This window comes from Athene noctua, chromosome 9 (genome assembly GCF_965140245.1).
Source record: "Athene noctua chromosome 9, bAthNoc1.hap1.1, whole genome shotgun sequence".
NCBI lineage: Eukaryota > Metazoa > Chordata > Aves > Strigiformes > Strigidae > Athene > Athene noctua.
This window is the reverse complement of record NC_134045.1, coordinates 15,707,401-15,767,428: the sequence shown is the minus strand read 5'-3', so window position 1 is coordinate 15,767,428 and position 60,028 is coordinate 15,707,401. Positions and strand designations below refer to the sequence as shown.

General features: G+C 35.9%; 2 protein-coding genes across 7 annotated transcripts; one reads left to right on the top strand and one right to left on the bottom strand.

Annotated features, from left to right (window-relative positions):
- The first annotated feature begins 8,065 nt into the window (after positions 1–8,065).
- On the top strand, positions 8,066–20,774 carry SLC7A9 (solute carrier family 7 member 9). Its single transcript, XM_074913208.1, has 13 exons — positions 8,066–8,267; positions 9,442–9,567; positions 10,724–10,871; positions 11,821–12,063; positions 12,638–12,763; positions 13,080–13,179; positions 14,944–14,988; positions 15,327–15,450; positions 17,142–17,245; positions 18,029–18,125; positions 18,907–19,056; positions 19,633–19,807; positions 20,710–20,774. The coding sequence occupies exons 2-13, from the start codon at positions 9,463–9,465 to the stop codon at positions 20,772–20,774; spliced, it is 1,482 nt and encodes a 493-aa protein (XP_074769309.1). The 5' UTR covers positions 8,066–8,267; positions 9,442–9,462.
- A 2,355-nt stretch (positions 20,775–23,129) lies between these two features.
- TDRD12 (tudor domain containing 12) lies at positions 23,130–56,822 on the bottom strand. Of its 6 annotated transcripts, XM_074913073.1 has the most exons (29): positions 56,772–56,816; positions 55,402–55,563; positions 54,956–55,092; positions 53,418–53,537; positions 52,038–52,093; positions 50,627–50,712; positions 49,359–49,557; positions 48,695–48,771; positions 47,056–47,160; positions 46,492–46,677; positions 45,683–45,836; positions 43,526–43,653; positions 41,436–41,618; positions 40,243–40,371; positions 39,440–39,557; positions 38,474–38,607; positions 38,166–38,386; positions 37,321–37,420; positions 35,174–35,361; positions 34,677–34,887; positions 34,258–34,350; positions 31,988–32,154; positions 27,855–27,976; positions 26,718–26,772; positions 25,002–25,115; positions 24,761–24,914; positions 24,601–24,667; positions 24,184–24,265; positions 23,130–23,198 (listed from the first exon to the last, which is right to left on the bottom strand). In XM_074913073.1, the coding sequence occupies exons 1-29, from the start codon at positions 56,799–56,801 to the stop codon at positions 23,171–23,173; spliced, it is 3,606 nt and encodes a 1,201-aa protein (XP_074769174.1). In that variant the 5' UTR covers positions 56,802–56,816; the 3' UTR covers positions 23,130–23,170. The 6 variants fall into 6 exon arrangements, with proteins under 6 accessions (XP_074769174.1, XP_074769177.1, XP_074769175.1 ...); XM_074913076.1 differs by lacking the exon at positions 25,002–25,115; XM_074913074.1 differs by lacking the exon at positions 34,258–34,350.
- Positions 56,823–60,028: the final 3,206 nt, after the last annotated feature.

Here is a 60,028-nt window from a genome sequence, read left to right as displayed (position 1 = left end):
TTTTATGGTCCCCTGCTAGGTAGTTAACAAGAAGTATATCTTCAAATTCTTTCCTACTTAAAATCCACATTTGTCAGAGAAACCTCTGGCAAAGAAAAACGTATTTCACAACACTACATTTGCTAGGAACCAAATGCAGCCTTTTTACCATCATTGCAAATATTTTTTTTTCCGATACAAAAGCTGACTAAAAGCAGCTAAAGAAACTCCTACTCATTAAAAATAAACCTGCATGTCCCTACCGAAGGGAAACAAGTATTTTTATGATGTTGAAGTGCTTGGGTGATAAGATACCAAATCAGGAGAAAGCTCTACTTGATGGCTTTGACGTAGTTGTACAGTGCATAAACGATAGGACTCTACTCTTAGGGATTGCTGTCACCCTGCTTTAAGATATATAAATTGTAACCACAAACATTTTCAGAAGTAGTAGGAATTCAACTTTTGTTCAAACTTGATATATAAAGCTGTAGTTTTCAGAGAAGCTGCCCTCGCAGTCTGTGTTCCTTATGACTGGAGATTATGACAGTGGTCATAAATCATGAAATGGTCTTTAAGACCAAAGCCATTAGCTTCCAGTACACTGAGCTTCCCTTTACAACAGGATATGTTTAGAAGATAAGAATAGCATCTAAACAGTACTGCTATAAAAAATGAGAGCATGAAAAAGTGTGCAAAATGGGCAAGGGTTACAACATCAAGATAGCAGCTGATCTCACATGATCTTACCACCTTTGCAAATTTCTGAAGTTTTTTTGGTTGCAAGGGATGTGCTTTTACTTAAAGAAACAGTGCTCACCATGTAACACTACCTGATACTTGCTGGCTGCTGCTTCTCCATTTACATTTAATCAGATGCCAGATGACACATGGCAAAATCCTTCTGTCAGCACCTGCAGAAGGCTGTTCAACTAATCTGTACCAACACAGCAGAGAGCTCCATTCACCTTGCTTCAGCTGAGAAATAAATAATGAAAGCAAACAATGCAAAAGAATAAAAAGTAAACAATATAGTGCATTTTACTATAGATAATTCTTTAAGAATTAAATTTAAATATATTATCTCTGACAGTATTAGACACAGCTGCAGTTGACCCTGTTATAATCAGACAAAGCCAATTTTTATAAAAATATATAGATATATTTATTTGGGTTCAATCGATTTAGGGTGGGAAGCAATAGGCAAAGCAGCGCTGGGTGCATGGAGAGCCGCAGCTCTGCCACACGCACGCCGAGTTCCAAAAAGCAGCGGTTTTTATCCTCTTGTGCCATCGTCTTTAACCAATCTCCTCCCGTCAGAGAGTTGTCCTGCTCTTTCCCACTGGGTCATTCGAATTGCTGGGGTGCGTGTCCTCCTCCTACTGGGTCTTTTGAAAGTCTCGAAGCCTTGGTCTCCTGGCGCGCTTTTCTCCTACCGGATCTTTTAAAAGCCGCGTGATCCCGTCCTTTTGGCGGGCTTTTCTTCAACAGCAGTTCCATGTCAGCTCTAGGTGGGGTGTCTGAGACAGGGTTACGTTGTTCCAATCCGAATGGCACGCTTTACATTTAATTGTTTAACATTTACAGAACGTTCAAGTGTACCTACCCCCTTGCCCAACATAGCAAATTAGTTACAATAGCTTATTACAACCCCCAATTAACTACAAGAATTTGGTTATGTTAACCTTTCCTCCAGAGTGAAAAGATTTCCCTCACTACAATTGTTTTAATCTTCCTAGCCCTAGTAATACACAATACCAGCCACTGACAGATTTGTTTCCACTCCTTGCTACTACACACAAAAATGCAATACTGCTAAACCACAAGAAAGCTAATAATCTGGCAACATTTACTATAGGTTCATCTTTGGAGGGAACTGCTGGGAAACACAAAGTTACAAATTTATTCTCTAACTTGTTAGTGAAAACTAAGGAAGAAACAAAACTTGTAATCATTCTTCACTTTTCTGTTAACACCAAGGATGAAAATATATTACTTCAAGTAACCTTTGAACCAAGCCATGCAAAGGAGTGGGATGAAGTTCATGGAAGAAAATAGCATCAGGGTGAGTACCAAAGGTGCAATCTGAACTGTGAAACAACTGCCTTAAGAAACTCAAAATCCAGAATCTGACAGGCTACGGAGTGTCTATCACACACACTCACACAGAACTTGTTACCTAAACTCCAAAGTACTACCATGTGCTTTGTGGAAATTATATGGATATTGTAAACCTTTGAAGCCTCTACCTCCTGCAGCAATCACATAAACAAACAGAGATCTCTCCAGCTGACATGATTTGCATAGAAATCACTTTGCACATACTGCGAATCCTGCTCAATGGTCACAAGCAGGAACTCGAAAGCTTTCAGTACGTCACAGTAACTCAGGAACCACAAAAGCTTGTCATGATTCTAACGACTGTGTCTTCTGAAGCTGGTACATCTGTTCTGACTTCTCTCCCCTGCTTGGTGTAGTTTTCAGCACACTACAGAAAATCTAGGATCACTGGAAAATGCCCTTATAGGAGGATTTACTGGGCCACTACTGACAGATGCTGGTTTAATCCTTCAGTAAAGGTGTGTAATAAAGGAATCCTTTTAACCTCTCTGACAATACATTCTTCACCAGCCCAGTCTATTAGAGCATCCTCCCTGTTCTGTACTGCTCACAAATGTGTACATTCACAGTATTTTCTGTGCACTGCAACATAAACACAGCCTCTGAACAGAACCAGGCCCAGGACACATTCCTGCAGAAAAAACCTTTTCCCAGTGAGCCTGACACTGAGCCACTGCTTCTTTCTGCCTAAGTTTTTCAATTAGTTCTTAATCTACTTTATTACAGATTTTAATACATTTTTTTAGACCTTCCCACCACAGTTTGCTGTTAAGACTATCGAGTCACCAATAAAAGCCCTTCCAAAATGGATATACTTTTTCTTCCCTATCCACTTAGCATAGTATTTTGAGAAATCAGTTTATTTTGACTGAAATACTGATGAATTCATAGTCACTGCAACTCATTCCTTTATAGCCCAGTGTCACAGCTATTACTGCTAGGTACTATAGTACTACAAAGAAACAAATAGCAGAATACTCTTCCTGTTTGTACAGGTAACAACTTTTATGCATCTTTAAAGCACTGAAATGAAGAATTAACTACCCTGTTCTGAGTAAATCATCACCTTGTATTTAGAAACAAGATCCAAACACATTCAAGTGTGAATGTGTTGGAATTTTGCATAATCAAGTAAATGAGCTTGGTTAGTACATTGGTATTGAAGAAACTGTACCTTAAAAACCCAGAACTTAATGAGATTTTAAAAATAATTTTACTTTACCTTGCTTCATAGATACTAAATATAGACACTTACTACAGAAATTATTTGGCTGTTTTATTCTACTACAAAAACCCTAACCATGCCAATTTATTTTTTCTGTTACCCACCTGACAGTAGCAATTTACTATTTAACGTTAACCACTGCTGACAGAGCATACTGCTTCTGATATACTGCACCTTCCTTCCATTTACAGTATCTTCCAGTCTATAAATTGAACCAATGAAGTAGTTTCACCTTCCTTTCACAAAACAACATAAAAACAAAGAGCGTTCTTCAATTCCTATCAAGAAATTTGAGAAAACAATTCAGAATTTGTGGAACTGTAGTCATGTTAGATGTTTCACTGCTGAATTTACAGAGTATATTCTGTCTATAATAACTGAACATTATTTTCCCTAGAAAAGCATTTGGATTAAGTAATGTCATTATAAATTCAAAGAGCAAACACTGCCATCACCTTTCCAAAACCACTGGAGAGTCTGGAGCAAACTTCGGCGGTTCCAACGCATTTTCCAACTACTGTTAAAATGTATTCGCTTTACTTCGTGGTCAGAGCAGAGTATCACATACTCTGGACTTGAGTTGTTTTGTAAATACCAGGGAGATACTGACACTCAACAGACACATTAAGATAAGTATGCCCTAATGTCCTGTGAACTCAGGGTCATTTTCTAATTTCTAGCCTATTAGAAAACTTCTCCTGCCTATTTACAAGTCATTTAAACCCAGCTGTTTTCTTCTTCCCTCACTATTTTTAAGCCACAAAGATGCTTCCTAGCCAGAACATAGCTCAAGTGCTCAGAAGAGAGCCTCCCAAGATTTCTCACCATGAAAAATTCATGCCACTATACTGGCACATTGAATCAGTTCTAAGAGCTTTCCCTCCGAGACTACAAATCTTGGGCTGGCCAGGCACAGCTCTTCTATTTAGGAGAGCTCTGAGCACTCATCCTACTCTGCAAATCTAATGCAAGTAAATATGGTAAAAATTCAACCGTGTCAATCAGGTTTAATCTAGAACAGCAGATGCACTTTGAAGGCTTATTTACCATTAAAAATGTGATTTCTCAGTAAGTGACATCCGCAAATTTTTTAGTTCTGTTTTTTTTTTTTTTTTTCCTGTACTAACTTAATTTCAACATATCTATACAAACTTGCATTCAGATATGAAATCTATAAAGACATCATATTGTAGTAATTAAAAGCTGTTTTACACATCAAATATCCGGTTTTGGTGAACTTAAAACTAAACTTGAGACTTCAAAAGTAATTAGCACAGAGCATCATAACCTCTATGGAGTGCTTCTGTTACCATAAACCATAAAAAGCAAGACGAAGAGTATTCACTGCTTTCTTCCTCAGCTAGAAATGGGCACACTAAAGATGCTGTCATCCAAAGCCAATGTTATCTGTTAATCCCTCCTTGATGAAACATCAGTGGAATGCAACCTGAATTTTGGACTCAAAAAGGAGATCAAAGTGAGGCACTTGTTCCTCAAACAGAAAAAGAAGAGGAGCTGGCTGTGTATTCAAGAAATCACTAATTCTGATCAGGCTCTGAAACACTTTTAAAAACGTTCGATCCTGAAAGCTCTGAAAAATCCCTAATTTGATATACTCAAGATAATTTTCTTCAGAGGTTATCAAGAATTTCTTTAGAATATCCTTAAGAGAAGACTCCTTGATTTTTTGTGATTTTGTGATATCCAGCATTTACAAGTGTATGAAGATCTCTATACAGCTGTGCTTAACAAAACAAAACCAGAAAATCTTTGTCTTGCTAAAAAATGTGCACTATTCAGACAGGTCTAGTGCAAAACTTCAGCAAATCTGAAGATCTTTTCAAAAGCCTTACTTTTCACAGGGTCAAAAGCAACTGCATTGCAACCAAGAACTAGGTAGGGAAAATATGCAGGCATTAAAAACCCATATATACTATGGGCATTAAGAACTACGTAGTCATCTAATTCTTTCTACTGATCCCCACAAGATGCACAGATCTTGCAATCCAGTAGCATCAGCCAGTATCAACACAGCTATTAATAAAACACTGCTTTCTTATATTCCACTTGCAGCATGTCTGCAATTACTCAGGAAAAAAAAAAAAAAAAGGAAATGCATTTAAGGATGACAGTAGTGAGATGACTTCTTACAGCACATTTATTAATGGTAGGATTCAAAGAAGAGCAAGTGCAAGTAAACAGACTCATCCTCTAATTAAAATTAAGTAACCTGCTAAGTAGCAAGGTTAGAATGGAAAGTACCCATTCTTAGATACTGCTAAGCTACAATTAAAACCTGCAAGTTAGAATGATCCTTACCATTTGCTTAAGTATTGGTCAAAGCAGAACATCTGCATTACTGCAAGCAATAAATACCAACCCTAGCAAACATTAACCTTTATTATTAGTGACTAATGATAATAAAAAGGGTATTTATATACTGTGCCCTCGCTATTTCCCGAATTAAAGTTGAAAATTACTTTTTACGATTTAATTGGTAAATAGCTTTTGAAAAGGTTCAAACTACACTGTTTGGACAGGACCAGCCCACAAAGTGTTTGCTTCTGCAGCCCCTTGGAATCTGAACTCCTTGATCTCTTCATCTATGTATATATTTGAGAGGGAAGGAGTCTTCCCATGGCTGTAAAATGCCATTTCTCTTGTCCATAAAGAAAATAAACATTGAGTTCAAGGATTCTACTGTTATTTTTTTCCTCAAGTGGCTCAGGAAAAGAAGGATTGCTGGTAAAATTGCAAATTCTTTAACAAGTTTATAGCATCCCAAGAAGATTAACCCTTAAAAACAAAACTAGACAATAAATTAAGATACTTTTCCATTTTTGTAAGGAAACAGGCTAGTTAAGGTCAAGTCACTGGCAGAGATTTAAGACACCTATTCAACAGAACTCTCCAAATTCACAGTCCAGATTGATTGAAGAAAACTGGTTGCTTAGGCATAAACTCAACATTTTCAGTGTTGCTTTTATTGCATCTGAAGAAACAGAGTATAGATCTGATGTGGAAAGAACACAGCTGAAAACATCACAAGGCACGTAGAACATATCTCTGCACAAAAAATTCAAAGACGTCACATGAAATTAAAGGTGACATATTCCATTATCTTTTCATCAATATTATAAAAGTTTTTTCCCCTTTTTCTTGTTGGTCTGAAATTCCAGGGCAGACATATGAAAGGTGTATCTAATTCATTCTGAAGGACAAAGTTAGCGCCATAATGATTTCCCCCCTTTTTAATTTTCACATTAGCTATTTCAATGATCCTTGTAGCATTTCATGAAAAGCATCAGAAATGATAATAAGATTACAAACACTCATTTCAAAATTATCAGCGATAGAGAACATGGGGGTACATTATATAATATCCAATACCAAACTAGGCATCTGCAATTGATGGATACAGAAACATTAGTTTATTTAATCCTACATCACAACTACCATGAAAAATATTTTTGAAGTCCTTGTAAAAGATGCAGAAAAAGAAGTTTTCATATGCTTGTAGTAAAACTACAATTTTAAGAGTCTTTATTCTCTGTATCTGTAGGAAAAATAGAACTTGTTCAACCATTGTTCAGATGGTAATTTTTGATCAAGAAGTTAGTTAAGATGGAAGAGCTTCTCTTGAAGTGTAACCCTATTTCTGCAAGAATTAAAGAAAAAAAAACAAAGAGAAGAAAGACAGTAAGGAAAAAAATACAGCTTTGGTTTTGTTTTGTTTTCAGTACTGACGTTACTTGGCAATCTCAATCTTGGAAAAAGACATTCACAGAACAGTCTTGCTCAACTATCACAAAACATGGCAAATACAAACCAATGTAAGTGTTCAACATTTTCTTACGAGTCCTTTTTTAGTCACAGATTTACATCAACATTAAAAAGAAAGGAATTCCTGTTTATCAAGCCTGCATGCTTAAACAGAAGGTTAAAAAAAGAAGAAAAATAACTGTCAAATCATGCCAGGATAGAGTTTTGTTGATAATTAGGTCCAACAATTTGGTTTTACTTCCAATCCTGTACTACAATTTTATGAGGCATTATCTTAACAAGATAACATCAGTGACTAATACCAGTACATTTGAAAAATGTCATCTCAAGTTAGATTCGGTTGATCAGGACTCACTAGTTTGGATGTTTTACAGGAAAGGAGCTGTATAACTGCACTGCCATACACAATGAAGTGAAATATGATTAAGGGGGTTTTTGCAAGTATTTTAGGGATGATTAGCCAGAATCAAAGAAGCTACCTTATTTCACAGCATTCAGGGTAACAATAGAGAATGGCATTTTTCACTAAAGCAAGATCTTTAAACATTTGCAAAAATGAAAAATTAATTTGAACTGCAAGCGAAGGGAACACAAGCTGCCCACTCAGCTGCCTTCAGGTTAATGAAAAACAAAGGAAAGATTTCTGCTCACACTTCCCTACCTTCTCAAGATAAAAACATCAACTATTTTTATAGGATGCAGGTAACATCTGGACAGATGTTTTTAATACACCCATAACACGACAATTACTTCAAGGTTATCTGCCAAAGTATTTCTAAACTAAAAATTGCTCGATGTAAAATCATCAAAATGGACTCCTTAAATTATGGTTCACTCTCACTATGTAACATACTACTTAGGTACTGGACAAACATTCTCACGAATGGAACAAAGACTTTTTTTTTTTTAAAGATAAACTAATTGGACTATTGGTTTACCTGTGGTTCCTATCTCAAAGCTTCTTGGCTGAGAATGGGTTTAATGATTACCTTTTATAACCTCTGTACTTAAGCTGCTGCTGCTTCTGCGTGTTCTGGTTTCAGACATGGACATGTCTTGCTGTCTAACTGGCTGGTAAATCTAACGGGAGAGATAAAGAAATATACTATACAAAGATTCCTGGAGCCTGATTAACACCAAACAAATCTAAATAAATAAGGTAAGTGACAGTATGAATTGCTAAAAGACGATGATTAAAACATTCTAAATACAAGACTTCAAAGAGAAGTTGGGGACAAAACTGTAATACAATTCAGTGACCCAAGCCCTGCATTCCTTACATGGGTATTTTTTTATTGTAGGTTTAATCTTAAAAGTTGGATTCATGATGATTTACTTGAAAAATCTTTAATTCAAAACATAAACTTGATGTCTTTATAGTCCAAATGTTTCTGAAGACCAGCAGTACTGAGATAGGCGTTCTGTCAATTTAAAATGCTACAATTTTTGTAGCCAAGAATTACTGGATACTAGCCAAATTGCCTAAACGTGAAGCATTCCTGAATTACTGTCTGTGTAACTGCAAAATTATTTTCAAATTTAAGATTCCAGTAATTATAGCTGTAGAGTCTGAGGACAGATGAGGCTTTTGACTGAATCAGCTTTTCAGAATCAGGGCCTAACCAGATCAATTTCCTTCACTTATCTCAGGTTGTATTTTATTCCAGTACTATGGACAACAAGCAAAGTCCTCACACACACACACAAAAAAAATCACAAGTCTAAATTTAAATTTGAAAACAAACCGTTTACATTCTAATTCTAAACAGAACAAAATGTTCAGTAAAAGACATTCACACTGAGTCAACACCAAGACTGGTGACTCTTTCTAAGGCAAAGAGCTGCTAATTAGACAATTACAGCAGACTTGCTGCTTTAGCAGATACTTGCACCTCCAAGGAAGTGAGACAAGGCCTAATTTAACGAAGATCAGAAAGAAGGTCTCCTAGATAAGAAAACAGACATGCTTTTGGAAGGAAGATTAAATCTGTCTGGACCTCTGGAAGAATTCAACGGAGGTACGAGCTATAAAACCTAGATTGTTCTGGTATGGGTATCCTCTCAACTGAATGTAACCTGAGACAGAAGATACACAGACACTCACTGACAGCTAGGTATGAGGAAAATCCACAGCAAATCTGATGGGTGAGGTGAAGCAGACCTCTTGATTTTAATTTCCAAGTAGGTAGTTAAATGGAAGTCCTTTGCCTGTGAGTGAGTGTGTGTATTTATGTTTTCTGGCAATATTTAACTACACTATTTTAGACCCATATATCTCAGCAAAACTCACACAAACAATATGCTAGATTGATATTTTGTTTTTATTTCCTTAGAGATTTCATCAAGTAAACCAAATGGGTGAAGAAAGCTTGAGGAAAAGAAAAGGAGAACACAGCGGAAAAGAGGATGGACAATCTGTTCAGAGTCATGAACCCCAAACAATGAACCTACAAAAGCAGGCAAAATTACTTCTTTTCCGCCTTCAGTCTGCATGCATGTGACGGGCTGGCAGAGGGAGGCAGCATGGGGGTATCTGTGTACAATGCATCATTGTACAAAATCTGCAGTTGTGTACCCATTTAGCTCTGATGTATTAATATCTTGACACTGTGGTTGGTTTACCTTTTAGGAAACTGCTCATTACTAGTTAATTAGTTCCAATATAAATATAATTTAAAAGAATACGTATTTTGTAATTATTTAAATTATTTTCGTATCTGATAAATTCAAAGTTGATCAAGTGAGACACTCGATAAACTTCATTGTTTCTTTCCATATGCACTTCTCAGAGGCTGAAGTGGGTTGTTCAGCTCATTGCTTCTGAAAGTTTCTTAGTCTTTATGGCCATAAAATAGCTACTGGTACAGAAAGACAAGACACTTTAGATAACATATGTGCCACTTACTCTCCAACAAGTTTCTCTTCAGGAGGCAGTGGAATTTCTCTTTAAATAACTTGGAAAAAGATTCTCTGTGTGGTTTCAGTTTGGTGCCAAGACTGGCAAAATATTGATGGTTAAGACTAGCCATAACTAACAAGAAAATTTCAGTAGCTTTTTAAATTTTTTTTGAGAGATGCCTCCCAGAAAAGGTTACTACAAAGTCAGGAGAACATGATCTTTTCACCACCTAGCAGTATCAAGATAATTCCTGTGCACAAATAACTGAAGCAAGGAGAGGAGAACAACCACTTAAAGGAAAAAAAACCTGAGTCCATCTAGTAAAACAAATTTTGAAGCTCAGAGAATTCAGAATTCCTCAAGTGCTCATAGAAGAATGTCAAGAGTTTAACCAGAGTGGAAAGGGGATGCTCACCTGTAGAAGGTTAGATTCGAGACCTACATAATCCAAAGAATGGTTTAATAAAGCAAATAAATAGGCAGGCAAAGTCCAAATAACTACTTTTAGAAACAGCAGGAGTATGTCACAGGGTATGTGTGCATCTTGTAAAGAAACAAGAAACTTCACATAGTTTATTACTTCATAAAAGCTCTATGTTGAAAGCTAAAAAAAAAAAACAAATCAGTAATGACAATTATTATAATCGTATTAAACTGAAGAGTAATTATTAAATCATTAGCAATTACTTTACCAAAATGTCTCCTTTTATTTCAAGGTGGGCCTCATCAGTGGAATCTGTATGATTGTTGGTACAATTATCGGCTCAGGTATCTTTGTTTCTCCAAAATCAGTACTTGCCAATGTTGGAGCTGTGGGTCCTTGTTTAACCATCTGGGCAGCCTGTGGAATTCTTGCAACATTAGGTAAATGAGTCGTCAAAGAACTTGAATCTTTTCTTAAATCTTTGTGTCTACTATTTCTGCATACTACTCTTAATTTCACAAATTGGTTAATGGCACCTAGACCACAATCAATCAGATCCTGATGAATGTAGCAGCATTCAGTCAAAATTTAAAGTATGTGCCATTTATAAAAGATAAATTGTTAACATTGTAAAGCACATTTTTAGGTAGTTTTGAAAGCAAGTTTTAGTTTTGCTTACTTCATCCACTAACTGAAATGAAGAGAACCCTCTTCTACTTAAGTCACAGGCAAAATATGAAATTTACTGGCAGTGAGCTATGTAATTCTGCTATTTTTCTACTTGTGTAATTGTGTAAATCTAATACTCTGTCATCGGAAATTTTAGCACTAAGCACCTAAAAATATTTCGAGTAGTAAAACAAAAAGAAATTCTTTGGGCATTGTGTCAGTACACAGCATATGCAAAAAACCTTTAAGCAAAATGCCAGATACAGCAATAAACCTGGAAGCATTACTGCACATTAAAGCTAAACTTAGTAGACATTTTACTTAAAAATTGAGCAGCAAGTCTTTTTAAGTTTCCAAAAGGTAAGTCAGCCAGTGCAGTTATCACTTAGATGCTTTGTATAGTGTTGGTTTCTTAAAAAGAAATCTAATAGGCAATCAGAATGTCTGTACTTTATTTGCTGAAGTCTTAAACACAGATAGTAGTAAATTCCTGACTGTAACTTAATAGTTTCAGTACATTTTACCATATATGCAAAAACATTTTAATTGCTTGTGAGCAACTGGAAAAAAAATAACGTTATAAAAGTAATCATGTATTGTATATATTAATTTCTTTAACTTTTGCTACCTATTAAAAAAAGTGATAAACTGCTCTAAGCTAGTCATAGTTTAAGAAGTGCATGAACTAAATAACCAATAAGTGCTTTTCTCGTTATTCAGGGGCACTTTGTTATGCTGAGCTTGGTACAATGATTACAAAATCCGGGGGAGAATATCCTTACCTTATGGAAGCATTTGGCCCAATTCCAGCGTTTTTGTTTTCTTGGACAAGCTTACTTGTCACAAAACCCAGTTCATTTGCCATAATTTGTCTCAGCTTTGCAGAATATGCATCAACTCCTTTTTATCCAGGTTGTGATCCACCACAAGTTGTCATCAAGTGTCTTGCTGCAGCTGCCATTGGTAAAGTCCATACTTTTTTTTTTTTTTTTTTTAAGAGACAAGATCCATAATTGCATAGTGATTTCCATTCAGCCCCATCAGTGAATGCATTTCAGCATAGTAAGACTTGAGTAGGTTAATCTTCAAGACTACACTGGGAAGTGATCCTACACTGGAACACAGTACAGCAAATCCTTCCCACAATAACTTAATTCAACAAGATACAAAAAGAATAGATTTTGAAGTAGTCTGATCCTAGTCTTAAGTTTATTTTATTCTTTACTAAAATACAGCTGTGGAATGAATGTTTATCTCTAGCAGAAAAGGAAGAAAAATTAAGTGTGGAGATATTATTTCTGTATTTATCAGAACACTGTGCAAAAATATTTTTTCTTTTGTTAAAGGTACTATCAAAATCTAATTCATAAAACTTTTTTCTATGTTAAAAGTTATTCAAACATTAGTATGTTAAAAAACTATCAATAATACAAACAGTGGGAAGAAAAAGCAGTACAGTAAATAAGGGGGGGAAGGTTTTAAGAGGCAACTTTTCTTTCAATTTTGATAAATTTAATATTTTTTTTTTTTTTTTTAGTGATAATTACAATAGTGAATTGCCTGAGTGTGAAGTTGGGAAGCTATCTTCAGAATTTTCTCACAGCTGCTAAAATGATCATTGTCACAATCATTATTGTAAGTGGAATTGTTCTCCTTGCACAAGGTAATTAAATACTTTACTTGCAAAAATTGTTTTAGCTTCTGCTATGACCATTAAAAAGTTTCCCATTGACAGAAACGGTACAACAACAAGGCTCTCTTTATTCACTGTTTTAGTTCCAGATCTCTTGGGAATATGGTTATTTTCTTTTAGAGAAGGGGGTGGGAAATGCAACACTACAGATTAAGTAATAAAGTGGTACCAATTTTAACAGTGAGATGTTTCAAAACATGAAACAGATGTTGGAATGTTTCTTCATTTGGTGGGGATTAAAGGAATTAACTTCAACACTGATCAGTAATCCACATTTTATTCGCAGGAAAAACTGAAAACTTTGAAGATTCTTTTAAGGACAGTAAAATTTCTGTTAGTTCTATCGGTTTGGCATTTTATAACGGGCTCTGGGCGTACGATGGATGGTAAGGTATCTTTACTAGCGTTAACGGTTAAACAGCCTTTAACTGGTTTACTCTCTGCCTGTAGAATGCAAATATGTGATCTGAAAAAGTTAACATCTTACTTGTTATTAAGGATCTCTTAATGAATTCTGGAAAAAGAACACCAGTTTAGTTAAATCCTCAAGTAGCTGTTTACTAGGGAAAGAAACATCACTAGATAATGAAAGGGCTGCTGCTTTGTGGCTAAAGGTGCTTAGATAATGTGGTCATGAGGAGAATATAACAGAGTTTAATTCCATTACATTAGGCAAAACAGCCTTCCCAGAGCCCCTACAGATTATCCCATCAAATTCCATTTCTGATGAAATATGTAGTGCTGTTTGATTAGTACAGGAGGGCATTTAAAAAAATAAAGCCAAACCCAAAACCATCAAGCATCAGAATTCATATGGTTCAAGTTTCAAATTTTTTCTTACTCAGTTTCATTTGGAATGAATGTAAAAACACTGAAGCATTCTTCCCCGAGAAACTTCCAATTTTAAATCTCCACATCTGTTTATCCAGTACTATCTAGCATGTAGATTTAAGAAAGCACTTACATTTGAAAAATCATCACAGATATGGTTGGATTTAGGTTTACATTTATGGTCTACAAACAGCATTTATATTAAATACTCAGAAGAGTGTCTTCCAGAGGTATTTTCATACGAATATACTTTACCAGCAAGAATATTTAATTTAATCTCTGCCACAGTCCAGAAAATAGTTTACATAGTTCAGTTCCTAAAACTAAAAGGAGTGTCAGCTGGTCTAGGGTTCTGCTGGCACAAATCTACTATCAGGGTTTGATACATTAGTGCTGTTCTTAAATGTTCAAACTGTAAAAGTTTACACATAGATCCACATTTTGGAAGGAATAAAAAATATAAATCTTAACTTGCAATAAAGCAAGTCCCATTTAGATCTTAAAAATGAATTTATTTTAAGTGGATTGCTCTTTGAGGTTCTATTTCCAAGCCTGAGTGTCTCAACTCAGACACGTTAAGTCTGCTAATTCAGACACTCACCTAGGTTTTTTAAAGGAGGAGGGAAGCTGGTGCCCAAACAATTATTTCAATATGTAACTACCAGGCACTGATGTCTGAAAATTAGCCTGTTGAACTGTAAAAACCAACTCCTCCCTACATTTTCATAAATTGATGAGTAAAAATCTGGTTTCAATCTGGTTTACGTGCTCTAGCATAAACAAGTATTTGGAAATCATAATTCTGCTAAGTGTAATCCTTAAAAACACTTTCACGTCAGTTTTCTAGACAACATGATTTACAGAACAATTGTGAAATATTAGCAGACTTGCTTCAGTCCTTGCAAAGTGTATGCTTGTGCTTTTATTTGAAAAGATTCAGATATTGCAAAGCTTGAACTTCAAAGGCAGTCTTGTAAATTCGAGATAAACATCTGCCAAATTTTTGTTCTTCTGTGATATTTTATCCAAGAACTAAGACAATCTTATTTCAAAAGAATCTCAGAGATACTTCTAAAACTGTGAGGAAGAAAAGATAATGGAGAAAAAGATGGTGAATCAAGAGGCTGACATTCAGATAAGAAGCTCACACATTTTTTTTAAAAGTTCTACAGTTTCACCACTTAAAAGATTGGTTGCACCTTTATTTTAAACTGAAAAGGTAAAAGCCAGTAACACAAGAAATAACACCTGACTTCATAATATATTAATATTTCAACATCTGACTGCTAATAACATAGTATGAATGTTTTTCCTTCCAGGAATCAACTCAATTACATCACAGAAGAACTTAAAAATCCTTACAGGTAAAACTATGTAGGAAAGCAGTGTTTCTAATGACAAAAGTCAAACACTTACTATTTTTTGTACAAATAGGCTTATCTTTTGGTTTGTTTTTAAAAGCTATGGTTAACAAGGTTTGAGCACTAATAGACAAAGCTAACTAGCATTTATTACAGGCTCTGTAAAATTATGCAAATTTGTATTTTTCCTGTTGTAAAATTCTGATTTCCATGGCTCTACAATAAAGAAATGTAAATACACCTAAAGAGCATATGGGGAAAAGTAAGAGTCCACAGTTTACTGTGACAACTCTACCAGTGATATAGCAATGCTGATGGAGTCTTACTTTTGCATTCTTTAGAAATCTACCGCTATCTATAATTATTGGAATCCCCTTGGTTACAGTTTGTTACGTTCTGATAAACATTTCATATTTCACCGTAATGACTTCAACAGAACTCCTGCAGTCCCAGGCAGTTGCTGTGGTAAGCCACTTTATTTTGTAATAGAGCATCTGGAGAAGGCTGTGTGCATTAAAGTCATGAGTAAAAAAGGAACCTGTAATTTTTCTTAACATACAATTAATTTCTGTCTATGCTGTGTCACCTTTTCCCCCCATTATCTGCTGTTCCTTCTTAATCTAAAATTAATTTCAGTAATGCTTAAACAATAGTTGTCATATCCCAAGGAAAAAAAAAAAAAGGAAGCAAGAAAATAATGCAGTCTTCAGCTAATGTTTTGTAAACACTGCAGCTCAGAGGTTGACTGTTTTCCATAAGCACCAAAAAGATGGAAGGAAAAACAACATCTGACTGCTGCTTTGCCCTTTTCAGTGTTTTCAGTATTGCTAAGAAACAAGCACATGTAAAATGACAGTAGATTCAAGTTAGTTGTTCTGAAGATAACAGCAAGTAGTCCATAATTCACCACCTTATTCTTGCTTTTTTTTCTTAGCAAAGCTAAGAAATAGCCTTTTGGAAATAATGTAAGACATACTATTACAGATAAAATTAAAGATTATACAGATTTCTGAAGTCTTAAAACACATCTGTCCCTTCAGTTCCATTCAGCAAATTTTCCATGGGGCATCTGCCTCTGAAACAACCATTGATGGGTCATGCAGCAATTTTTCCTAATGTTAAGCTTTTGGGGAAAACAAACAGTATGTGACATGAACACACAATACAGCGTAGCAAAGTGTAATACACTAACGTAGAAATTAATATTTTAAAAATGCAGAACTTTGCATTTCAGCATCTTGTTTGCACCAAGAGGCACAGCAATGTCTCAATCTAGTTATACCTTGTTTAAGAACTAGCCCTCTTCAGCATACCACTGAATTTACAATCTGAACGAACACACATCAGCTAGCACTAAACTTAGACTAAATTAACAAGAAAAAAATCTCAGAACTGCCACTGAGCAGTGCAAACAGCAAAAGGAGCGCACTGTATGAAGAGGTCTATACATCTGTAAATAGACTTCTTGCTTAGCATGAGGAGTGTCCTACTACTGGACAAAGAAACAGCACTGATGTTACCAGAACTCTTCATGCTTGACTTACTAAAAAAAGTTAGCCATTCCCCAACGAAAAACCCCAAACTCATCCGCCAAAAAACTTTTAATTCAAATTCATTTACAGTAGATCAATGTACCTGCATAAGATCTAATCCATCCTGTAGTAACAACTAACATACCATGGCACAGGAAAAAACGGAAGTGTAGTCTTAAGATCTTATCAAGCTTGTCCTTTAGATGTTCACCTGTAAGGCTGAGGTTGTCATGCTGTCACTACCAGTGTTACTCCTTCTATATCAGTTGCTCTGCTGCAACGCTGTCTTCCTGTTTTGCAGACACATTCCCAAACCAGGCATCTTTAACAGAATTTAATTGCTGTCTTATTCTTTACATCTGTCTCCCAAGGTTTCCTACAGATGCTGCATCTCAAACACCATGACAACAATATTCCGCTTTACAGAGTGGTTCATGAATTAACCTAGGTCTTCATTTGGCAAAACATTCTTTAATAATTACACAAAATATATATATGACATCTTTATCGATAACATACCTTGGACATCCATTTACTGTACTTTTAAAGAGGCTCCAACATTACTGAATATACTAAATGGTAGTTAAAACAATAAAAATGATTAATTTTAATCCTATATCCCAGACATTTGGAGACAGAGTCCTTTATCCAGCCTCTTGGATAGTTCCTCTCTTTGTGGCTTTTTCTACAATTGGATCTGCCAATGGGACCTGTTTTACTGCAGGCAGGTAAGCTCCCATTCTAAATATCTTAAAATGAAAATTTTTAAAGTATTGAAAAATGTTTATTTATATATCTACAGACAAAGATAAAGGCATTCTTTTGATCCAAATGTACAAAATGTAATTAAGAAGTACCTGCAAATCTAGCTACATGGTTTAATTTTCAAAAAGAAACAGTGGCTATGCAGGTTTGAAAAATCAGAAAATAAGGTCCCTTATTCTTAAATCAAAGCAGGTATAGTACAAAAGGTTTTTTCACCTCAACAAGGTTAAAGCTAAAAATTAAACAGTTTAAAAATCCAGTAAGAACATGACTACACCTATAATAATAAAGAACTGGAAAGATTCCTATCAGTTGTTCAATGCTTCCATTTACTCTTTAAAAATATATAATTTCTAATTTATCTGAATAAAACAGGGCTGTAAAGACCAATTATTTTTCACGGAACGTTTTTGATGTAGCTTTTTGATACGAAGCAAACTTAAAAGGAAATACTTAATTAAAAGGGACACGGTAGTTAACATTTTTTTCCAAGTATTTTTAAATTAAATGTGCAAACTGATGATTGTGAACTTCATTGAGTTCACTGCTTTAATACTGGTTATTTCCCTTATTTCAGTCTACTATAGTAGTCCTTAAATCCCATTGCATATGAAAGGAAATACCGATTAAAATTATAGTCAGATGTAGCCACACAAAATTAAACTGAAACTGAATGATACTCTCTTCAGTAATGCCACTCAAAAGTCTAGGTGCCACACTAACTAGATTGCCTTTTGTTTTGTCAGACTTGTTTATGTTGCAGGTCGTGAAGGGCACATGCTAAAGGTGCTATCTTACATCAGTGTTAAGCGTTTAACACCAGCACCCGCTATCATATTTTATGTAAGTATATATTCTAAGTACAGAAAAATTATTAACAAAAATTCTCCAGTAATACATACTTTCACAATTTCTTACCAGCAGTCTTGACATGTATTTTTGACTATCTAGACATGAAAATTGTTAAATATATATTAGGAAAAAAGACTACACAAAGCCCCTTGACTTCTCAATTTGAACAGTTTCATTCCACAACTGGATTTTAAAATCAAAATGTTTTAAGAATCCACATCATGAAAACAAAAAGTTAAGTGAATGGTTAGTATTTAGCAAATCCTGGATTTCACAGGATGCCTGAAAGCAAGCTATCACTACCCTATCTCCTCCCTGTAACAATGCATTTAGATCTCACTAAAAACACCCCCAACTATTCAGTAAATACATTTTGCAATAAACTTAGAATATATTGTTCTTTTTATTTTACCTATTTATCTTCAAGGTAAAACTTCAAAATTCAGTTGCTCTTGTCAACTCCCAGTAGCTTTAATAACCTAAATATATATTTAATATTTGCGTTTCCTCCAAGATACTCAGTCAAAACCAAAACAGATTATCACATACAAATTTTAAGTCTTGACTTAAAATGGAATTAAAATTAAACAGAAAACTAAACACATGTTGGCAGGATGTCAACACTATCTTTAAAGGTGCTGCAATACACCTGTACTCAAATATTTAATCAAAAGAATTCACAGATCACACTGGAACACCGAACATGCCCATACTGACACAATTCAGCCTTCTTTTATAAACAGACTATACTGATTTTTGTTTTCACTTTTAGGGGGCCATTGCTATTATTTATATTATCCCTGGTGACATTGACACCCTCATAAATTATTTTAGTTTCGCAGTCTGGATATTTTATGGTTTAACCACTGTTGGACTCATTGTGATGAGGTTTACAAGAAAAGAACTCAGGAGACCAATCAGGGTAAGTTCAGCATTCAGGTGTCTTCTCCTCCACTCCCAGAAATACTAATACAGGAACTCAACCTAAATATTTGGGTATTTAAAGAACATCCTCAGGCAGACTCCTTGGGTTTTGGTTTCCCCCCCTTACCTGAAACCTAGCCATTTATTTGCAGTTCATCTCTTTGTTCCAGTTTTGCACTAGGACAAAGCTCATAAGGGCCAGGAAAAGATTACACAACTTTCATTTTCACTTGCACATACCACAAGCATAAGCCAGATTTTCAGGGAATGGGAAACTGCAATCAGCAGAGTACCCAAAATAAGACCCCAGGTCACTGCACTGGAGTCAGCTCCCGGATTCATTAAAATGCAAATTTTTCCACTGCAACTTGGAACAGAGAGAGATCTGTCAATGATTTAGCAAAAGAGTTTTCCCTATCCATATTCTTGCTATTTTTCAATTGCCCCATCTAATTAAAAAATTTTTAAAAGGAAGAAATGCACAAGGCAATGAAAATATTCTTCAATCATATATACAACTTCTGTAAGAACAGCAAAAGAATAAAAAATTAATTTTGTGCTTTGTGTCTTGCAGATACCCATCATCATTCCAGTCATAGTGACATTAGTCTCCATTTTACTGGTACTGGCACCAATCATCAGTGCACCTGAATTGGCCTATTTGTACTGTGTTTTATTTATACTTAGTGGACTTATAGTTTACGTACTTTTTGTTCATTTTAAGTTCAACTGGCCCCAAAAAATATCAAGTAAGTATACCTCAGATATCCAGCTCCAAATTCAACAGAACATTGCTAAACTTTACATTAATTAATGCAATGGAGGTCATTACATGGTCCATCCCATCTAAATCACACGAGCAGGGTATAAAAGGGTGCAATTTTCCAGACATATAGTGAATTTTAGTAAAGACTGTATTTTACTCCTTCTGGTGGAAAAAAAGTGGTGTCTGACTTCATGAAAAATGAAAATTCACAAAAAAGCAATACATCACCTGCAGTAGCACAAAGAAACTGACTTTTAAAATGTACAGAACTATTTAACCTGCAAAGTTAGCTTTTCGATTGTCCATATTTCAAAACATTGCTTTAGCCATTAACTAAAGATTAGAAGACATATTCTTATGCCACAAAATACTGTGCTTTTAGCCCAGGTTATCAATTTCACTGTTAACAGCATTAAGACCAGAAGTAATCACAGTGCTGCTGAGTAAAGTGAAAGCTGCAAGAACCCAGTGTGACCATGTAAAAAATGATTTTGCATAGTCTCAAGAGAAACTCTTTGCAATTATCTCAGGGAAAACAGGATACAGTGATATTTCTAAAATGGAAAGTGGAACCAGCTGAAGAGGACAGAATTAGCAGTTTTATAGATATTAAAAAAATCCATCATCTGCCCTGCCCCTTGGGATTACTAAATATGTATTTATGCAATTAGAACCTTTGTACTGTAATTAAAGAGAAAGTTTAGAAACCCTGGAATATTATAGTTTGGATTTTAAGATTGTTTTTACTCCCCACCTCTTATTTTTTGAGAAATGAATACAAAAGAGACAGACTACTCATAATTTTCTCACTTGGAAAAATAGCATAAAACTGAATAGAAATACTGTGCTCTCATAAAGCCTCTAACAATAACTTTTTTTCCTCAGAGCCCATCACTATGCACCTTCAGATGCTTTTGGAAGTTGTTCCAGCAGAGGAAGTTACCGAATAAAATATTTTATATGTACCAGGTTGTTTTTAAGTGCTATACTGGTTGAAGGAGATTCAATTTAGTTTGGCACACATTTATACTTTCTAAATTGTTATGTTCATACTGGTGTATTATTTTTGCAACACTTTAGTACTTGAAAAATGTTAAATATGTAAGAATAAAAGATTTCTGAGCTAGGTTACAGTGTCCAGCACAGCTGTTTGTGTTGTTTGCTAATAACGTTACAGTATCTTTCTTTTGCATTTACATTACTCAGAATAAACAAAAGGAACTTTTCAATTACGAATATGGCAAAACTTACCAGCAGCACTGTCAGGATGCTTTTTTGATCACAGTGCTGAAAGAATGAAGCAGCTATCATTTAGAGCATCACATTCAACAGGCCACACAGAAAGGACAAAAATAACATAAAACCAGACGAACTCCATTCTCAAGTTTCTCAGACCAAACACTAGCTATCAAAAAATTAAAGACTGACAAAATGGGAATCAAGTAAAAATTGAAAGCACAGTTAACAGGAAGAAGCTGATTTTTTAAAATTAAAAGAAGTTAATAATTTAAAGCTTTATTTCTCAGCTATCTGTTTTCTCCAACACCATCCAAATTATGGAACAGCAAGTAAATGCCACAGAAATTGTCCTTGGCACCAAAGCGACTTTACAGAGATAATGATAATCTGAGAAATGCTCCATTTAGTAGTTGAGGAAAATACAAAAAATGGATACTACATTAAAATATACATGTAAGGAGCTCTTAACTTTACTACTACAAGTTTCATGGGCAGGGAAAGAATGTTACCTAGCATCCATATTCCCTCAGTGCAAATAGATAAAGAAAGGAATTAAGTCACTTAAAAGTGATTTATTTGAGAAAGAACATTTATACTGAAAGCACAGGTCCTTTCAACAACTAAGCATATTCATCCTAAATATGTAACACAAGAATATCGAGCAACTGACTTAAGATGTCCATACCAACCAGCCTAGCAAATTCAACTACAGAAACTGTTTCTATCATCCTGCAGTTACAAAGAAACAGATAAAAGTTAAGTTCCTATATATTACATTTTGCGTCGACCCATGTGGAAAACCAATCCCAACAGTACAACTAAAAACAATGAGTTCTGAGATTTTGATTCATTTGAAGGGCATTCTGTGATTATAGTCACATCTATGAAAAGATCAGCTCTATCAGTGCAATCAGGATTAAAAAAAAAAATCAAAAAGGTTAAGAATGACTAAAGGCAGCAATGGAAACAAAACAAAATTGTAATTATGTCATTACCAACCACAGTGTTTTGTCCCAGTCACACTATTAGAACTGCTGCCCCACTACCCCAGTTGGTAAAAACATCACTTCAGACAGAAGAACTATAAGGTTCTGGGAAAGACCCAAGAAACAGAATACTTCTGTATAAGGAATGACTACTACAATTCTAAAGGCTGAAACAGGAATACTGATTAGGGAATGAGGTGACAAATGACGATAGAGGTTCACTGGCAGAGTCTTAATTGACAAGAAAATGGGAAAAGCAAGCTATCTGTTCCTAATACATCTTGAGGGTATGGGATTTCAAGCAGCTAGAGCAGGGATGGCTTCAAAACACATTAAAAAAATATTTAGAAAATACATTGTTTGACTACTGAATTCCTTAGTGTAGGAGAAATGTTGACATAGGTTCCAAAACACAACACAAATCAAGTAAGAAGTCCACAGAAAGCCTCTTCCTCATCAAGACCCTGATCAAAAACTGCTTGAGGCCAAGAAAACATTATTGGAACATACTGCCACATTTTTTACACTGTTCTTTACAGACTGGCTCTTGGCAGGTGCTAAGAATGCATGGCTAAAAATCAGCTTTTGCTTCTACCTCATATAACGTGTCTTTTCAAACAAAAATAACAGATAATTTATGTCTATTAAATAACCCACTGGATTTATCTGCCAGCAGAAAAATGACCTTACATTATAATAGACATCAGACACTTCAAAGAACACCACCATAAAGAAAACATCCTGATCCATTTTTTTTTTTTTCAATTAGGTGATTTGCATCACAATGCAAAGCAGGACCAAAATAGTTACATTAGCTACTTCCCTGAAGTACTTTTACAATTACAGCTTTCCAAGTACCAGTACTCAGGTGAAGATTATAATTAAGCTCAGTTGTAGTCAGGTTTGCAACAGCACTAATTTTTTTAACCACACTTTAACAATTACAACTGTCTGTCAAATGGCAGTTTTCCACTGACATCAGCAATATTCTTAAATATTCAGAAAGACCCAGCTTTAATATGATACGCTAATATAGAAAAAACAACTGTCAGTGTTAACATACTAATACAAATCCTCCTCCCATTCTTGAAGTAAAGGCATCCCAACGTTTCTTGAAAGTGTCATCCCTGATAAACAAGAATGTTCCTCCTAGTCAAGAATACAAGAAAATTTTAGGCTTCTTAAAATAAAATCTGTAAAGTTAAATTTCTATTCTAAATCACCATATAGTTACATTGGGGAAACTAATGTGCTTTAAAATCTACAGATGCAAAGAGACAGATACCAGATTCATTTATTATCGTTTACATTACTACTTCATTGCAAGATGCTCTGGATGTGCACAAATCAGTGAAAAATTATTTACTGAAAGATGGTATACTAAAAGGCAAAGCTTTGGGGCTAAACAGACAAATATTTTATTGTTGATCTGCAAAGGAGAAAAGAGTTTTAGATACAAGGGAATGAAGTAAGAGCATTCCTGAAAAGTGAAAATGTCAAACTGAAAACAAATTCTGAACGCTATCACAGTGCTGGTTCCACAAAAGCTGTACAGCAGCGAGTTACTACAGTGAGCAGCACTGTGGTGTCTTGTACAGAGTCAATATATTTCCAATCAGGTAACAAAAATTGTCATTGAAGTTGAGGCATCATTTCTTGATGCCGAACTGAAAAATGTGACAATTGCCAACAAACTATAAATGAGGAATAAGGTAGAAACAATCAACAGATCATCAGGATTTGTGAAACTTCAAAAATTACTATTGCTAACACAGGAAATTCACTCAGAAAAAGCAAACTAGAAACTCTGTAATTATTCATAAATTTAGGTACTTCACAACCCAAGTTTAATCTTTGGATTTTACTGTTCGGATAGCACACATACGTATGTGCATATCATTAAAGACAACAATTTTAAATGGAATGCACTGCAAAGCATACATTATGTTCTTCTATGGAGTATTTCTTCAGATTCTCAGAGCCCAAAGGTAAGGAGTTTGTTTGCTATTTTCCTCCTAAAATTCAGGACAGTTCTGCAACATGTATGTTTAATCAATTTTAGTGGAAAGATTCACGCAAGAGACTATATTGAAGCATAATTCTTATTAGAGGAAAAAATCTGTCTCCAAATTACTCATCACTTTCTGTTCCACTGTCTTCTGAGGAGTCAGTGCATTCTTCACTTACTGCAGCAGTGCACCACCGTTTTTTAGTACCTATGAATAAAGCAAGAAAAAACAAGAGCTTCAGAATATGTAGCAGTACTAACAAACCCAAAACCAACACAACAAAACCACACACTTTAGACTACAAACTAGACTAAAACATTAAAAACTATTTCAAACTCCTTTTTGCCCATGCTATTCTGAGAGAAAAGTACCATGCTGCCTGTAGTTTGCTATTACAGGTCCTTATCTGTTTTCAGAGAATTTGACCAAGCCAGTTAAGTGCCACATATTTGAAATAAATGAGTATTTCAGATAAAGCCTATGCAAAAATGAAGATTCTAATCCTTTTATGCACTATAAAAACCAATTCCTTCATTCCTTACCAACTGAAAAAGGGCTTTTATCTTCAAAATCTTCCCAGTGTTCAAAATCAAAAGATACGTGAAGATTCTGTTGACAAAAACATTGTTTGAAATACCCGCACTGACAAACAGTGAATATGTTCAAAACATTCAGTAATTTTCAAATTGATTTCCACTTCACCTTGTTCTTCAGTAATTTGCACCATGCTCCTTTTTTCTCTTTCATGAGAACAATAACAGCCTCTTTATCCTTAATTACACATGTAGACTTTTCTGCAAGTATATATTGATGCAGCTCCATGTCAGCCAAATAAAGTTTGTCTCCTGAACAAGCACTACATTGTAAAAAAGTTTTTTAAAAAATTAAATGCAAGCTGACAGTCAAACATTTTGTTTATTAAACTTAAATTTCTTAAACCTACCTGAAAACCACCTTCTGTTTAGAGAATTCACATTTACAGTCAGCTACACTTGCTATTTTTACCTTCACTGTAACAGTCTCTTCATTCTGAAACCACTTTATTTCTGGATAAAAACTAAAATAAAGAAAGTTTAATTGGATTTTTTCCAAAATAGAAAACCACTGAGTTTCAGACAAGCTGTTTCACATACAGCCAGAATTTTTCCATTATGTTACAACCAACCAGCAGAGTTTCAGCATCTGTAGGTGTACTCATAGTAATTTGACACTGAGTAGCAGTGTCAGGAAAGCACATGATAGGACATCAGGCAAGTTTGCTACAAAATCACTGCAATCTCAGTCTCTGGAGGAGCACATCTACAGTTCAAGTGGAAAGACACACTTCATTAACTTTGATATCCAAAGGAATCAAACTTGCTGTTTTATTTAAGCATGGTATCATAGTCTAATCTTGAAGTGACAAAAGAAAAGGTAGCAGTAGCAAGACCAACCTCTCTGAGCAACAATGTAAAATTTTCAACTGACCACAAACACAAATATGTATTTTCCATTGAGTTTTTAAACCACTTATTCTACAGCTGTTATGCCTCTAACTTCCATATGCTGAAAGGCTTCAACCAGTGAAAGAGAAATCCTATCAGCAGGCTGCAGTACCCGTTCATTCGGGTTACTTCTCTTATCATATCCTCGGTCATATCTAAACCTTTGTTAGTTTAACTGCTAAGCCACACCTCAACATGTATTACATAATGCACATCTTAAACTGTGCTGGCCAACCTGCAGAAGGAGATACATATGGATTCAATCACTTTTCTAATAGGCTAAACTTCTGGTACTTGCACAAGAAAATATTACTCACCTGTAATTAGCATTAATAGGTAGAAGAAAAAAAGCATAAGCAAAAAGCAAGTCCCAAAGTGTGCAAGAAATTTAAAAACTTATCAGGATCCACTATCTGCTGACTTTGCCTGCAAATCACACTTAAGAAGTCCCTCAGCATACTCATAATCAAAACCAAACCTAGCATTCATTTATACTGCACGCTCCTCAATTTTTTAATCAGTGGAAATTATCCTTATTCCTTTGTAGATAAGACAATGGGTCCACTTTCAAAAAAAGAAGACAAAGAAAAGGAAACGGGCCATAATTTAATGTTGCAGACATTCTCAACATTAAATCGGAAATTGGTGGTGGTGATGGTTTTGTTTTGTTTTTTTTTCTTTCCTAAGAACTGAATTGCATTAAAGGGAGAGACACAAAACTGATTAATCTCATTAAATACCAATACACAGAGACAGAAGGGTAGGAGTTACAGTTTAGATCTCAAATAGGGCACTCTTTGGTTAAAACATAACCCAGACAAGTGCAAGTCAGAGCTTATACACATGGACTGAGCTGAAAAACTGTTTGTTTTCATTCACTTCCCAGTACTATGGTGTCTAATCAAAGATTAGGTAATTTCAACAGATAAAGTTAGCTTCCAGAAGTAAGCAATAGAGCAATTTAAGGGATTCACAAGATGATGTGTGTATATACATACGTATCTAACAGCAACAGTAATCTCTCAGGCTCAGCACTGATGTAACAGAATACCTCTACCGGTATTATATACCTCTATTTATTCACAAAACAGATAATCTCAGTAAGGATGATTGTCCTGTTTGACAGTTCACATTAAAAAGCAAGCATGGGAACAAATCACTCTGAATTTTTGTACCATTTACGCTGATGCAGGGTAGAGTCTTCTGCTTCCTTGGTTTGAGCTACGCCATCTAAAAGTATGAAATGAGAAAGATATTTTATATTTATCTATACTACAGAAACCAGATACTTCCAGAATATCCCAGTACCATCATAAAAATAACTTGCTAGCAATCAAATTACTACTGCAAGACTGTATTTGGCATTTATACTGGGTACTTCTCTTCGGAAAGGTTTCACAAAGTTAATAATTCAACTGAAAATTTTAACTAAAAAAGTATTAACTTGGTATAAGAAAATTAAAAAAAACCCCACACCAAAAATGCAGAGTTTTCCAGGTCAGGTAAACGTTTTTCCAGTTTCAAGGCATTATTAATTTGAAACCTGAAACATGTCATTTTAGAAACTGATTAAGAGTTCTAAGGATGAAACGACTAATACTGAGGTTACCATCACAGCTTGAAATACGGCATTACAGCCACTCTACTACAACAGGCAAAAGTGTCTTCTACAATAAACACTCCAGAATCTTATTTGACTTTTCTCTGCTGCAACTTTTTAATCACTCAGCTTTCATTGCTCCAAACTCGCATGCCAACTGCTGTCAGATCACCTTCTGTCCCCCCTCCATGACTCAAAGCCAGGTGCTTTTAAGCCTCTACTGACCAAATACCACATCCTTGAACATTAGATTTAAAAAGGAAAAAAACCAAACCACCAAGCCATTTTCTACCACCCTGAATCTCTGACAAAAACCCCCAAACAACCAACCTCCCAAAGCATGATGCTATTATTCACCAAATATTTAAACAGATTTCAACTTCCTTAAACACCATGGCCTTTGGCAGCAAAATGCTTGTTCTCTCTACAGGAGAGATTTTCTGCTTAGGCATTCCGTTCAGAGTCAATTTTGCGTCTCTCCAGGACAGAGTATTTCCCAAATAGTAATACACCTATATTAGTACGGCTTACTCTCACAGCATTTCCAGGCTGCTAACTATAAAGTATTTGTGGCTTATTGTAAACATTAGCTATATGGTGTTATTCTGTATACTCAGAGAAGTTTGAATTTGGTAACATGATGTTTAAAAGTTGACATTTAAGCACATAACTTTAAAGATTTTAAATTTTTGGAAATTATGAAAAGGTTTACCACATAGATGATTCCCTAAAGTAATTTTAGAAGTATTACAGTTTTCAGTAGAATTTTCTTGTATTGACCTATTCTGTGGATTGGATGAATTCTCTGGACCAGCTGTATCCTCCTTTATGCTTCTGAACACAGAAAAAGACATTTTAAAAAAACCTGTTTCAATATGTTTAATATTTAAAGAATTCCTATTCATAGCTGGAAATTATTTTGAAGTTTTTCATTCTAATATAGACAACAAAATACAATAAAATGCAAACTGTAAATCTCACTACAGGGTTGCTGAACTTCAGTAACTCAGTAAGAAGCATTTATACAGGAATCCAAGTTAGAAGAACATTTAAAATTCTGATAGTACCAGCATTTCCTTTGAATCATAAAAATCTATTGGCTTTACTGTGTGATAGACCTAAAGAGGAAAATTATTTCCTTTCACAGAGGATTCTAGTAGGTTTGAGGACTTTTTGATCATATTTCATTCTGACTTGGAAAAGTAAAAAATCAGAATATTCAGAAGTTTTTCACTTATTCGTAAGAGACCTCTGGCTTTCCAGCTGTACAGGGGCTTCAGTAGCTGGACTCAAGATTCAGGAAACACTGCAACAAAGTCAATCTACTTGAGAGCTCAGAGACAGGCACCATGACCCTCTGTTCTGCAAGAGCCTCTGAAGTCTCTGTCAAAACATTACCAGAGGAACACAGTACTATGTAATTTTTGAAACACTGAGACACCTGTCCAAGTGAAAAATACTTTCTTCCATTACCTCCAAACACTTAGTGGCAGAAGAGGACTGAAACTAGTCTAGTAATCTATCACCTAATGTTTCAGTCTGCATAAATAAATACCAATTTTGAAATTAATCAAGACTGAAGAATTAATATTAAATACCCATGCAGCCATCTTTATTCAGAACTCATACAGCTTAAATACTCTGGAGGTAAATTAGTAAGATTAAAGTAATTTTGATCTTGAAGAGATATCTTTAACCACTTCCACCTTTAAAAAAATGCTTATCAGCTTTTCTGAATAATTCCAACTAAACAATTCTTTGAGACTAGGTAAAACATGGCACAGCAAATTCACCTTACAGTATTTTTTAGAAGCTATTTCTGTGTTATATACGTGAAGGAATCACACACTTCAAAGAGAGTCAAGTCTCCTATGATTTACTGAATAGCTCTGGAAAGCCAAAGTCTGAGAGGATCTAGTCCTCCCTTCAAGCAACCAAAATTCTACAGAAATGTTTAAGTATTCACATGCCACACCTTAAAAACAACTACCAAGCAAGAAGGTGCCTCACAAGTTGAAGGATTTGAAAGGTGGGGGGCTGAAAACGAGGCAAATAGAGTATGAATTTAGACCAGAGCTTTGTACATGAAGTCTGCAATGAAACACCTGAAATCGACACAACCAAGATGTAACTGCAACCTGCAACAAGGAGATGTAATTCCTGCAAAATCCCCAGTTTTCAAGCTAGGCCTAGTACCTCTCCAACTGTGGTAACACTTGCAATGAAGGACAGGCCGTGTTTCTCAAACACCATTAATCAGGAGCAACTAGAATTTCTGCCAAGTCCTCATGGGACAATATCCAAAGATCACATAAAGAGATTGAAGGATGTGGTGCTCTGATTGTGCATCTATCATGCAAGTCAATGCAACAAATTGCTGCCTATGCATTAGAAATGGGCCATGACCTCTTTCATTATCACCAAAAAGGTTTGGAGAGAAGGCCCAGAGACAGAGTGGCTTTATTCGTAATTGATGGATTATCCCAAAGGAAGGATACCGCCTATACCCATAGACCACATCATCCTGCGGACGAAGATATGAGCCATTTTCTTTCCAGTACAAAAATGTTGGTGAAGCAATTTAAGACTGAACCTATCTTGTTGGACAAGTGCAGTTTACAACATGCAAAATTCTGGCTACACCAAGCTTGCCCGAAAGGCATATATATGCTAAGGTCCACTCGTTTAGATACCTGTGGATTATCTGGGGGATAAGTAGAACATCACTTACATTCTGGCCACAGAGATAAGATCCTTGCACTGCACATGACAAACCATGAGCATTTAGTTAACTGAAGAATCGTGTTGACTTTTAAACTAAAGAGGAAGACTGATGAACAATCACAAGAAGACCAGGATGCTGTAGCAAGGATATGTAATTGAAGTGAATGGCTGAGGCAAAAGAACAGAAAAACCTACCCACTATACTGAGTGCTGCTTGATGCACTAATAGGAAGTGGTTTGGGCTGCCGATGTCAGGCAGGAGTTCTGCAACTTAAGGCAATTCACCAAGTAGTTCAGAGAAATAAGACTGTGTTCAGAATAGCAGGAAAAGTATCCTTTACCTTTGTGTTATTTTCTAAGATCTTTTACTGTGCAGAAGCATTCTTTGATGCAATTACCATGATCAGAGAAAGACATGATGTAAGTACTATGAGTACCTGCTAAGTAATGAGACATACTCATAGCCATGAAGGACAAAAGGTAATAAGTAACATTAATCTCACACACAAATCCTAGACAAAGACCGGAGTAAAACAGAATGCTTGTCAAACTAGTACAGATTAAGGGGGAAGCAAAGTGATGTGCCACATGCTAAGTATAAATTTATTTTGTAAAATTTAAATCTGCAGTCCAGCATCTGAAATCTGCATAAACAACATGTAACTAAGCATATTCTGCAACAGGGAGAAAACACTCCTGCAAAAAAACACAAATGAAGTTAGTCAACTCACCTTACAGGAGCTCTTTAAGTGCCCTTTATTTAACTTAATAAGATAGACTGCAGACAGTTCTGAATCTTTCAAGAGTAAGTATTAGGCTTAAAGAATCTGCAAGAAGTAATCCAAGCAGTTGCATTACAGCTACCTGAGATGGAACTGTTGCACACAGGACCACAATAAAGCTGTCTGGTCTGTGGCACTGAATGCTCTGGTGAGCATTAGCAGGTTACCAAACTTCCTGTTCATTAATAGTGTGAAAGAAGAAATAAATTCAAAAAAGTTGTGCTTGAGACAGCAGAAGCCTCAGAGCCTGAGTGTCCTCTGCAAGGAATAAAATCTGAACAAAAATCCCTTCCAAGCATCAACATGGTTCTCAAATACTGATTTCTAAGGTTGAAGATAATACGGGAAAAAACAAATTCTTTGGTTAAGATTAAACTCCACTACAGTTCTAGACAGAAATACAGGAATCTCAATCTAAGATAGAAATGAACTATGGAGGGGGTTAGGCTTCCTCATCTTGTTGACTGGCTAAGTCACAGAAACAGCCACCTTAATTAACCTGCCCAATCATGAGACAACACATACAGTGCTCGTGTTGGTATTCCAGGGGTCTTTTTTTGCTTATAAAGCAGTATTTACTCTCAGAAAGAAAATATTTGAAATTTCTCTCTTCCTTGTAAATATTAAACCCTTGGTTGGCCAGACATTTAAATTAAAGTTAGCATTTAAATTAACTTTTCAATGATGGCTCTCCAAACTGAAGAGTATGTGGCTAAAGAAACTCCTGAACAAGGTGCCACACAGAGGCCAGAACAGAAGAGGTACAGATGTCTCGCTCATAAGCCTTTTAAATCAAGAGTCCTAGGATCTGGGATAGACCACAACAAGGTGTGCGCTTCCACCACATACAGTATTTACTCAGTTCTGGAAGTTTACAAGGCGAGGAAAAAATTGTACACTGCTGTTACTGCAAAAATCATCATGTAGCCATACTAATGAAATGTATGGCCCTAATCCTTTAAAAGTAAACTGTTTACATTTTCCAGCTTGAACTCTGCAATTGTACAAACACCGACAATATGCTCTACTGCACTGACTCATAAGCATTGAAAAAGCCACTGATGAGAACAAAAGGTAAAAATTTGCATTCAGTCTCCACATTTTCATCATAAACTTGACTATCTACATCAAATAATAGTTTAACGCTTTCTAGACTTGGTATTTTTCTTTCTGTAATGGTTATGTGGCTCAAGAATAGTTAAAGGAAAGCAGACATATCACAAATGCTCCTGACTATATTTAAACAAAAAAATTGCATTCAGTAATGTTATTATCCTGTAACAGAAATTTTTTTTTTGTAGTAAAGAATATGCTGAAAAAAAGATTTGTAAACACTTACAAAGGCTTCAAGTTCTTTGCATGATCTAATACTTCCCTGTGTATGCACAGCTGAAGCTGTGTTATATGTTCTGGGTTGTCAGTTCCCAGACCCGTAGACAAAATCTCAGATCGAACGTTGTATTCATTGACCGACAGCTTGAAACCTGAAAGCCTGGTAAGCCGGACCTTGAATTACAAAACACACCAAATGGACATCATAGTTCATAAGTGGTGTCTCTCCAACTCTAAGCTGTTCTTTACGAAATCTTTAAACATACCACTATTTATTTCCATCTGTAAGCAATTATTTTCTTATGATTTTCAAACAGTAACCTATCCATGTTTAATAATTTTCAAAGTATCACCGTCTTTTTCATTGTGATAATGGTTCAAATAACTAGTAGCTAGTCTCATCTAACAGAACCAAGATGGCAATGAAGGAAATAGTCCTAGCCCTGATAAACATGAATGACAGCCAAAATACACACCACACATTCAGAGTAACTTCTAGACCCAAATGACAATAAAACTGCTGGGGAGACACAGTAAGAAAAGCCCTAAACAAAACAAAAAGCATAGAAATCAGAGAAGAGTTGATACACACCATACAGGAAAGGAAGCTACTCAACAGAATTACTTCCATTTAATTTTCTTTTTCCACTGTATTTTTCATCTGACTGAATGGTCAGATGGAAAACATACCATGATACATTCCAACGCACAGGAATGTCTCACTGTACTCTTTGGCAGGACCAAGCAGCCACAAGACGCACATCATGATCCTGAGATATAGGAAAGCCTTTCTGATTAACTTGTCCAGACTATAAATAAAAATAATTAAAAATTCCCTGAAGTTGTGAGCTACTTTTGATAACAATTCTTTACAGAACTCCTTGCTCATAAAGTGAAATTACTTCTCAACAGATGTCATAAAAATGCAACTAGCTTGTTCGTGCCATTAGTAAAGGCTTAAAAGGCACTCGATTTATTCTGATGTAACTGTCAGAATAGATTTCTACCTTTCAAGAAAACTCCTTTCAAGTAAAACACAGCCCTGAGGCAATCTCCTATCTGCAAAGTTTTGGGAGAACAGGAGAATACTCAGAGAAAACACCATCACATGGATGACATACTCCCTAACTTCTCCCTAGCCATCACCTTCCAGTCAGAATCACCAACAGGAATACTTGAGTCAAGGCCAGTACTGCCCTTCTTACAAGGCCAAGGAACTGACAAAAGAACAATCCAAACATGACCCTGGCTGTAACATTTTAATTTCAGGGAAATCTAAAAAGTCAACTCAGAGAATCAATAATTAAAGCAACTTCAACACATCTGAGATTACTGCAATGAGAACAAGATGTAAAAACAAAACCTGAGTATCTGAAAGGTCAGAATCACAGCCTTTATATCCAATTTACGATTATAGGTCCTCTTTGGAACATTGGCAGAAAGAAATTTAGTTTAAGAAGAAAAACTTACAACACTACGTATTATTGCTCCACAAGACCAAGTAGTCTTCCAGATGTCAGTGTAAGTAAAATTGTAAAAAAACCCAACAAGAACACCTATTCTTCCTACTCCAATCAAGAGGACAACGGAAAAAAAGCTCAAAAGTGTTTTTTAACTTTCAGAAAAATTTAGGCTAAACTTAAACTAGTGCAAGAACAATGAAAGACAAGACTTAGAAATGTAAACAAGAATAAATTAGTATAAGAAGTCTTAGATATAAAGAATCTTGGAGCAAAGTTTTATTATTTCAGATCAACATGTGACAAACTACAGAATTGATTTTATAATACAAACCCCTAAAAACTAGTACTTCCAAAACATACTTTGTGAAATAGTCAGGATAATATTTACAAATTGGTGCTCTGTTGCTGGTGCATATTCAGCTCTCCGGATTTAAAGTTCAAGTTTTACTCAATCATGTAATTCCATCTATATACAAGCATACATATTTATCACAGAACCACTGAGGTTGGAAGGGACCTCTGGCAGGTCATCTCATCCAACCCCCCCTACTCGAGCAGGGGCACTTAGAGTCAGCTGCCCAGGACCAGGTCCTGATGGCTTCTGACTATCTCCAAGGACAGAGACTCTACAACCTCTGAGCAACCTGCTCCAGTGCTCAGACACCATCACAGTAAGTTAACCAGCACTATTACATGAATACCACATAGAATAAAACTAAAGTATGAACGGACAGAAGGAAAGAGAAGAATGAGTGCTCTTGTTATAAAGGAGTTTAGATATAAATATCTTGTAACTCCACAATTCTGTACCTACCATTGGGTCAACCCAAGCTGTATTTCCCAAGGTATGTACTATTTTTGCTTCATGTAGTTTTCCCTTAATTTTGTGACAAATGTAACTGGTTACCTAGGAAAAACAGATTTTCACTGCATTTGAGATGGATACCAACAGGACAATGTACAGAAGCTACCCTTCCCCTGTTACTCCCCACAGATTCAAAAGCAGTGGTAACTTATTCTGGAAGAAGCCGTTTAAATCATACGGAAGTCTCACTTCAATGTTTTGTAGGAAAAGAAACAAAGAAAACTGACTTCTTAGAATCTGGTAATACTAATAAGCAATGAAATTTGATAACTAATTTTGTAGTTCACAACTGTTTTCCTGTAGCAAATAACACACAGAGAAATTAACGAACATCACTGAAATACCATGTAAAATCTGATGAATATTACCTTTGGGTTCCATTCAATTTCATTATCAATGGGTTTCACTTTACAGACTATGAATTCTACAGCTTGAGGTGGTAGACACTGAAACCTTGCAGGCAACTGAAGCAGGTGATAGCTCTGAACTTGACTTGTTCTTCCTTCATCTATATATTTAATTTTAACATTAAAGAACAAATTTTCCTCCTCTTTTGGGAAAATCTCTACCACCTGAACCCTTCATACAGTAGGAGAGAAAAGAGAATTATTTTTCTTCATATAGTGAGTTGAAAAAAGTTTTAAAATCTGTTTAAAAAATGTTATTGTCATAGCAAAATATCTCTGTGGGTAGTCATTCTGTTTTCCATTTGGTAGCTTAAAGAGTATGTGATAACTTTTAAAAGAATGAATAATTGATTTTTGGCTGGTTTTGGGGGTGGGTTGACTTTTTTTTAACGGTGACGGTTTAAATGACTTTGTATAAAAAAGTGCACGCAAATAATTTAAAAAGACAACATTTTTACCTGTGAAAAAGTGTTTTTTCACATAATCCATAAAAGGCAAGCTTCTCCACATTTTTAACAGAAATTTTATTACCAGGTTTCTTAAAATACTCATTAATTTCTTCAGCAAGATTTGTATATTGGTCCTCCTGTTTGTCTACTATCCGACCAAAGTAGTTTGTTGCATTTACAATGTGAAGAGGCAGTATCTGAAAGCATAAAATACATTAGAAGAAGACCGGATGATTTCTTAAGGTAATGAAATCTACGTTTTCCTATTCAAGATGACCTACCTCTTTCCAACCTCAAGTGGTGACAGAGAGCTGCTGCATACACACCTTTCAGAAGACGAGTTGTAATTATATTATTCATAGGATCAAGAATAATGCTAGTTGCCTATACTCCAAGCAACAGTGGACAGAAATTTATAGAGCAGGAACTGTTAAGTTGGTGGTATTCTACTTAAATGAACCCCAGTGAACTATACTATTACCTGCCAAACTCCTAAGTACACTAAGGCATTCCACACCATTTAAGCTTAACTGTAAGTGTTCTCTAGCCTTACAGTGAGTTTTAGAAGGACCAGGGAAGCATGAGGCCTCCACTCCTTTTGCACTGAAATTACCTGAATTAAAAACTATGAATATACAACTATCAACACCAATGCATAAAATGCTGGGTGCGTTCCATCTGAAGAGTCATGCCAGGCAGAAGGACTAACACACAGCTGAGCATATGAGGCCAGATAGGATAGTAAGAGGACCAGAAAGGTAATTTCCACTTAAGAAAAATCCTAAGAAAGAACAACACAACTTGAGGTTCTTAACGGAAGGAAATATTACACTGGGTTCCAAACAAAAAAGAAAGTCAATCCAAGTTGGTTATCACTTTGGTTACGTAAGACACCCAGGCTCTGAAGTCAGCAGAAGCAAAATTACATGAGGAAATGGAAGAGGCCACAACTGCTGTCTTGAGTGAACCACAGGCAAGTGCAAGTTTCTAATCGGAGTGTCATGAAATCTGTCCTGGTCTTAGGCACTAAAATTAGATATATGTAGGTTGTCAAAGGGTTTGAACTCATATCTACCAACAAAGCCTTATTTATTAGGCAGAAATGGAGTGACCAAAGAATCCACCCAGTTCTCCTTACTTTTTCTCACAACCTGTGACTTTTGGGAATGGATAACACCCACTAACTGCATGACCTGAAGGCACCTGAATTCTGCGACAGGACAGGAAGAAGGCAGAAGCAGTTCATCCAAACAGAAGGCATCCGGCACTTCTTAGAGCAGTCGCTAACTTTGGAAGGAAGCAGCAATGTCTACACACTTGCCCTCAGCAATCATCACCCCACAAGAAGATGAGAGAGACTGTACAACACTCCAGTAGAGAAGGGGCTGAAAAGCCAGGCGAAGGAGGTGAATATACAAACTGTTACTGGTATGTGAAGAACCACCATAGAAAAGGCAACCCAATAACCATGAAGGTTTCATGACTCTGAAACTATTAAAGTACAATTAGAACAGCACTCTATCAAAACAGTTTTCAAAAAGTGTTGACGTCTTAGTAGGAAATAACTGCTCCATCTAGAAGGGAAGAGCTGTATCCCATTTTCTGTGGATACTGCAAATGAAAAAACTAGTTTCAAATGACAAGGCCAGAACACTGTCATTTTTCAGCAAGTCTGTATGAACATGTCAGCAAGAGAAAAAAATTATCCTTATTTCCAACAAAACATGCATTATCTTCCACTTCAACTTCTGTTCACTAAGATTAATTTGCATTTCCTCTACAATAAATATAATTTATAGAAACTTTAATCTTTGTTAATGTTGGTATATGGTCTCAATTTATAGAGGGAAGGAATAAACAGAACACAAGCCCTCTTCCCACAGAATAGGAATCTTCAATGCAGAAGAAAATCTGAGGTAAACTCAGAATCACTTGCAGAACAATTTCAATTCAAGCTAAAAGATTAAGGGAAAAATTTGGCACACTTACTCATACAAGGGAGAGAGGAAATAAGCTAAAAAATAACACATATCAAAGAGATATATTATACATACTACAGTAATACTATTTTCTGTATTACATTAAGTAATATGCTAAGTAGCTACTTGAGACCTGTCTTCTTGGTACTGAAATCCAAGAAAAATAAAGTAACTTACTGTCACATATCCAGGTGTTTGTATAATTTTATCTGGTATGTTCTGGGGCACGTCTATTTGTAAATTAATTTGATGACGATCTGGGCATACTGTTCTATTCCTACATATCAAAGAAAGAGTTTTAGAAAAAAAGCCCTTTGTTTTCAGTTGTAAACTGTTTTCATGTGACTTACAACTGCTTTAAACACTAAAATTTCATCAGCCCTCTATTCCATTTCTGTCTCAAACAGCACCAATGACTGGGGGCTAGACAGAAACAGCCAGAAAGCTCTCAGTGGAAAAATTTGCACAACAGAAAAAAAACCCACACCAGAAAATTTGTTTCAGAGTAAAATAAACACTAACATTACAATTTTTGTTACTTGCAACAACAGTTATCTGCACTAGAAGTCATACGTGAGAACATTTTAGCTTCTTCCTTCAAGCAAGAGGAAGTTACTTACAATCCAGTTACACACAGCTCAGAGAAATCATCATCTACTTACCCACTGTGGAGGGACAGAAGACAGAGGAGAGAGTAAAGCGCTTGTACAATTATGGTTAGAATGCTAATTAAAACAATGGCTTAAAGTTCCCTCAAGTACATCTAGGAGTTATAATGAATTATATCATGTCAGACTATGTAGGATTAGTATCCATAAATAGGTTAATATTTGTTTTCATAAAAGTACCTGAAAAGATCAAAAGAGATGCAACAGTTAACAAGAAAAAAAAAAGCAAAACCTGTTTTGAATAAAAGTATCCAACAGGAAAATTTGTCAAGGAAATAGAAGCACTCATCATACAGGGCATATAATGTCTTCCTGTGTCAGTATGGGTATCAAGCAAACTTGTAATTTCCTTACTTGCAAATTCCAAATGTTTTAAGGTAGGCACACAGTGGCCTTGAAAATTTCTGAACTTCTTCAGCTTCTAGCATCTTAGCGGTAAAATCATGCAGTTCTGGTGGAATTTCAGCTTCTGCGTGCTGCAAATAACGCAGGATGCCAAGTTCATGACATTCACTGTTTTCTGTTAGTAGAATTACTGACCTTGCCTTTGTATATTCCTGATCTACAGAAGAATCCTAAAAAAATAAACATGTATTTAAAAGCTTTTATGTATCCACTACTTAATCAAACTTAGTGTTAACCCATTACAGATTTACTCAAACCTTTATCACATTACAGAAGTTGTCAGACATGCTGCGTAGACGCTGACCAAAGATTCTTGGAGAAGGAAAACCAAAATGTATCACGCAAGTTGCATCTGTAATTCCCAAATACTGCATGCAGTCATCTGTTAAAACTAAGCACATGTTTTATACACATATCAGATAACTAATACTTCAAGCATGTGAAGTGTTACATCACATTAGCAATGGTTGTTTCCTTCTCCCCATCCATTGACTTAAGAATCAACAAAAGGGTCTTCTCCCAATTTACTTACATAAGGCATTACATTTCTTCAGTCAATACATTTCATAAGCAAATAGCAGACACAGCATTTCACGTTCTAGCATAATTCTATCTCTCACATCAGTGCCACAGAATAAATAGAATTGCCCACAGCCAAGTACTTCACAAGAGTAAGACAGAAAACACTTGAAGTAATGGAGGAATCCTAACACCTTGTGTGAACCTACAGAACAGACTGTAAGGCAATCTTCTTGCTTTTGATGGATGCAACGGAAAAAATTAAGTTTGGAACTGGGTAAGAATCTTTACTACTGCAAACAACTTGAGAAGTAAAATTCCACCAGAACACATGGGAAATTACAATAATTCTTCAGAGTTTCTAACCTATTTCAAACTGAATATATTCTCCAATAGGAGATAATTGTGAAATCATGGAAATTCTTAGGAAGTGCTAGTAATTCTTTTAATTAATGCATCAAAAAACTTCTTTTATGTTCCCTCTAATAAGTAAGGTTCTCTGTCACAGCAGTTAACCCTGGGACCCAGGAACAACAAAACCAAAACAAGAAAAAATACTAGAGTACTACAAAGTAAAGGGATAACTAGAAAAAATTCATAGGGAACTGATCCTGCAGAAGCTATGAGAACCTAGCGCAACTATTTAGTGTAGAACATGAGTTGCCATGGAGACAATCACAATGAGACAAAAAGAAAATACTCACCTAATACAACATGAGTGCCAGAATTAGACTTTTTTGTCCACTGCTCTATGATATACTTGAAATTAAAGTCGCTCTCTTTATGTAATTTCAGTGAAAATATTGAGTTGTTCTGCAGTGCCTGGTTGACAAATCAAAGTTATGCATTCTTCCAATACAGCAATAACTTCTCTAATAAACTCTAATAGTGTATCTTATTAGTATCTAGCATACCTTAGCTACTGTAAAGAGAGACAAGGGAAAGAGTTAATGAAATTTAGGTTGCATACATGAAAAAAAAAAAAAAAAGACGACACTATGGAGATTAAGTTTACTAATTTCCTGTATAAAAAGATAATAAAGCTCAGGTTCCTATGGATTAATACATAAAACAGATGTTTAAGAAAGTACAAATTTCTTTTGAAGCTTTTCCCACCATTAAGACGTCCTTTCTATTCTAAGTGGATTCTATCATCTAACCACATGCAGGCTCGTGTACCAGTTTCTCAGGAACACTAAAGAAAGTAATAAAAATTTTTAAAATGACAGCTTTTACTGGAAAAAAAGTCGTTTTGATTCATCTCAAAGTTTCAACCTGACAGACAAAACACGGTTAAGAATTCAATAATGAATTCATTCTATGCCAGACATTCCTGTCGGGCTTTCTTCTAGTTGGCAGAAGGGAGGGGTTGGGACTATTTTTAGAAGAAATAATTAACTTCCAAATTTACACTCCTCCTTTATTCTCAGAAGCCCAGATATTTTAGTTTGTAATACCTTAACAATTATTAAAGCACTTATCTATGTAAATTTAAATACTTTCTTACCTTATGAATCATTTCTGCTTCATTTACTGTATTAGTGAATACGAGCACCTTCTGAAGATTATTGTGGGTAAAGTCCAATATTTTGAGTAACACGGAAATTCTCTCACTGTTCATGCAAGATCTCACAACCTAGAAGTACATACAAAACAGAGGGCTGATAATTCATATAATCTATTAATATTTTACTATATGTTTTTTCCTTTTAATAAGCACTAAGCATTGTTATGTAATACCGAAGAGAATCTATATAAATGACAGCTCCAGTAAGTGGTAGGTCTTCTGTTAGACTTACAGAAAACAGAACTCTCACAAAAGGACAGCTTCCAGAAACATAATTAAAATCCATCACACAATCAAAATTCTACATTAAGATTTTTCATTCAGGAGATTTATCAGTCTTTTAAAGTTTGGCGTTTTAAAGTACCACTAAAATAGCTTCACATTCCAAAAGCATTCGGCACCACCTAAAATACTCTTAACTAAAACATCAAATCACTGACATTTTCAGTCCTGCCAAACCATTTTTTGGTGTTTTTTTCAGTTTAATGTCATGCTCAGAATGTCTAGTCTTAAAGGTTTCCAAACATTCTCAATCCCAAAATTATCACATTTTGAGACACAAAAGAACTCAGATCATACTTAACAAAATTTTGTATTACTCTTAAGGGCTACACCACACTGACTGGAAATTAAACGAGAAGACACCTAAGAAAATGTCACAGTTTTCTGGAAACTTTAGGTCAAATTAAGTTCTCTACTGTGGGACACAGCCATAAAACAAGTGTTTTACTAACTCTGTCTTGGAATAACTTACCTTATAGCTCTGCCACTCACCATTAAAAACCACAAAAACATTTTGATAAAATTCTTGTCACAAACTACACTATTTGCAAATACTTCACATAAAATTCAGACTCATTTGCATCAACAATGAAATACGCAAGGGAATAGCTTCACCTCAGTCCTACAAAACAAGCTAAAAGACCTTCAGCTTGTCCAGTGACTAACTTGTAGAGATCTTCAAAGAGTCACCTCAGTTCATACACAGGAGGTGCACATAAACAAACAGTCTTGAGTTAGGATTGTAGCACTACCTACTTAAAATAAACAGCAGCCATGTATACCGACCTCGATCAGTACAAACAGCAAAATATCTTAGTAAACAAATAGTGGTATCACCCCCAAATTTTTACCTGTTTCACATTTCCATAGATAGAAGCTTCTTCTATAGTTGTTATCACTATGTAAGGACCATTCATGAACTCCTTTATCAAGCGTGCTATATGTTTATTCCAACGGGCTCCAACAGCAATGATCTGATGCACTGAATACTCTTCACTAATGTCTTTCTTGTAACAATCTAATATAGTAAAAACCTACAAAGAAAAAAAGTTTTTCTATCCTCTTAAACTATTCCAGTGAGTATGTAACACCAGTGAAAAGTACAGTTTGAGCACATAGCTTCTTCCAGTCACAAAAACACCATCACAATAAAACACACATTTCACATCCTAAAATTAAGCATTTGGGTTGTACACTTTTATCCTATTATTTGAACGACCTCTGAAGAAAGAAGAAAGCGACAGGACAGCATGAAGGAACAGCATGTGCACACACAGGATCACAATGCAGGATTCTGCCAAGGATGGAGATCTCAGGAAAAGGATCTGTTCAAATCTGAAAAATATTAAGCCTAGACAAAAGCAGATCCAAGAGGTTACAGGCAGTCAGTAAAAACTAAGAGGTAAGTGGAAGATAAATCCAACCTGCTCAATATACTAATTGGCCAAAAGAAGAAAGGGGATGTGTGTGCTAAAAAAATCAGATACAAAAACCCTAAAAATCACTAAAACAGAATGAACATACTCCTGATGACATCACCTTACATAAGCAACAAGCAGTCTAGCTGTGGAATGACATCAGGATTTCTGGCAAAGCACTACCATACTAAGAAGTGTTCTAGGGTTCTGCCACAATTCTAAGATCTCTCTCAACCTGAAACCGAAGTTGCCCATAGCAGCAGTGTTTTAACAATGTAACATTTCTGTAACACAGTGCTTTAGAAGAGCTACTATAATCCAAACATTATTAAATGATCACTTCTATCTGAAATAGCACCTCTTCTTTTTTCTATTAAAGACTGATGCTTTTGAGAAGCTGAAAAGATCCTACAAAAATAGCAGATACATGCACAGTATTTTACAAGCTACTTTTGTCACAATCTGTATACGGTATACCTGCACTCTGTCTCAAGAAGTACAGGAAGACAACAGAAAGAACAGCCTAAACAGAAAGAAGGAATGCCCCACTGGATAAGGATGACATTTCACCCAATTGATGTCTTGAGATTTGGTGCTACAAAGGCACATTTAAGAGCTTCACATACAACAACTCAGGCAATCTATCTCCATTAAGATGTTTCTTTTCACACTTAGAAACATGGCCTTTTAGTCTTATCACCAACATTTAAACAGGTTATGTTAATGATTTAAAAAAACCCCTATGACAGTGAAAAAATATGTAGGGCATATTTTGCATGATGATGATGGAACATGCTGTAATACTAACAGAGAGCATCTGTCCTACGAAGCCTCAAAGCAGCAATAAAAAAAAATATGGAATTTACTAAAACCTGAGCTGTAAATCATCATTTTAAAACTGATACAATATATATATATATCCTTGTCAACATGAAACTTAATGATGTTCTTCTTACAAGATACTCTGAGTTGGGATCAGCTTCTCCTTTTGCCTGCACTGACATTAAGGCCCAAGGAGAGTTTTTATGGTTTTTCCAATATGATCATTCATTGTGCCTTTCATTCTACAGAGACTGAGAAGTTTACCAATCAAGCTGCTTCTTGAACTGAAGCGCTGGCAAGGGGGAAAAGGAGGTTCCTCACAGACAGATGATTCAGGTCTTTAAAGCTGATTAAAGATCCCTACACTGAAACTTTTGCTACAAAGTTGAAAAAAATACACAAGTCCTTGAAAAAACATTCACAAAGGAAGACAGCATAATGGAGCAGTAGAGTAAAACAGGACAAGACAGAGCTCTCCGATTAAAAAAGCAGGGAAAATCAGATTTAATAGATTACAACTCCATTTTTCCAGTGTTTCCGTCTGCCAGAAGTACGCAGATGTGATTTTTTAATTTCTGTTTTCTTTTCAACTCTACCACAAGGGTTCAGGAAGGTTGTTTTTTTTCAGTATGTGCCACTGTTTTTGAGATGTGCACAACTGGAACAGCATTTTACCAGCTGAATGCATTAAAGCCATTTACCTGTTCAGCAGCATCAGAGAACAGTACCTCAACCTCATCGAGAACAAGGTGGCAAAGTCTACAAAATAATAAACTGTGATGTTCAAACAGTCTCAGGAGGCTATATGGCGTAGTCACAATTATTTCACCTACAAGTAGGAAGAAAACATTGTTAACGTTAGCTCACAACTTAAGAATATTCATGAGACATCACAGGACACAGTTTATTAAAAAGGCCACATTTGCAGTTCAGATGCATCATCTTTAAGATGGGGGGTTTGTTGATTTTGGGTGGTTTGGGTTTTTTTTGGTGTTTTCTTTAAAATAGAGAACACCAAACTCAATTTCCTGACTTCTAGTCAAGAGTCATTTTTAGTTTACTTGTGTTTGTCTATCCCTGCATGTCTTCAAGATCTGAGTAAAACTGCGTTTTTGAAAGAAAGACTGAAAAGTCTGAACGCTATCAAGTTCAAAAAGCAGGATGCCATTTAGTTTTCCAATAAATTAATGGAAGTAGAGATACGAACTTCAGAAACAGACAGAAGGTAAACACTTAAATACATGCAAGAGCAGCCTTTAGAAAAGTTCAGTTTTAAAAACCGGAATAAAGCAGACATTGTAGCTTAGATATCTACACACATATATGTGTATGTATATATGTATGAAAATAAAACCACAATGATCTTAATCTGTGCAAATATACCAAGAGTTCTCACAGAATATCTGACTTCATCCACCAGGTTCTTACACTTGAATGATGGATGTAATACGAACTGCTGACACTGAAAGTTTTACACAGTCTTTCATAGATTTATCCATATTTCATGTTTCCTTGGCAAAAAGAGTCGCTTTTAAAAATGCAGTTAACAATTAAGGCTTAACAAAAAGCCCAAAGAAGAAAAAGAAAATTGTTTTACTTAAGTAAGGCAAGTATCCCCACAGTTCTTTTACTACTTCTCTATGGAGTATCCCTTGCACAGTACTGAATTTAAATGCACAAATTACTTAGAATTTACTGCAATAGGCAAGTTCGAAATCATAATTAAAAAAAAACAAACACCCAAGCTTCAAGCTAAAATTTAGTGTTGGACATTTATGCAACATAGTCTCCAGAGAACTATTACCTCCTTTTTAATTTAAAAAGAATATTGGAAAAGTGAAGGATTAAGAGAACTGTTTTAAAGTGTACATAAACCGTAAAGCAGCATCAGACATGTCCCTCAAACATGTCAATTTTAAAAAATAAAAGTTAGGTACTTGAAACACTTACATATTCATTAAAAATATTTTTTAAGAACATATGCATTACTGTGGTGGGCTGACTGTGGCCAGCAACTAAGCTCACTCACTCCCTTCACCCCCAGTGGGACATGGGAGAGAACAGGAACTGCCAAAGTGAGAAAACTCATGGGTCAAGAAAAGTGAAGGAGGGATGAGGTAGAAGCTACACTGAGACAACCACTAACAACATCCTACAAGCAGACAGATGCCCAGCCACTTATCAGATCATCCCCATCCCTCAAGTATTTATTGTTGAGGATGATATTACACAGCACTGTGTATCCCTTTGGTCAGGTTGAGTCAGCTGTCCAGGCTGTGTCCCCTCCCAGCTTCTCGCCCACCCCTGGCCTATTCACTGGGCAGCAGACAGGGAAAAGAGAATTCTTGATGCCATGTAAGTGTTGCTCAGCAAGAGCCAAAACACTGCTGTGTTATCCACACTGTTCCCAGTTACAAATCTGAAACACACCACCACACAGACTGTGAAGAGAATTAACTCCATCCCTGACAGACCCAGTACCTCTGTCTAGCAATGGATGCTCATGTACCAAAACCACCCCTATTATAAAATCTAGTTCTAAATCAAGAAAGTCCACAATTAATCCTAATTCAGCATTATCTTCAGCAAAATCCTACCACTAATTTGGCTCAAAAATAACTGTTAGGGAATTTACATTAAAAGATGCTGAATATGCAGATATTCAAAAAACTTTCATACCATTTACCATTAAATACCACTATTGAAGCTTCATGTATCACTAGAGTTATAGCATTAAAGAAATAAAATTATCACTTTGTAGAACAAAAACGAAGTATAAATTGCTTCCTTCACAATCTTCTGCAATTAAGCCAGTGCACATTTTCAAGCATAATTAAGAAGACAGAAAGTATTCTTACATTCTTGGATTTTCACACTTAAAGCTGCTTCTCTTTTCTGCCCAAGTATTATCAACATTGGATGAAGCTGCCTGCAGCACCTCTCGTATGTTCGTAGTAGCTCAAAAACAAGCTGTGCCTTCTTCCACCCAGGACACAAAATAAGCGCTAGTGGCTACATAGAAATGTACAAAATTTTACACTGTAGTATTAGACAAAGAGTTCAGAATCTTAAGAATTTTACTATTTCAGCATTTAAAGCAAAACCAAGATCTGCAACACAGGCCTTTAAGTACTTCAAAGCTGAAGATTTTAGTAATATATCACCTCCTAAATGCAGGTCTTACAGCCCCAAGGAACCACACACCAGGTTACCTGGAGATAAAAAGGATATGCAGCAACATACAGTAAAAGATCCAAAAATTTACAGAAGTGGGAGCAAACTGTCTTACTTGGGGTTGTAATAAGAAATTTCCAGAGGTGCCTTACAACCTCAGTAATTCTGATACAAGTTAGAAAATTAATTACAATATTTAAGAGCTAATAAAAATTTTAACTTCATGACATTCTATCTCTGCAAAAACAAAGCTGCATCAAGTATCAAAGTGATATGATGCTAACCACTTGTTAGATATTACTTGATACGTAAGTTCAACTCCCACATGGATGCATTCCATCTCCGTAAGCCTTTAAGCAAAAAGCTTATATCATGAGGATACACTAAGATCCCATTAAATGAACACATTCTAAACATCTGCTATCTTTTGGATCATTATTCTACATCGGCACATTAGAACAGAAAACCTGTTACTACTCTAATATATACATACCCCACTGATGTTTGGCAAGGCTTTGTACCAACTTCCCAACTGCAAAAGTGTAAGGATTGGTGGAATATATAAGAACGGATCGTTTCCATGATCTGAGATGGCAACTACATCACAGCCTTGAGCTATTGGTGGCCAACAGTATGACTCTGCAAAGTTAGGGCCTAAATGTTTTTTCTGAGTAAGTTCCTGCAGAAAGAGAAATTAATAGTTCCACATGAAAACTGTGCACTTAAAAACCAACAAAACAAGATGAAACACAACACTGAGCAATTCAAAAGCTTTAGACCCTTACATGCAATACGAACAAAATTCTTCTGATATGAGGAGGAGTTATATTACTGTATTGAAATTCAAATCCTGTGACTTAGCACAGTGGTTGATACACCAGAAACATGCACAATTCTTACAGCACCTCTCTGAAGCTTTGTTTGTTCAATCACACGAACAACCTCCTAGACATTCCTCAATCAAAATTAGGTATGACTATAATATTTAGCATCCAAAGTTGAGTTATGATACCAGCCTTATAAAGATATTCGATGTAATGTATTACATTAGCATTACCTTTTTCAGATTATCAAAAAGTGGTGCTGTTTCCAGAACTGATGATGGCTCAATTTTGTTGCTAAGAAAGACAAAGTTTCTTTCTTCACCAAGATTTTGAAAATTCTGAAACCATATGACACAGGCAATACTTAAAAGGGTTTTAGCTTACCTAAGACTCAAAATCATCTATTGTATTTTTTAAAAATGTTATTTTGATAAGAAATAGCCAAAATAATTGTAAATACATTTTAATTATCTCATACATGCTGTTAAGTTACACAGACTGGTGGTGAAAAACACTCCTGAATTAGCATTTCTTACAGAAATATTTATGAAAACTGTCTTATCTCACCCAAGAGAATGCACTAGATGTTTTGTGTACAGCTAGCATTCAGCTGTAACAATCAAAAAAAAGATGACTAGTAAAATTTGCTGTAGTGGGTTGACCTCAGCTCACAGCCAAGCACCCAGAGTCACTTGCTCACTCACTCTCCCCTTCCGAGGGAAAGACAGGTTTTCTCTCCATGGAGGAGAAAAAAACAGGGAGAGTGAGCAAGAAGATTCATGGGTCGAAATAAGAGACAGGGTTGTTACCTAACAATTACTGATGCAGGCAAATCAGATTCAACTTCAGGTTAATTTGTTGCCAATATATGAGTACTGGGTTTGGTTACTGGGAAACTAAAAGAAACAAACATTTACACACTTCAGGAAAACACTTTTCCTCCCCCATTCTCAGGCTCCAACTTCACTCCAAGCTGCTCTCCTCTGCCCTTATCAATGCAGGTTACACACAGCCACACCACTGAGGCAAGGAGCAGCACAAGGCAGGGCCTGCAGTCAGAACATGGCAGTTTCTCTCTTACTCCTTCCTTCTGCTCCAGTGTGGTCCTCCACAGACTGCAGTCCCTTCAGGTACACAGAGCTTGGCCTTGCCTCTGCTTCTCACTTTTTTTTTGTTCCCTCTCCTGCATATTTTTCCCCTTTTTAAAATATGGTTTCACAGAGGCACCACCAACTTTGCTGGTTGGCTCAATTTTGGCCTGCAGTGAGTCTTGTTGCCGTGGCTAGAATCACTCAACAGTGATTATTTGCCTAGAACCTTTCAGTTTGTTTTCCTTTCCTCTCACGGACATTGTAATAGCTCCAGTGGTGGAATTCAGTACACAATTTAATACTCAAGAATGAGTGCTGACCTTTTGAAAAATGCTTCAGAAAAGAACAGCAAGCAAAAAAAGAAAATAGCAAGAAGCCAGATTAGACATTTAAAATGCTAGATGACTCAACAAATGAGACTCCAATGTTTACCACAGTACAGCATAAAGTCTATTTTGTTTTCAGGGAAACATTGAAATTTACATTTGTATATGTTCAGAAAACTGCATAGTGTAGACAGCTATCATCTTCATAAATCTATAGAAAAAGAGTGCAAAAGGAGGCACAACCTTTTCAAGGACTGTAGTACTTTTTAAAAAATTTTCTGCAATTTAAAAAAAGGAACTGAAGTACAATGTTCTTTTTTAACTATATAAATAATTAGTGCAGACCCCAGATCTGTTATACAGAAGGACAAGCTAGATGACTACAGTATTCCTAATCTGTCCTATGTATGTTTTTGTTCATCTTTGACAATTTAATACAAAATATAAACACTTACAGATGCAGAACTTCCACTGAGATCTGTATATGACCTTTGGTATGTCTCTTTAAGAAAGACATTGGAAACAGGAAGACCTAGAAAGGTAAGAAAAATTGCAGAAACGCATTTCTGATTATCTGAACACATAAAATGCCAGTATTTTTATTTACAGTGGGTTGTGACTGACTAGTTTAGCCTGCTTCCTAATGGCAGAAAGAACAACAAAGGTAACTATGCAGATGAGTTGAGTGAACAAGGATAGAGGATGGAAAGTTGCATATTTTCTAAAAGACAGACTTGTATCACTATAAATGAGACAACTCATGGTAAATACTAGTTTTAACATTCCCTCTGTTCAAATAAATCCCTCCAAACTCAAAAAACCCAGTAATGCATCAATGACCAACGTCACAAGTAATTTCAATAATATCTAATGCCATTAAGCACATCAGCCTATGTAACTTAACCTCAAGTGTTCCTTTTTCTTGCACAGTACAAAAAGCTTCACAGTATTCCCGCACCTGATGACTTGCTCGGTCTTTGTAAAGTCTGATACATAAGCATCGTTTGTTAGGAGGATACCATCTGATCTACTGAGACAGTAGATTCACATTCAATATATCCAGTTAAAGACACATGATGCATTGCATGTACAATTGTTTCTGACATACACAATTCCCACCTGTTTCAAGATCTGTTGATACCTTCTCTTGAAATAGCACTGGCCTGAATGCAAGTGCAGGATTAACAGTTTTCACTGGAAGAGATTTAACACTTAATGACGTTAGGTTCTCCTGATAATCTGCAGAACTCCCTGTATTCTCTTTAGCTTCCTCAAAACAAGCGAAGTTCTTTGAAACAAGATCATCATTAATGCATACCTAAAAAACCAAGATCTTTGTTGACCAGTATGAACAAGCAATTGCCACCACATACTTGCTTAGAATTTATCTGAAACTCTAAACAACAGCAAAGACATACACAGTATCAGCAAATGCTTTCTGAAGAATATTAGCCACAGAATACAGAAGTCAGTCATATCTTCCTGTATGTTCCCTAAACAGGTGTTAATTAGTTCTCAGTTTTGCGCTTCTGTCTAAAATTCTGTACTTACTGAACTTATTCTATAAGCCCTAAAAATTAAAAAAAAACCTGTCAGTAAACCAAGCTGGTTTATCTCTTTTTGACTCAGCATGCATCAAAATCTGGCAGAAAAAAATTAATACTAAAACTTCTTTAACTCCATCAGCTCAGAGATCAGTGGCACTATTGCCAAATGGGGATTCTGAACTGAGAGAAGATATAAAAATTATTATGTACCTTCAAAGGTACTGTCTATGACAAAGAACACAGCTCCAGAGTTAAAAGTCTTGGTAAAAACACTCCAAGTAGAAGCAGTATTCAAATAAATTAATTGGTATTTGCCATACAGCTGCTGAAGTCTGGCAGTAGCTACAGCAGAGATTTAGCACAAGTTACATATTTTGGCAAGTGGAACTAGTAGTTTGTTGTTTTTTTTTTTTTTCCAAAGGTTTGAAGACTCAGTCTTGTGCAAAAGCAAGTGTGAATTTCTGCTTGTTTTTATAATACTATGCAACCACCTTACTGAAACATCTTTAAGTATGATACCACAAAAAAAGTGCAAAAGCACGCTAAATAATTCACACAGTAGTCCACCTGAAGTATTTGCTGGACTTCACTTGTGTGTCAGTATCTTCTAAAAAGAGGTTCCCTAAGAAAAATGGGATTTCTGCCTCTTGGAATTCCTCCATAAGTTTACAAGCAACAGAAATATAAAATAAAACCTCTATTTTAAGGATTTAGCATCTACTATATCTGACAGAAATTACAAAACTCACAAGTAATGCTTTTCAACCTTAAACTAATCGCGAAGTTGTAACTTACACAGCAAAGTGCATGAACAGGCTTATAGATATAAAAGTATCTTACCTTTTCATCTTTTATTGTCCCATAAAGAAAAACATCAAATGTGTTATCTTCTACAGCACATAACTTGGCTTTCATCTGGGTAGCTGCTAAATGTAGTAATAAACACAAAAAAAGATTAAACCCTTATCAAATTATCATTATTTTTCACTTGTACTTTTCAAGATAGACAAAAATAGAAATCACAATTAGATGGGTAACCTGTCTCTTTACAGATTGCTATAACAAATGTAGTAACCTTTAAGTGAAATAAGAAAGTAACAAGAGAATAAAGACTTCATTACAAAAATTACCTTGTCCTTAGTCTTTAAGGAAGATTGAGAGTCAAAACAGATTAATTACACAAACTAGTCTTAGTTGTACACTAAAAGTCTTAGCTTATCTTTCAGCCTCTGACAATCTGTAGTACAAATGCATACTTTACAAACTTGACATTTCTTTTCTTGAAAGTTTTATTTGCACATTTGTATAGCTTGGTTAGGCTCTGTGTTCAAGCAAACATAGCTGATAAAGTCCATCAGAAAATTCTGAAGCACTTCTGCACACACTGATGATGTGCCAGTAGGAAGGCATGTAGAACTTAGATGTGTGGGAACAAAAAGTAAATTGTGCAGTGCTACGTGCCAATTAAGTGTGTGAAATTATCAGTCTAAAGACCCTTTAGTGCCTTCATAAACTCATCCTTTCTCCCCCACATACCTTCCATGTGGAGTGTTATACCTGTAAGCAAGTAGGTAGTTTTTCAGGTAGAAGCATGTAAGCAAGAAGACTAGAAAATCTCAGTAAAAAGCTGCTTTTCTAGTAAGACCAAAATCTGTATCATACCAAAATAGAAAGACCTGATACAAAAAAGACTGGATGACCTACTGAAACACCAAACATAGAAAAGGACAAGAATAGACTGGAATCTAGCTTACTAAATAATTACTTGGAGCTCAATCTACCTCCTAACAACTGTAATAAAGATATTCCTCTTCTGAGCTGGTGCTTATATCCTTGTCAAAGAACAACTGAAAGGGTAAACTCAGAAGCCAGATCTCGCCATCTCTGTACAAAACTCCAAAAAAGACAGTTGTGGTGCTCATTCAAAGATTTAAGCTAAACACACAGAAAGTCTCCACTGTTCAAAACAAATGTTACATCACTGCTACCTTATTTAGCTTGTCCAAGAGCTAGACACCATCTAGTCAACTATAAAAATTGATGCTGCATGGAAGCCCACATTACTCAAAATGCAGCTCCACAATTAGTTTTGCCTTAGCCGATCCATACAAAAATCTTATATAGCTCCCTTCTCTTTAATATACAACATTCTTAAACAGAATCAAATACATATACAGAAGTACTACCTTCTAAGCTTATTTTTCCCAAAAGAGAAGTGTCAGTTATGATTTTGGCAGGATGTTTTATTTACCTTTGAGAAGGTTTTGAAAATACTGAGTAGCAGCACTATCCCACCTTTTGGCTGGTCTAGGAAAATAAACACAACCAGTTATCCCAAGTAATCAAGAATTAAATTGATAATTTTGGAAAAAACTTTGGATGCATGTAAAGAAATTATTTCAAGTCATGTCAAATCTTAAAAGTGCACCAACTAGACACATTAGCGAATCTCTACTTCGACTATAACTTCAGTCTTGATAATATTGTTTCAGCTCATCAAAAAAACTGATCAAAAATTACTGGATATTGCTTTGTCAAGGTGTGATGACTTACATCCAACATAAAATATGACAGAAATGAACCAGAAACACAAATAAAACAAGAACCTTCTTGCAGAACATTTATTAAATAGGTATTGAGCAATTTCTGAACAAGCACTTAAACACTGAAGTGTTAAAGGTTGAAAGGTCTGTAGCAGAAAGTTCACTCTTTACCATGTTCTGCAACTTTAAGTATAAAATAAATTTAAAAATAAAATGAAGAGCATTGGAAACAAAATCTGACCATCTACTTCTATTTTGATAGTTCACAACGATGGCCCACTCAAGATGTACACTATTCCTACCCAAACCATGCTGCTATTTGTCAGAATAATGGAAGTCAAATACTTATTCCAAACAAGAGTATTAAAAAAAATATACTGCTGACTGCATGTAGTTTTGAATATTCTTTAATGACACAAATCAAAGTAGCTTTCCTGCTGTGGGCTGTGTTCCCCATTGATCTAATCATGTCCCTGTCGAGTTGGCAGGATCTTTGACAATAGCATCCTGGAACTCAAGGATACAGAAGCATTTTTCTTTACCACCAGACTCCACTGAAAACCTTACTCAAGTCCTTCAATACTGCAATGAGGAAAAAAAACAACTACATGAATATAAGGAAAGCACAACAGGAATCCAAACTGTGTCAAGAAACAGTTATAGAACTTCAGTTCAGCTAAGCACGTAACTACCAGAAAAAAAAAAAAGAAGAAGAGTATCAGGAGTAAGATAAGCATCTGCAAGAAAAAGCACATAAGGACAGATTAGTAAAGCAGTTCATGTGCTAGGAATCAAGAAACACAGCTCTGTGATGACAGACAAAATGCAAGAACTCCCAGAAACCTTTCTAAATTCCCAAAGGTTTTAAAATAAATATCAAAAGATTCAAACATGTGAATATTAAAACCAGAATCATTAACAAAGAATCATTAAGGATGCAGTTCCATTTAAGAACTGCTCCTCTGAAATAGAGACATTTTCCAAATCTGTTTTCCTAGGTTCTTCTTGAAACATCATCTCTTCTAAAAAAACACTTCTGCGATAAAACTTCACACTTAGGAAATTTATGATTAGAATACTCTACTTACACTATTTTTGCAGTGTTTTCACAGAAGTCGATATGTAAGGTCACTGGCTTTGTGCGATACAGTCTACACTTTTTTGCTCTATATGGGATCTGCATAAATGCTTCCAGTGCAACTCGAATGCTTAAAAATAAAGCAGAAAAAATCTGCTCTGTGAAATGCAATTATTCTCCAGAGGTTACTGGTCTCGTATACATCTTTCTGTTACCCTGTATCTGACAACACAGTTCTTCCAGAAGTTTGGGTCCCACTGTGAAACACCCTTGAATCACCGTTTTATTTTTCTCTGAGAGGTGCTGCCAGGAGCAACTAGTGAACAGATTCACTCCAGATATGAATACACCTCCTATTTACTTGAAATCTTTCTGATCCTTTGCCACTACAGTCTGAAGCCTTTCCATAATATTTAGCCCTTATACTACCATATACCACCTGTCACTGCATACTCCATTTTGTAATTATTAATTCTGTGTGAGAAATCAGGTAGAATTAACACCAGGAAGAAGAAAATCTAAGAACTACGCTAATTTGCACTTGCACTTATTTTCCTAAAAATAATTTCTTTTTTAATAAAGCTACCACTAGAGTGTTAATCTTATCCTTTACACTTGGTTTGGCTGGAGACTTAATAACCAGCAAGACACCATATACAAAAGCTTTTAAGACTCATATTTATCACTTTTGTTCAAATTTTTATTTTGCAATGAGAAAGCAGTAAATCACACATTTACTTCTAGTTGAAACATATTTTAAACTCAAGATATTGTCGAGCTGCTTTCCAATACAACAACATTCAATTTAAAAACATTATTTAACTTGAGATTTATTTTAAAATATTTTACATAAGCTATCTTAATTTTGTAGAGTACTGCAAAAAATATTTGGTAAAGCTTCTTATACTCAAAAGTTGCATATTTTATTTGAGAAGTTAACTTTAAATCTAGCTAAGAATTGGAACAGTTTTAATTTAAGTAATCAAGTAATTTAAAACACATTTTTCAAGATTTTAGAATCAATAGGTTTCATATTGGTTTTATTAAAAACTGGGAACCTGTAAAAACTCACTTTTTTGCACCATGCCAAGACAGACCTTCAGCTCTTAAAGCAAAGAAGCTAGTAAACTGCAGTGGGAAAACCCCCACATATTTGTGTCTAGATGTCAAAAGCAGGTTCAGCATACTTTGTGAATGATCTTCACTCATTATAGTTTTTTAATATATAATTACTTAATAAGGGAGGAAAGTATATAAATAACATCAATATATATAAATGTATGGCAATCATTCATTTAAGTTATAACAAACTGCCATTATTTGAATTTCAAACCTTTAAAACCCCAAAACCTACAACAGAAAGCATCTTTAAAAATTCACAAAATAAAGACTGGTTTGCCTATCATATGGCTAGCAGTTTCTTGTGGACCCAACTCAAACCTCAATTAAATCAAAGCCTTGGCACTATCAATGTAAATAAATATTAATAACAATTGTATGCACTTACACCTACATTTCAGTGAGTGTCAAAAAACCCCAAACACTTACTCCTTTGTTTTAACAAAAATGTTTTTGGCATAATCCACAAGAAAACATTCTGTTTGATAATGATCCATATAGTACATGATTGACTTAATAACTGCTCTACACCAGCATTTGAGTTCCTCACTGAAAACCACACAAATCTGAAAAAGAAAGAACAAGGCAGCAGGTTCTTGTAAATGCAGCGAATTACACTCAAAGATATTTTTTGAGGCAAGAATATAGTATTTATTATACAGCCCTCAATTTTTCTTCTCAGAATGCAAGTACTGCAGCTTATGTAATTATAAGCTTACAGATAAGAAGATATAACCCATATAGGTACCATTTTCTACTTTTCTACATAGCAATATGTAAAAAAAAATAATTAATGCATATCTTAAGATACCTCAACCCCAAACCAATGCAAAAACCAGACTATTTCTATCTACACAACACAGCAACAATTTTACCTGGCCTTCTTCTACCATTAGTGGTTTTACTTCATCCACATATTTGTAAGATTTGTCATAGAACTGATTCATTTCAGCATTCAGGTTTGTATATTCTACTTCATCGACTACATGAGGCCCACATCCTTTCATAGTAACCCAAAAGCAACCTGGATCTTCAATCTGGAACAAGTGGTAGATAACAATAACAAATAATATTAGCTTCTGCTAAAATGACAGGATGTTTTTAAGACCATCTGAGCAGATAAATGTAAAGATAAAACAATCTTTAGTGAGGCACCTTAAAAATTATGGGGACTGTATACTTAGCACCCAGAATGTCAACAGTAAAACATCTTTCAGCTTCAGACCATTAGTTCATTACATGACTTCTCAGCTTGCAAGTTTCTTTAGCACTGCAATTAATGGCAAATGCAGCCTCAAAGGTAGTAGCATTATCTAAAAAGTTGGTTAACCAAACAGTGGGCAAAGTACAAAGACATAAAGCTTTTTACTTCCATATTGTCCTCAAGAAGTACGTATAAAAAAACCAAAACACACAAGAAACCCCATAAATATACTTTTCTTCATGCTCAGAAAGTCTACCAGAGAGTCAGTTTCATTAAAACAGGGTCACAGCTTTCTGCTCAGCTTTTGTAAACCTTTATATCCCAATCTTTCACCTGATCTGGGGCCCCGGTTATTGTGGGTTAAACCAAATAACCAGCTAAACACCACAGCTGTTCCTTCCCTCTACTGAAGCAGGATGACTGAGAGAATTGGAAGAGTGAAAGTGAGAAAACTCATGGATTGATATAAAAACAGCTGAATAGGTAAAGCAAAAGCAGCAGACACAAGCAAAGCAAAATAAGAACTGCATTCACTGTTCCCCGTTGGCAGGCAGACATCGAGCCATTTCCAGGAAAACAAGGCTTCATCACATGTAACACTAACTTAGGAACACAAATTTGATAACCACAGGAGTCTCCCCTTTCCTCCTCCTTCCCCACAGCTTTTATAGCTGAGCATGACAGCATACAGTAAGGAATACCCCTGGGTCTGCAGCCAGGACAGCTTTACAGGAAAATAATTTTTCCATGATCTGTTGTGGAATTCAGTAGAACCTAGTACTATACTACAGTGTATTTAACATATTGCACATCTTTCATTTTAGGTTTTAGCTGCATCCCTACTGACCTCTTGAGACAAAACCAATATAAACACCTAAAAGAAACAATAAACTGTATATAATCCATATATGAGCCCACACGTGTAAGAAAATGCTGCCGAATGGAAATACAGACATTATTTTATTTGCAAGTCTGACTTCCAGAGTTGCACTGAAATAAACAAACAGCAATCCCTTACACATTAAAAAAATACCAGCATACCTTTAATACCAAGACTTCCATGTTTCTCATCCAGTCTTCCTCAACATTACTGTAAAAGAACAGCACACATTTGATTAACCATTTCTAAAGCCATCATTTATTTTGAAGCCTATTTAAAGAGCATACACCTAAAAGCAAGCCTATAGGTTTTTGATACTAGCCTCAGGAGTATTCATCTAGGCAACGGATTTACACATATCAAAAGGTTCAAACCAGCCTTCTTAATGAAGTACTGTGCTAAAGCCTAATTAAGATTTACCATCCACACATATTTATACACAACCACATCAGTTTTTAGTAGACCAAAACACATCTGTTATCTTCAACCTATCACAGTATATAGCTGCTTATCTTACATTCAGAGGCCAACAGAAATAGGCTGATAGAGGACAAGGGCTGCTATAATCTATATGACCACATGGACAGAAACACCAGAGGGAAATACATCATTAATACAAACAAAACAATATAACACAAAAGAGGAGTCCCAACCTTGGCAAACAATTTTAACAGAAGAGATTTTTACTGGTATTTCACATTACATTCATCTGCAATAGTACCTATCGTACCTAGGAATTACAAGGGAATAATAAACTGCCTATAGACTGAAGTAATCTGCATGTCATTTTGGCACAAACCAGCACATCACAGTATCATCACTGCAGTATCCACCTTATCACTTAAAAGAATTCACACTGGAAGTAAGTGCCTAGTAAAAAGTTTGGGGAGTGGAAAGTCAAGACACTAGCCTCTCACTTCCAAAGCTAGTGTTGAACAAGTCAGCACTGAATAAGAAACTGCAATACAGCTACCTGTGGTTGTAGCTATCAATATGCTTTGCTAAAAAGATGGTACTAATTATTCCCACTTTGACACTACAATGAAACAGCTGAAATTTTTAGAAGTTTTACCTAATATCATAATACAAGCATACCATTCACATAACACACAAGTCTCTAGCACTGTGCTATACTATAACATGAGATACATAGCACTGCCTTACAGACTTAAAAAAAATACATACTTTTATTTCAGGAATAACATGGGAGAGGCATAAATAACCTCTCCTAATCTCTCAGTTTGAGAAGCACAAAACCAATAAATGACCTATCAAAGTATCAAGGATAAAGCACAGCTACATAAAAGGCTAGTTCTCTTTAATACATTCCTAGTAACAAGAGACACTCTTTGTTATTAGGAACTAAATGAAAACACAGACGTTTGCTCAAATCCCATACCTAACGGTAAGGATATTTACCATGTGAAGATGCAATAGATCAATAAATCCCTCACCTCAAACTGCTATGTTAAGAAAAACATTTACATAACAGGCAAAGATAATTCCTCCCCAGCCACACAAGCCTGATACAAACATTCCTAGAAGAAAAGCACTTGCTATCCCAGCCTCTCTCCCTCTAAAAAACCCACATCTAATCGGCTCTCCCAGGGGTGGAAACACAGCTGGTCACTCACTCCTCCCCCAATAGTATGGGGGAGAAAAATCAGAGAAAAAAAAGAGTAAAATTCACAGGTTGAGATAAAGACAGTTTAACACAACAGAAACAGAAGGGAAAATAGTAAGAGAATATACAAAACAATGCACAATACAGTTGCTCACCACCTGCTGACCAATGCCCAGCAATCCCCAAACTGCCTGCAAGCAGTTGGTGCCAACTGCTGTAAGGGGCCTCAGACAAGAATGCACCCATGGACATAATTTTTGCAACTGTGATGGGTACATCCAGGGAAGGGCACAGAAACCAACAGACACCTGTGGTAGGCAAAGATAAGAAAGCTGAGAAACTTTACAGAGCAATGAGCCAAGACAAGGCCATATATGAAAAAAACCTCAGAGTTCATGGAAAGGACACTAAGACACGTCTTCAACAACCACTAGGGACCACCACAGACCACCGAAAACCCCCATGGAAGCCTCTCAGAGGCCCTTCCCCTAATTTTAGTATGCTTGTGCAACATTAACATATGTATTAGATCCTCTGAAAAGAGACGTGTACTTCTCAGAAATTACAAAACTATTCATTTCTTTTATTGTATATAATAAGCATGCTCTCATCTTTCAGCATGCACATTAGGTGGAACAATCCCCCATGCACCCAGTGCTGCAGTAAAGAACACCTGCCTTCTAAAACTTCAAACTATCTTAGGGGGTTCTTTACAGACCATATTTACAGTACCAAATCCACAATACCCCTCCCAGCATAATACCTAACAAGCTGGTTAAACCAAACAGTAGGCAAAGGGTAAAGCCATAAGGCTCTTCTCTATTTTCCTCAAGCAGCACATATAAAAACCCCAAAACACACAACAAACCCCCACCCATAAACTTTTCCTCATACTCGGATAGGCTACAAGGAAAGCACAATAAAAGGTGAAAGACTTCAGAAACTATGTTTTTTGCTTTATTCCCTCTCCTACCCGAGTTCCTTCATAATCCACATTCACTTCAGGATCTTCATCATAAAAAATACCCGCTCTAACCTTAGCCACGACGGCCAGCACGCAGTCAGAGCCCACCACAAGCCTCTCGCAGCTCTGCTCCGACACTTCCAGGACGAGGCACCCCTCCCGCCCCACAGCCGCCCCCAGTGCGCATGCGTACGCGGGCCGCACACTCCAATCAGGCGTTACGCTTACTGCGCAGGTGCCGTAGGGCCCTGAGGAGGTGTCGGGCTGTTGGCGGGAACGAGAAAGCGCGTCATTGGAGCGGGATTAGAACACTGAAATGGCGCATTCTTAACACTTTTCAATGTATTGTTGTGGCAAATGAGCCTTAAGTGAGAGTCTTGCCTTGCTGCGTTCCTGCCCCAGGCTCGGCGGGGCGAGGGCTCGCAGTGCGGCACTGGTGGCCCCTCAGGCTGAGGGAAGGGGGCGGGCAGGAAGGCTGCGGAGCAGCTGGAAGGCCGCGGGGGGGCTGTTCCTGTGGCAGTGTCTTCCCGAGGCAGGGTCTCATCCCGCGCTATGAGAAGCCAAGGCTTCTACGACACGTGTTTTTCGCAGAGGCTGCAAAGTTTCAAGTGGAGTGTATTCTTTAAAGGTGTGTAATAATTCGGTAGATGGGGAGGAAGAGCACCTGGCGTTCCCCTATTGGAGTTCAGCTATGCTTCTTCAAACCATTACATGTTAAAAACATACATTCCCATAGGGGACAACGGCTGTTGTAGATGTCCTATAGCATTTAGGCCTTTAAGAAAATGTTCACTCTCATATCTCAAGCTCTGTGGTAAAGCAGATTTTTT

What these genes read in the sequence shown, in the direction of transcription:
- SLC7A9 (XM_074913208.1), top strand. Translation starts at nt 9,463, where the DNA reads ATGGGTGAAGAAAGCTTGAGGAAAAGAAAAGGAGAACACAGCGGAAAA. An exon ending in GAACTTAAAAATCCTTACAG is followed by an intron (nt 14,989 to 15,326) that starts GTAAAACTATGT and finishes TGCATTCTTTAG; the next exon opens with AAATCTACCGCTATCTATAA. An exon ending in AGTCCCAGGCAGTTGCTGTG is followed by an intron (nt 15,451 to 17,141) that starts GTAAGCCACTTT and finishes CCTATATCCCAG; the next exon opens with ACATTTGGAGACAGAGTCCT.
- TDRD12 (XM_074913073.1), bottom strand. Translation starts at nt 56,801, where the DNA reads ATGAGAAACATGGAAGTCTTGGTATTAAAG. An exon ending in AAGTGTGAAAATCCAAGAAT is followed by an intron (nt 43,654 to 45,682) that starts GTAAGAATACTT and finishes TCCTACTTGTAG; the next exon opens with GTGAAATAATTGTGACTACG. An exon ending in AAACAGAAGGTGGTTTTCAG is followed by an intron (nt 24,915 to 25,001) that starts GTAGGTTTAAGA and finishes TTTACAATGTAG; the next exon opens with TGCTTGTTCAGGAGACAAAC.